Genomic DNA, 72,089 nt, shown 5'->3' with positions numbered 1-72,089 from the left:
ATGGATGCTACATTGCTGCGGGAGAACAAGTAACACTCCTTTTCATATTTTCATAAGAGAGAAATTTAACATTGGAGGGGATGACCGAGTTTGGGATAGCTGAGCTCTGTAGTTCCCCCATCATGAAACCTGCGTGGAAACGAGAAGTAACTTCTTGATCCTCTTCCATGGCATCTATCTTTTTCAAGTCAGCTTCCATCTCTTCCTCCGTTGAGGGCCCAAAGTGATAGGCATCGCTGTTTGCCCCTAGACCTGGTGTCGGATGAGACACCCGACTCTCCCCGACTGACTCTTGAGAAGACATCTTGCTCTAATCTGTGGCAGAAACAACTCGAAACAAAAACAAAGGATATTCGCGTGATACGGTGGTCAAAACCTTCAGGTGATTGTATAATGAATTTTTACCGACCGAAAGAAGTATCGTGCAAGAAAACGGAGTTTGGAGAGCGCACGAGGTGCCCACAAGGCAGGGGGCACGCCCAAGGGGGTAGGGCGCGCCTCCCACCCTCGTCGAAGCCTCATGTCCTTCCCGGACTGCTTCTTATTCTCCTATTTTCTAAATATTCCAAAACGGAGAAAAATTGCCATTAGAACTGTTTTGGAGTCGGTTTACTTACCGTACTACGTACCTATTCCTTTTCGGAGTCTGAAACGTTCTGGAAAGTGTCCCTTATGTATTCCTCCGGTGTCACGGTTTCAATAATATTAGTTTCAACATTTATAGGATTACCCGAGATATAATGTTTAATTCTTTGACCGTTCACCTTTGGTTTGTGCCTTCGAAGTTGTTGATTTTTATGGCACCGGAACGATAGACCTCCTCGATAACGTAAGGACCTTCCCATTTAGAGAGAAGTTTTCCTGCAAAAAATCATAAACGAGAGTTGAATAGCAACACATAATCACGTACATTAAACTCGCGCTTTTGTATCCTTTTATCGTGCCATCTTTTAACTTTTTCTTTAAACAACTTGGCATTTTCATAGGCTTGGGTTCTCTATTCATCAAGTGAGCTAATGTCAAATAGCCTCTTCTCACCGGCAAGTTTGAAATCATAATTGAGCTCTTTAATAGCCCAATATGCCTTATGTTCTAGTTCGAGAGGTAAGTGACATGCTTTTCCATAAACCATTTTATACGGAGATATGCCCATAGGATTTTTATATGCAGTTCTATAGGCCCATAATGCATCATCAAGTTTCTTGGACCAATTCTTTATAGATCTATTAACAGTCTTTTGCAAAATTAATTTGAGCTCTCTATTTCTCAATTCTACTTGACCACTAGACTGTGGGTGATAAGGAGATGCAATTCTATGATTAACATCATACTTAGCGAGCATTTTACGAAAAGCACCATGAATAAAATGTGAACCACCATCAGTCATTAAATATCTAGGCACTCCAAACCTTGGAAAAATAACTTCTTTAAGCATCGTAATAGAAGTGTTATGATCAGCACTACTAGTTGGAATAGCTTCTACCCACTTAGTAACGTAATCAACAGCAACTAAAATATGTGTAATCCATTAGAGGCAGGAAACGGCCCCATATAATCAAAGCCCCAAACATCAAATGGTTCAATAACAAGTGAATAATTCATAGGCATTTCTTGACGTCTACTAATATTACCAATTCTTTGACATTCATCACAACATAAGACAAACTTGCGAGCATCCTTGAAGAGAGTAGGCCAATAAAAACCGGATTGCAATACCTTGTGTGCAGTTCTATCTCCAGCGTGGTGCCCCCCATAAGCCTCGGAGTGACACTTGCGTAGGATCTGTTCCTGTTCATGCTCAGGTACACAACGTCTAATAACACCATCTACTCCTTCTTTATAAAGATGTGGGTCATCCAAGAAGTAATGTCTTAGATCATAGAAAAACTTTATCTTTTGCTAGTATGTGAAACTAGGTGGTATAAATTTAGCAACAATGTAATTAGCATAATCAGCATACCATGGAGCAGTACGAGAAGCATTTATGACATTCAATTGTTCATCAGGAAAGCTATCATCAATAGGTAGTGGGTCATCAAGAACATTTTCTAACCTAGACAAGTTGTCTGCAACGGGGTTCTCAGCTCCCTTTCTATCAATAATATGCAAATCAAATTCTTGTAGCAAGAGAAACCATCTAATAAGTCTAGGTTTAGCATCTTTCTTTTCCATAAGATATTTAATAGCAGCATGATCAATGTGAATAGTTACTTTAGAATCAACAATATAAGGTCTGAACTTATCACAAGCAAATACAACTGCTAAGAATTCTTTTTCAGTAGTGGCATACTTTCTCTGGGCATTGTCTAGAGTTTTACTAGCATATTGAATGACATTTAATTTCTTATCAACTCTTTGCCCTAGAACAGCACCTACAGCATAATCACTAGCATCACACATAATTTCAAAGGGTAAATTCCAATCAGGTGGCTGAACAATGAGTGCAGAGATTAATGCTTTCTTAAGTATTTCAAATGCTTCTACACAATCATCATCAAAGACAAATGGTATATCTTTTTGTAAGAGATTAGTCAGAGGCCGAGAAATTTTTGAGAAGTCCTTAATGAACCTCCTATAAAAACCGGCATGACCAAGGAAACTTCATATACCTTTGATGTCCTTAGGACACGGCATCTTTTCAATAACATCAACTTTAGCTTTATCAACTTCAATACCTCTTTCAGAAATTTTATGCCCCAAAACAATGCCTTCATTAACCATAAAGTGGCACTTCTCCCAATTCAAGATAAGGTTAGTTTCCTCACATCTTTGCAAAACTCGATCAAGGTTCCTCGAGCAATCATCAAAAGAGGATCCATAAACGGAGAAATCATCCATGAAAACCTCACAAATGTTTTCACAAAAATCAGAGAATATAGCCATCATGCATCTTTGAAAGGTAGCAGGTGCATTACATAAACCAAAAGGCATACGTCTATAAGCAAAAGTACCGAAAGGGCAAGTAAAAGTGGTCTTTGCTTGATCATCAGCTGACACAGGTATTTGAGAGAAACCAGAGTAACCATCTAGAAAGAAAAAAATGTGTATGTTTGGATAATCTTTGTAGCATTTGATCAATAAAAGGTAAAGGGTAATGATATCTTTTAGTGACCTTATTTAATTTGCGGAAATCAATTACCATCCTATAACCTGTAATAATTCTTTGCGGAATCAATTCATCTTTATCATTAGGAACGACAGTAATACCTCCTTTCTTAGGGACACAATGGACAGGACTTACCCACTGACTATCAGCAATGGGATAAATTATACCTGCCTCAAGGAGCTTTAGTATTTCCTTTCTTACCACTTCTTTCATCTTAGGATTCAGCCGTCGTTGATGATCAATAACTGGTTTGGCGTCTTTCTCCAAATTTATTTTGTGTTGACATATAGTGGGACTAATGCCCTTAAGATCATCAGGAGTATATCCAATAGCAGCACGGTGCTTCTTTAGAGTTTTTAATAATTTCTCTTCTTCATGCTCTGAAAGGTTAGCACTAATAATAACAGGATATATCTTCTTTTCATCAATATAAGCATATTTAAGAGTATCAGGTAATGGTTTAAGCTCAAACACGGGATCACCCTTGGGTGGAGGAGGATCCCCTAGGATTTCAACAGGCAAGTTGTGTTTCATAATAGGTCCTTGTTTAAAGAATACTTCATCTATTTCCCTTCTTTAATTCATAAACATATCATTTTCATGGTCTAGCAAATATTGTTCTAAAGGATCACTAGGAGGTACGGCAATAGAAGCAAGACCAATTATTTCATCTTTACTAGGCAATTCCTCATCACGAGGTTGTCTACGAAATTTAGAGAAATTAAACTCATGAGACATATCATCCAAGCCAATAGTAACAACATCCTTCTTGCAATCTATCTTAGCATTAACAGTGCTCAAGAAGGGTCTCCCAAATATAATGGGACAAAAGCTATCTTGTGGGGAACCAAGAACAAGAAAATCAGCAGGATATTTACCATTCCCACACAAGACTTCAACATCTCTAACAATCCCAATTGGTGAAATAGTATCTCTATTGGCAAGTTTAATGGTGACATCAATATCTTCTAACTCAGCGGGTGCAATATCATGCATAATTTCTTTGTATAAGGAAGTAGGTATTGCACTAGCACTAGCACCCATATCACATAAGCCATGATAACAATGATCTCCTATTTTAACAGAAATAACAGGCATGCCTACCACAGGTCTATGTTTATCTTTAGCACTAGGTTTAGCAATTCTAGCAGTCTCATCACAAAAGTAAATAACATGCCCATCAATATTATCAGCCAAGAGATCTTTAACAATAGCAATATTAGGTTCAACTTTAACTTGCTCAGGAGGTGTATAAGTTATAATATTACTTTTATGAACCACAGTTGAAGCTTTAGCATGATCCTTTATTCTAACAGGGAAAGGTGGTTTCTCAACATAAGCAGTAGGAACAATAGGATCATTATAAGTGATAGTCTTTTCTTCAACTTTAATAGGTTCAACTACTTTTACTTCTATGGGAGGATGATATTTAAACCACTTCTCCATAGGGAGATCAACATGAGCAGCAAAAGATTCACAGAAAGAAGCTACTATCTAAGAGTCAAGTCCATATTTAGTGCTAAATTTATGGAAAACATCGGTATCCATAAAAGATTTAACACAATCAAACTTAGGTGTTATACCTGACTCCTTACCTTCGTCGAGATCCCAATCTTCAGAGTTGTGTTTAATTCTTTCCAATAAATCCCATTTGAATTCAATAGTCTTCATCATAAAGGAACCAGTACAAAAAAGTATCGAGCATGGAGCGATTATTGTCAGAAAGCCGAGCATAAATTTTTTGAATAATCATCTCTCTTGAGAGCTCATGATTGGGGCATGAATATAACATTGAGTTAAGCCTCCCCCAAGCTTGAGCGATGCTTTCTCCTTCGCGAGGCCAAAAATTATATATATAATTACGATCACGACGAACAAGATGCATAGGATAAAACTTCTGATGGAATTCCAATTTCAACCGTTTGTAGTCCCATGATCGCATATCATCACATAGCCTATACCATGTCAATGCATCTCCCTTCAAAGATAAAGGGAAGACCTTCTTCTTGATAACATCATCGAGCATACCTGCAAGCTTAAATAATCCACAAACTTCATCCACATAGATTAAGTGTAAATCGGGACGCAATGTTCCATCTCCTGCAAAAGGATTAGCTTGCAGTTTCTCTATCATACCCGAAGGAATTTCAAAGTAAACATTTTCATTTTCAGTAGGTTAAGTAGGTTGAGGAGCAAATCTTTGCTCTACTGGTTGAGGTGAAGATACCCCAAACAAGCCCCTCAAAGGATTACTTTCCATAGTAACAAGTGACAGTAAATTTCATCACACTATATAAATTTTTCCTTACCAAATTCCACCTACCAAAGCCGCTTCACTCCCCAGCAACGGTGCCAGAAAAGAGTCTTGATGACCCACAAGTGTAGGGGATATATCGTAGTCCTTTCTATAAGTAAGAGTGTCGAACCCAACGAGGAGCAGAAGGAAATGATAAGCGGTTTTCAGCAAGGTATTCTCTGCAAGCACTGAAATTATAGGTAACAGATAGTTTTGTGATAAGATAAATTGTAACGAGTAACAAGTAACAAGTGTAAATAAAGTGCAGCAAGATGGCCCAATCCTTTTTGTAGCAAAGGACAAGCCTGGACAAACTCTTATATAGAGAAAAGCGCTCCCGAGGACACATGGGAATTATCGTCAAGCTAGTTTTTATCACGTTCATATGATTCGCGTTCGGTACTTTGATAATTTGATATGTGGGTGGACTGGTGCTTGGGTGTTGTCCTTACTTGGACAAGCATCCCACTTATGATTAACTCCTATTGCAAGCATCTGCAACTACATAAGAAGTATTAAGGTAAACCTAACCATAGCATGAAACATATGGATCCAAATCAGCCCCTTACGAAGCAACGCATAAACTAGGGTTTAAGCTTCTGTCACTCTAGCAACCCATCATCTACTTATTACTTCCCAATGCCTTCCTCTAGGCCCAAACAACTGTGAAGTGTCATGTAGTCGACGTTCACATAACACCACTAGAGGAGAGACAACATACATCCCATCAAAATATCGAACGAATACCAAATTCACATGACTACTAATAGCAAGACTTCTCCCATGTCCTCAGGAACAAATGTAACTACTCACAAAGCATATTCATGTTCATAATCAGAGGGATATTAATATGCATAATGGATCTGAACATATGATCTTCCACCAAATAAACCAACTAGCATCAACTACAAGGAGTAATCAACACTACTAGCAACCTACAAGTACCAATCCGAGACTATGAGACAAAGATTGGATACAAGAGATGAACTAGGGTTTTAGAGGAGATGGTGCTGGTGAAGATGTTGATGGAGATTGGCCCCCTCCCGATGAGAGGAGCGTTGGTGATGACGATGGCGATGATTTCCCCCTCCCGGAGGGAAGTGTCCCCGGCAGAACAGCTCCGCCCGGGCCCTAGATTGGTTCCGCCGAGGTTCCGCCTCGTGGCGGCGGAGTCTCGTCCTGAAAGCTTGCTTTTGATTTTTTTTCTCGGACGAAAGACTTCATATAGCAGAAGATGGGCACCAGAGGGCCACCAGGGGGCCCACGAGGCAGGGGGCGCGCCCCCCACCCTCTTGGCCAGGGTGTGGGCCCCCTCTGGTATTTTCTTCGCTCAGTATTTTTATTATTTCCAAAAATAACTTCCATGGAGTTTCAGGACTTTTGGAGTTGTGCAGAATAGGTCTCTAATATTTGCTCCTTTTCCAGCCTAGAATTCCAGCTGCGAGCATTCTCCCTCTTCATGTAAACCTTGTAAAATAAGAGAGAATAGGCATAAGTATTGTGACATAATGTGTAATAACAGCCCATAATGCAATAAATATCAATATAAAAGCATGATGCAAAATGGACGTATCAGGGCGAAATGATAATCGCTGCCTCTTCTCGCCTTGAACTTTGTTTTCTACAGGCAACATAGAAGAACAGGAGTGTCGGGCTGAAATTTGAAACTGTTCAGGGTTCGTTTGGCCATTGTATATATATATATATATATATTACTAATTACTAAGTTTTCTATGCATTTAATATAGTCCATAATTCAAATTTGAACTACAACCAGATCCTCCAGTGAAGCAAAATGGGTGGGAAATCGTACATGTGTCATTGGGTGCATGTTTAGGTCTCATTTAAGGAATGGGAAAGAATTACAAACTTGTCGTCATCCTGAAACATTGAGAATCTCGGTTTTTTAATCCCAGTAAATCAAAAAGTCACCCAAAAAACATGAAACTTGGCATGGTTTCATGACATGGCACATATATGCCATGGTAAAAAAATTATCCAGTTTGAGAAGAGGCGCACACATTAGTAGCCAACGAAGTCATTTTTGAAACAAAAAGCTGACACGTTAATATCACAAACGGTTGTATTATATTAACCGTGTCAAAATTCAACCATACTTGGTGGCGTGCGTGCAGCTGTTTGCTTAGACGGGACGAGCGCGAGACCGCCATGCAGGCTCGACGGGACGCGTGCGAGCAGTCCGCCGCGCAGGTTCGACGGGACGCGTGCATCATGTCCACCTCGCAGGCTCGACGGGACACGTGCGAGCAGCAAGGCCGCCCATGCTCACCGGGAAGCGAGCTCTTTGACCCCCATGCACCAGCTGCAGCCCGCCTCGCTCACAACTTCTCCATTAATGGGTTAATTAAAGCACCTGGGTGGAGGGTGTTTGCTTGTGATCCCATGGCAGCATTTGCTTTGTTCGTGTTTTCAACTCGTATTCCGCCCTAATTTAAATTGCCACATAGGGCAACGGATAATACGACCACAAATAAAATGGCAACGGATAATACGACGACAAATTTACAAGGGCGAAGATAATAATTGTTTTACATATTCCGAATAATTTAAAATGCCACATGCGGCAAAAGCCCAGAAGACACGGGGGCAAGAGAAGAAGGAAATTGCAGACAACGATGTGGGTCGCTCCTGTCTCTACTCGTCGATGGATCGCCGGGCGGCGAAATCCTCCAGCTCCTTCTTCAATTCCTCATGACTTTGCTTGAAAGCAGCCACGGATTCCTCCACCTCCAGCTCGCGCTCGATCCGGAGCTTCCTCAAGCCACCCATCAGTTCCTCGACGACCGCTTTTAGTGTCATCTTCGAGGCACTGCTCTGCTCATGCAGCATATTCCAGCCGGTGGCCTCCTCCTTCTCGGTGACCAACTTGAGGAGCTTCACATTATCACCCATGAGTTGCTCAACGAGGCCGGTCGGCTTGTCAACCGAGGCATCGCTGATCTTGAGCAGCATCATCAAGTCGTCGACCAGCTCCTGCTGCGTAGTGACGCCAGCGAGAATGTCATCATCGTCGCCGGCAAAGGACTTAAGGAACACCGGCTCGTCGCGATGGCCGACGCCGCGAATGCGCTTGTGAGAGCCCTCGCGTGCCCGTGAGAGATCGTTCGAGGGCTCCGCGGCGCGCCGGGACATCTCTACTGCGGCTGCGGCTTCGCGGCGGGACCTCTCTAGTGCATCTGCGGCCTTGGTCTTTGCTGCCTGGTTATATGTCCACCCTAAACTCCTCCTACCGGTCATGGCGGAACGACTTGACAGAAAAAACCAGTTTTGTGGGTGATGAGGAGAGGAACTGTGAAGTAATTTTTTCAAGTGGGAAGTTTTTATAGCCCGGTGCTAAGTGTGAACACACATTAGTTTGATAGGTGTGAACAGATTTGCAATTACTTATTGCGTTGTAATCAGCAATGTGACGAGAAACAAGGTCAAAATTTATTGATGGCAGAAGGTTGACCACGTGGTTGCTCGCCGTTGAGGCGGCCACGGCGCGCTCTGCTCTGGCATCCCTGCGCGCGCTCTGCTTGCCGTTGAGGCAAAGTTACGATGGCAACGGTTAATAATTCTTAATAATTGTCTTACATATTCAGGATAATTTAAAATGCCACATGCGGCAAGGCCCAAAACACTCATGACCTACATATGCATACAATTATAATAAAATATAAGCTAAAAGGCTGAGCTGGCGGCCTTCCGACAATGGTCTTCTCGGACTCCATGATCAGCATAGCACCCTTGCGGCCGTTTACTCCAAGTGTCCCGACCCGCCTCCGCCTACGGAGCTGCTGGCGCTGGGAGGCTCTTGGGGTTTTTGGGCCTCTTCCAGAAGAGCTTGACAGCGTGCAATCGCGTGCATGACAACTCCGCGGAACCGCTCCATTTGCATGTCTTTGGCCTGGTAGCAAATTCCGTCGATCACCTGCATCCTCAAGATATCACGTTGGCGATGTTCTACTTCGTCGGGGACGTCAACTCCGCCAAGGATGCACTCGAGCCTAGCCACCACATCATCGGGATCGAGGTTGACATGGCTGCCGCGGGCAATGATGAAGCCGCAGGCTGCCTTTGTCTTGACTGAGTTGCAGAGGACCTCTGCCCATTCCTTGCGGGGCATCAGGCTCTCGATGAGCACTGGTGACGGCGGCTCTTCGGGTGGGTCGTCGATCATGCCGCCGAGCAGCTCTGGATCTTTTGCACTGTGGATGGAAAATTTCTCATCACACCTCCTCTGCAATATGTCGATTGTGCTCCCAAGGACTGTGATGCCGATATTGCTACCGATGGGCCATGGTGCCTGCACCGGCCGATGAAGCTCTTGCTCCCCGATTGCTCCGGCTCGTTCTCCTTGCCGAAGATGTAACGCAGGTAGGCGTCGACGTTGAAGCTTTGGTCGTTGCCTGGCATGCTTGGAATAGCTAATGGTAGATGGGTGAGGACTAGATCTTCGCAGAGTGTCGCGGCGGTGCATTGCCGCCTGGGTTATATGCAGCAAGCCGTTAGCTGGTGGCGGGAAACCGGTGAGGGAATAGGCATGGATTTTACAATTCACCCATGTGGAGAGCGGGAAGCATTCGCTGGAGCGCGGGAAGACTAAGTGGAGCACACACACACAACCCGAATACCGTATCCGGTGCCACGTGTTATTTAGCACACAAGTGTTAACATAAGGAAACGTATGTGTAACTTACTAATCATCACACACGAGTACTCGCAGACGCATCATGTGCGATACTCCTAGCCACCGCAAGCAACTTGTTTGCATTTTTCAAAGTTTTTTGTACACACAGAATCGCACATGAACTAACTGTATTAACCGTCTGTGTTGTAATTTCTCATCGCAAACAGTTCATCCGAGTCGGCTGTTTGCCACGTATCACACACATCTTGTTAAGTTGAATCGTTTCTGTTGTGTTTGCTAATCGAAAACAGTTCTTCCGAGTGAACCGTATGCCCTATATCACACACACCTTGATCTTGCTAACCGTTTATGTTGCACTCCCTAATAGCAAACGGTTCATCGGAGTGAACTGTATGCTGTATATCACACACACATTGATATGGTTGCCCGTTTCTGTTGTTCTGCTCATCGCAAACAGTTCGAACAGGTTAATCGTGTGCCCTGAATCACGCACGCAGCTAAAATCTGAACCGTGTTTGATGGCTCCGCCATCGCAAACATTTTGCACCTTTTTTGATGGTTTTTACATCCCCGTTTGTGATTAATGCATCGCACACACTTTTGTCAAAGGGTCTCTGATCGTAGTGTCGCGTTAGCAGCATCCTGCAGTAGTGTTATTTTTTATTTTATTTTCCTCCCAGCACTGATTCTTTTACCACTGGTTTTCCCTTAAACCAACTCAATTGTCCCACATCTTATTAGCTTACAAAAACAAAATGATATTTTTTGGCAAATCAATAAGTTATTAAAAAATAAATGTTTATCATTTCTGCATTAAAACAGTTCAGACTCCACCGAAATATGCAAAATAAGTTTGAACTTTTGGACTGTGGTCCTGGACAAAAAATGGGATGTAATAAATTCCTTAAGAATTAGCAAATGGGCTGCAAATTATTGAAAAATTAGCAAATGGGCTCTATGTTGTCTGCCACGGATTTGGAGGCTGACTTGTAGGCCTACTAAGTACATGCATACACAAGGTTTCTCAAAAAAAGAAACTTAGTCAACAATCGACTCTACCAGCATCAGGTCGTTAGATGTCAATCTAACGGCAATCGTGCTTCTTCAGTCTCTGATCTTCCTGCTCCAGCCGCCCAAACCAGCGCCGGCGGAACCGCCTGCTCCCACCTCTCGTGGCCGGCTGTGCTACCGGGCAGGCCTCACGGCCCCACCATACTCGCATCCCTGGCCTGGCTATCTCTCTACTCACCCACACCTCCTGTTATACTCCGGCGACGCCAGCCTCACACTGCGGCCGAACAAGTAAAACCTCGTACCACTCTGCACGGGAAACAACTGCCGAGTCTTCCTCGGCTCCGGGTCGTTCCCTTACTTGCCTCACCGTCGTCCACCTCCTTGGTGCTCTCGGCACGGCGTGGTCAATGAACGACATCCATCGGAAGAGGACTGTACGTGGAGAGGCTGATCACTGGGTCCATGGCCGCACGCAAGGAAGGAACCTCCTTTTTTGCGTGTAGGAAGTGCCTCCTTATTACGCGCAAAATAACAATTCCTCCTCCTGATAGCTGGGACCCACCGGAAGGGCCTCTGTATTTCGCAAAAAAAATATTCCCCCCGCTGACAGCTCGGATCCACCAGCTATTACGCACAAAAATAATGAATAGCCCCGCTGCTAGGTCGGTCCCACCATATTTGGAGGCTAACTTGTAGGCCTACTAAGTTGACGCGGACGCGGGGCTTTGTCAACTTAGTCAATATAAACGATTCTAGCTGTGGTGACTGTACAATGTCCATCCAACGGTCGTCGTGCTTCTTCAACCTCTGGTCTTCTTGCTCCTGCCTCTCAAACCAGCGCCGGCTGCGCCGCCTGCTCCTGCCTCTCGTGGCCGGTTGTGCTACCACACAGGCCTCACCGCCCCACCCTACTCCCACCGCTAGCCAGGCCTTCCCTCTACTCACCCACACCCCCTGTTATTCTCCGGAGATGGCACCCTCAAACCGCAGCCGAAGCAGTCAACCCTCATACTCCCCTCCGCGTGGGCATCCACCGCTGCGTATTCCCCGGCTCCGGGTCGTTCCCTTCATAGGTCGCTCCATCTTCCACCACCTTGGTGCTCTTGGACGGTATGGCGTCGTCAACACGATCAACGAACGACAGCCATCAGAAGAGGACTGTAAGTGGAGAGGCTGACAGCTGGGTCCATGGCCGCATGCAAAGAAGTGCCTCCTTATTACGCGCAAAATAATGATTCCTCCACCTGACACCTCGGACCTACCGGAAGGGCCTCTGTATTTCGCGAAAAAAGGTTCCCCCTGACAGCTGGGACCCACCGGCTTTATCTTCGCACGGAAGTAACTGCCTTCTTACCCCCTGATAGCTGGGACCCACCAAGTTGAAGTGAAGGTAGCGTTATCTGTCCGGCCGCGAACGTGTACGTACATAGCAGTCGATCGGTCCCTCTGCAGCGATGTACCGTGGCCGAGTAAGGAGCAGCACGTGTTGAAGTAGAGGTGCCAACATAGCATGTCACGCAGTCCTGTCTATATCATGTACACGTACGTACGGCCATGCTGCAAGATAGTAAATACGGCTATGTACGTACATATGGGCGGGGTCTCTAACGCATACAGCGACTAATCATGTTCATCGGTAGGCAACCGGCTGGGTCGGAACGGAGTAAACAGCGTCGTGTGTTCAACGGGAGCCAACCGGCTTGGACGGAACAGCCGAAACGAGGTCTGGCGTACCACAGAACGGAGGAAACGGCCTTCTGTTCGACCGCGTATGGTCGATATGGGGTCTTGTTCATCGGGAAGGGTCTGGCGTACCGCAAAACGGAGGAAACGGAGTTTTGTTCGAGTGCCTACGATCGAAACGGGGTGATGTTGATCGGGAGGGGTGTGGCGTATCGCAAAATGGAGGAAACGGACTTGTGTTGGAGCGCCTGCGGTCGAAACGGGGTTCTGTTCATCGGGAGGGGTATGGCATACCGCAAAACGGGACTCCACGAGCTACTGTTCATCCACCCTCAACTTCCTCCAACCTCCACCTGCTACTGTTCATCCACCGTCGACTTCCTCTAGCCTCCACCAGCTACTGTTCATCCACGGGGGTCCTGTTCATACAGCCTCGACCGGCTACTGTTCATCCAGCCTCCACCGGCTACTGTTCATCCAGCCCTCCACGGGGTCCTGTTCATCTAGCCTCCACCGACTACTGTTCAACCATCCCTCCACGGGGTCCTATTCAACCATCCTTCCACCGGCTACTGTTCATCCACCCCCACCTCGTCGATAGGGGTCATGTTCATCCAGCGGCAACGGCCTCTACTACCACGGGATCCTGTTCATCCAACCCCCACCGGGAACTGTTCATCAAACCCCCACAAGGAACTGTTCATCAAGAGGCAGTTTCGATCGACTTCAGTTAGCAGCAGTAGAGAAGGAATCACTCGGTTTCAGTTAACAGCAAGGGATCGATCGGAGTTCAGTAACATAGCTAGTGCAATCACTCGGGTTCAGTTAGAGCCCAACGCCTCGCTCGGGTTTAGTTAGAGCGCAATGCCTCGCACACATGTGCGTACGTATATGAGAGAAACGCACAAACCTCCGTGCATCATTCGGCCCCGACCGCCCACCATAACCGGGAACTCCCTGAAATTTTCCTCGCCCTAGTGATACGTCTCCAACGTATCTATAATTTATGAAGTATTCATGCTATTATATTATCCATCTTGGATGTGTAATGGGCTTTACTATGCACTTTTATATTATTTTTGGGACTAACCTATTAACCCAGAGCCCAGTGCCAGTTTCTGTTTTTTCCCTTGTTTCAGTGTTTCGCAGAAAAGGAATATCAAACGGAGTCCAAACAGAATGAAACCTTCGGGAGCATGATTTTTGGAACGAACGTGATACAGGAGACTTGGAGTTGAAGTTAGGGAAGCTTCGAGGTGGCCACGAGGCATGGAGGCGCGCCTGCCCCCCTGGGCGTGCCCCCCACCCTCGTGGGCCCCTCATGGCTCCCCTGACCGACTTCTTTCGCCTATATATATCCATATACCCTAAAAACATCGGGGAGAAGAATAGATCGGGAGTTCCGCCACCGCAAGCCTCTGTAGCCAACAAAAACCAATCGGGACCCAGTTCCGGCACCCTGCTAGAGGGGGGATCCATCACAGGTGGCCATCTTCATCATCCCGGCGCAACCCATGACGAGGAGGGAGTAGTTCACCCTCGGTGCTGAGGGTATGTACCAGTAGCTATGTGTTTGATCTCTCTCTCTCTCGTGTTCTTGAGGTGATACGATCTTATTGTATCGCGAGCTTTGCTATTATAGTTGGATCTTATGATGTTTCTCCCCCTCTACTCTCTTGTAATGGATTGAGTTTTCCCTTTGAAGTTATCTTATCGGATTGAGTCTTTAAGGATTTGAGAACACTTGATGTATGTCTTGCACGTGCTTATCTGTGGTGACAATGGGATATCACGTGATCTACTTGATGTATGTTTTGGTGATCAACTTGCGGGTTCCGTAACATTGTGAACTTATGCATAGGGGTTGGCACACGTTTTCGTCTTGACTCTTCGGTAGAAACTTTGGGACACTCTTTGAAGTACTTTGTGTTGGTTGAATAGATGAATCTGAGATTGTGTGATGCATATCGTATAATCATACCCATGGATACTTGAGGTGACATTGGAGTATCTAGGTGACATTAGGGTTTTGGTTGATTTGTGTCTTAAGGTGTTATTCTAGTACGAACTCTTGAATAGATCGATCAGAAAGAATAACTTTGAGGTGGTTTCGTACCCTACAATAATCTCTTCGTTTGTTCTCCACTATTAGTGACTTTGGAGTGACTCTTTGTTGCATTTTGAGGGATAGTTATATGACCCAATTATGTTATTATTGTTGAGAGAACTTGCACTAGTGAAAGTATGAACCCTAGGCCTTGTTTCCTAGCATTGCAATACCGTTTACGCTCACTTTTATCGCTTGCTACCTTGCTGTTTTTATATTTTCAGATTACAAAAACCTATATCTACCATCCATATTGCACTTGTATCACCATCTCTTCGCCGAACTAGTGCACCTATACAATTTACCATTGTATTGGGTGTGTTGGGGACACAAGAGACTCTTTGTTATTTGGTTGCAGGGTTGTTGGAGAGAGACCATCTTCAACCTACGCCTCCCACAGATTGATAAACCTTAGGTCATCCACTTGAGGGAAATTTGCTACTGTCCTACAAACCATTGCACTTGGAGGCCCAACAACGTCTACAAGAAGAAGTTTGCGTAGTAGACATCACCTCGCTTCTACCATGATTTTTTCCGTCATGGACGGCCCAAAGAATGTCATGCAGGTGCGTCTCCGGCCCGCCCAGGACGAAAAGCCCATTTTCTGTCATGATTTTTTGTCATAGAAGTAGGAGCCCACCACATCTATGATGATACCGGTTTTTGTCAGAACTATCGTCATAGAAGTGTCATGAGCATGATAGGAAAAAATTCGTTCGGCCCAAAATGTCACAGATTTGTCTTTTTTTGTAGTGCTTAAAGCGATTCGCCAGTTCGGCCATATCGTCCGGTGCCACTTCGGTCGGCCATAACACCTTGACCATGTTCTTCATAGCTTTTCGAGCTTTCTCATGAACCACAGACAGTTCTTTTAAAAGATCCCTGCCAAAGGAATTGACCTCTTCTTCGGGCCAACCAGTGAGGAGACCTAGCATAAAGCATGGCATATTTGTTATATTCAAGCATTGCAAGTAGCTATAAACATCCAATGCTTAAAGGACACTTATTGAACATGCCGCTCTTTAATCTTTCGTTATCTCCCAGAGCGCGCCAATTGAGCCTTCAAAATCTCCAGTTCCTTGGCATGTTGCTGGTTCTCTACCTTCAGTTTGTTGGTTTCCTCATGGCTTCGCTTTAACACCCGTACACCGGCTTCATGCTGTGACTCAGCATACCGTTGAGACTCTTTGGCGGCATCCAGGTCCTTTTGTGACCTATGGATTCGGCTGCCACAAAGAAAGCCAGTGTCAAACAGGGCACATTGGCACAATTCATGCATGTTAAAAACTTCCCCTCATCATGGGCCTCGCTGGTGAAATTTATCACCGCCTCTAATTGGGCCTTCACATCAGCGAACTATGTTCGACTTGACTCAAGGTCTCCAGACAACTTTTTATTCTGGTCCTTTGAAGCCTACCGAAAACCATAAATAACTATATTCACCAACCTTAACTCAGCTGCCCTGCCCGAATCAAGGCTTGGGGGCTACTAGGCTAGCATTTATATTCGGTCATCAAAACCCTCTCTTACCTGCATATTGGTCGACAGAAGATTGGCAATCCCCTCAAGCCGATTCGGGCCGCTACGTGGTATGCGTCAACCGAACTAAAGGCATTAAACTCTTGATCGGACAAGGTGGCATGACGCAGGGATTCCTTTCATCATCAATGATTCATCACACTTTCAACCCAGGAATTGGTGACCGAGACGTCCTCAAAATCTTCTATGGGCTGGTCTGCAGTACTACCCCACGCATTAACCTCTGCCTGTGCTGAGGAGCTTCGAACGCGCCCTGACACTCCTTCAATGTCTTCGGACGATCGAAGTGGTACCTTTTTCCTACAAACCCAAATTAAAACATCAATAGTGCCCCGCGGCGGTGAGGCCAATAATGAACTTATGGGAACTTTAAAGCGCACTACCTTTTACCAAAGATACGATTGGCGTAGCTCTCGTGGCCGCTTTTTGTTTGGAGGCTCCTTTGTTAGCCGGAATTGACACCGCCTCCGTCGGTGCTCGGCGCGCGGTACAGCGACCCTTGGGAGTAGAAGTTAGCATAGCCGGAGTAGCGCAGGTGAACGCCCTGTTTGACGGCAGGCCTTCTTATTACCAACGGCGGAGGAGGGGAGGAGCCCAGGGTGATCAGCTGTGATAGCCACCTAGGAACCGTCAAGGCTTTTCTGAAAGAAAACCCCGTCCTCAAAGTCAATTGATATCTCTGGGTCCTCATGAAAGCCTGGGTCGTCGTCGCGGGAATGATCCTCTAGTTGAAGAGAGGGGTCGTTGATGCCTTCAACTTGGCATCTCGAGCTCTGTTCGAAAAAATGGTTGAACCGATTAGTATTCAGATGTAATGTCCGAGCTATGTACATGAGTTTAAACTTACCCATTTGATGGGTTTGTAGCCCGAGTAGCCTTTGCAGTTTCTTAGGTGGGCAAATTCTTCTTCGCCTTTCAATCTGCCAACATGGCGGCCATTGCTGCTTGATTGTCTGGCCCTTGCCGCTTGTAGTGGGATGCGTCACTTGTCCCATTGTAGCACCACAGGGGGTGCGTCCTTTGCTGAAGGGGTTGCACACATCGATCAATTGTTGCGGCCATTACGTCAATCATGGTTAATTTGCCATGGGCCATCACCCTTACCTTTGCGACTAGGCACTGCACCTCGGTGGACTCCCCTTTGGAGGGGCTTTTGGGTCACCAGTTAAGTCGCTTCTTTGACGAGGCGTCCGAATACTCAGGGAGACCTCTCCGAACTAGCTCGAACAGGGGGACGTCTTTTATATAAAAGCACTCCGAAGTCCATTCTTCGGAATCTATTTTGGGAGTCCTGATGGGATATCCCGTGCCGGCTATGCGACACACTTCGGCTCCACCTACTTAAAAAATTGACAACCCATGGGTACGAGGGACGAGGTAGAAGTACTTCCTCCATAACTCGAAATGGGCCTCACATCCCAGAAACATCTCACAAGAGGCGACAAAGCCAGAGATGTGCAGAATTGATCTAGGGGTGAGGTGGTGGAGTTGGATCCCGCAAAACTCTAGTAGGCCCCTCAAGAAGGGGTGAATGGGAAATCCAGGCCTCTTAGAAGGAAGGATACAAAACATAACCTCTCATCTTTGCTTGGAGTGGGTAAGTTCTCTGCAAGGGCTTCGCCATTCACTGAAGTCAATCCAGCTCGGAGGGTGACGAGATCCACGGCTGGGAGGTATCCTTCCCGTTGGAGATCGCACAGCTGGAGGAGCGAAACGGAGCAACTACACCAGTCGCCCGGGAGTTGGCCGTGAGGATGAGCCAGGGGCGCCGGCCATGTGCCTTGAGTTTTCTTTGGGCAGGGATTTGCTTGGTTAGGGATGAATGAATCACCTAATGCATCCTTGGCTTATTTTATAGGCATGTTTTCTGGTCCTAGGAGGGTGTTCTTGTAAAAAGAGCCAGCATGTTCACCTGCTGGTAGACGCACGGAAATCGAGGGTCACGCTTGACAAAGTTAATGGTGAGGGACCACTACTCTGTGATAGAGTGAGAAGTCATCGGTTGTCAAACTGTTGGAATCAGATGAACAGGGAGAAGATGGGAACTCGCCTCGCAAGTCGAAGACTTCGGGAAGCCCAGGGCGGTTGAACTCCGGTGTTGAAGGCTAGTTCGGGGGCTACTATGGAGGTCCTGGACTAGGGGTTCCTCGAGTGGCTGGCCTATCTCTCATAGGACGGACTATTGGGCCGTACTATATCTGGACCGAAGACCTTTTGTGCCTTGGTGTGTACTCCAAGGCAAGGTGGAAGATCCGGCGTTCCCTTGATGTAACCGACTATATGTAAACCCTAATACCCCTGGTGTCTATATAAACCAGAGGGTTTAGTCCGTAGAGGCTAGGAGAACAATCACCATCCTACTAGTTTAGGGTTTAGTTCATCCGATCTCGTGGTAGATCAATTCTGCAATCCCCATATACACAAGCAATATAAGCAAGCAGGACGTAGGGTTTTACCTCTTAGAGAGGGCCCGAACCTGAGTAAATATTGTGTGCTGAAAGTGCAACTATCCCCGGGTGGTTTTGGTAATTCCTAACAACATGTAGCTCATTGAGATAATGCTATTTCAAGATAAATATTTCAGGAAAGCTCAATGATTGGCATGGCATGGATGAGAAAAGTGGACCCCTCAAAATGCTAAGGACAAAAGGATTGGCTCAAGCTCAAAGCACAAGACTCTACATTTTTCATTTTAGTGATCCAAGATCACATTGAGTCCATAGGAAAAGCCAATACTATTAAGAGGGGGTGAGGTGCTGCTTAATGAGGTTCTTGCTCAAAATGCTTAGTGATATGCTCCAAAGCCCTCAACTACTTTCTCATATCCACATATGTCCCAAAACCAAAAGTCAAACTCGGCCCCACCAAAATTTTCTATCCGGCGCCAACGAGTTCTCTTGACATAGCCACTGCCAGAAACCCTAGTATTTTCGGTCTCACCGATAGGGATCTCGGTCTCACCGAGATGGGATTTTAATCTCTCTGTTTCCACTCGTAATGTTTCGGTCAAACCGAGATGAGTGATCGATCCCACCGAGATTGCAATGCAAACTCTCTGTTTCCCTTTCGTAACGTTTCGGTCCAACCGAGATGAGCGAATCGGTCCCACCGAGTTTGCTGACCAACTCTCTGGTTAGTCTATTACCAAAATCGGTCTCACCGAGTTTGTGTAATCAGTCTCACCGAGATTACGTTATGCCCTAACCCTAATGAAATCGGTCCCACCGAGTTGACGTGTCGGTCCCACCGAAAATCCTAACGTTCACATTATGAACCAAATCGGTCCGACCGACTTTCATGATTCGGTCCCACCGAGTTTGGTAAATTGTGTGTAATGGTTAGATTTTGTGTGGAGGCTATATATACCCCTCCACCCACTCTTCATTCGTGGAGAGAGCCATCAGAACATGCCTACACTTCCAACGATTTTCTGAGAGAGAACCACCTACACTTGTGTTGAGGTCAAGATATTCCATTCCAACCACATAAACCTTGATCTCTAGCCTTCCCCAAGTTTCTTTCCACTCAAATCTTCTTTCCACCAAATCCAATCCTATGAGAGAGAGTTGAGTGTTGGGGATACTATCATTTGAAGCACAAGAGCAAGGAGTTCATCATCAACACACCATTTGTTACCTCTTGGAGAGTGGTGTCTCCTAGATTGGCTAGGTGTCACTTGGGAGCCTCCGTCAAGATTGTGGTGAAGATCTACCCGAGTGAGGCAAGTCCTTCATGGGCGACGGCCATGGTGGGATAGACAAGGTTGCTTCTTCATGGACCCTTCGTGGGTGGAGCCCTCCGTGGACTCGCACAACCGTACCCTTCGTGGGTCGAAGTCTCCATCAACATGAATGTACGATAGCACCACCTATCGGAACCACGGATAAAAAATCTCTGTGTCAACATTGCGTTTGCTCCCTCAAACTCCTCCCTTTACATTCATATGCAATTGTTTTATGATACGTCTCCAACGTATCTATAATTTTTTATTGTTCCATGCTTTATTATATTCTGTTTTGGATGTTTAATGGGCTTATTTATACACTTTTATATTATTTTTGGGACTAACCTATTAACCGGAGGCCCAGCCCAAATTGCTGTTTTTTTGCCTATTTCAGTGTTTCGCAGAAAAAGAATATCAAACGGAGTCCAAACGGAATGAAACCTTCGGGAACGTGATTTTCGGAACAAACGTGATCCAAAGGACTTGGAGTCCACGTCAAGAAATCAACGAGGCGAGCACAAGGCAGGGGGCACGCCTACCCCCCCCCCCCAGGCGCGCCCTCCACCCTTGTGGGGCCCATGTTGCTCCACCGACGTACTTGTTCCTCCTATATATACCTACGTACCCCCAAACCACCAGAGGCATCCACAAAAACCTAATTCCACCGCCACAACCTTCTGTACCCGTGATATCCCATCTAGGGGCCTTTTCTGGCGTCCTGCCGGAGGGGGCATTGATCACGGAGGGCTTCTACATCAACACCATAGCCTCTCCGATGATGTGTGAGTAGTTTACCTCAGACCTTCGGGTCCATAGTTATTAGCTAGATGGCTTCTTCTCTCTCTTTGGATCTCAATACAAAGTTCTCCACGATTCTTGTGGAGATCTATTCGATGTAATCTCCTTTTGCGGTGTGTTTGTCGGGACCGATGAATTGTGGGTTTATGATCAAGTTTATCTATGAACAATATTTGAATCTTCTCTGAATTTTTTTAAGTATGATTGATTATCTTTGCAAGTCTCTTCGGATTATCAGTTTGGTTTGGCCTACTAGATTGATCTTTCTTGCAATGGGAGAAGTGCTTTGCTTTGGGTTCAATCTTGCGGTGTCCTTTCCCAGTGACAGCAGGGGCAGCAAGGCACGTATTGTATTGTTGCCATCGAGGATAACAAGATGGGGTTTATATCATATTGCATGAGTTTATGCCTCTACATCATGTCATCTTGCTTAAAGCGTTACTCTGTTCTTATGAACTTAATACTCTAGATGCATGCTGGATAGCGGTCGATGTGTGGAGTAATAGTAGTAGATGCAGGCAGGAGTCGGTCTACTTGTCACGGACGTGATGCCTATATACATGATCATACCTAGATATTCTCATAACTGTGCTCAATTCTATCAATTGCTCGACAGTAATTTGTTCACCCACCGTAATACTTATGCTCTTGAGAGAAGCCACTAGTGAAACCTATGGCCCCGGGTCTATTTTCCATCATATTAATCTTCCAGCACTTAGCTATTTCTATTGCCTTTTATTTTACTTTGCATCTTTATTTCTCTTTATCATAAAAATACCAAAAATATTATCTTATCATATCTATCAGATCTCACTCTCGTAAGTGACCGTGAAGGGATTGACAACCCCTTTATCGCGTTGGTTGCGAGGTTCTTATTTGTTTGTGTAGGTGCGAGGGACTTGAGCGTGGTCTCCTACTGGATTGATACCTTGGTTCTCAAAACTGAGGGAAATACTTACGCTACTTTACTGCATCACCCTTTCCTCTTAAAGGGAAAAACCAACGCAGTGCTCAAGAGGTAGCAAGAAGGATTTCTGGCGCCGTTGCCGGGGAGTCTACGCAAAAGTCAACATACCAAGTACCCATCACAAACCCTTATCCCTTGCATTACATTATTTTCCATTTCCCTCTCGTTTTCCTCTCCCCCACTTCACCCTTGCCGTTTTATTCGCCCTCTCTTTTCCGCTCGCTTTGTCGTTATGGCTAGTCCTTTATCTACTCCCTTATCTCCCGAGAATGAAGTTCTTAATTTTAAACAAAGGGAGGGAGAAAATCTAAAAGATGCTTGGTACAGAATTTGCAATGCGCAAAATAGATCTACTAGGAAGAAATCTACTTCCGTTCTTCTTCGCAGTTTTTATGTAGGCATCACTCCTTGGAATAGATACATTCTTGATACCATTACCGGAGGAAATTTCTTGGGTAGCCATACTTTTGATTCTTATAATGCTATGATAGATTTGTTTGGCCCACCACCTCTTTTGGTTAATGGAACTATGTTAACTTTGGAGCATGTGATGCAAAGACTTGAAATTATTGAAAATAAAGTTGCTACCGTAGAGTTAATCGAAAATTTGGATAAAAAGATCCACAACCAAATTACCCAATATGCATCTAAGGTAGGAGTCACTTTAAAAAAATAAAGAAAAGGAACCCATGGTTAATGAAAGAGTAAATCAAGATTCTACTAGAATCGATAAACTTGAGGGTATCATTACCAACTTGGGGACCGCCTTTTCTTCCGTAAAGAACACTTCAAATCCTCCTACCAAAATTGCCAAGCTTATGTGTGTTCCTAAAAATAAAGGTGAATCCTTTAATAAGGAAACTGCGGATCTCAAATCAATAAGTGTTCATCCCAATCCTTTTGCTATCTTTAAGGAACCATTTTCTACAAATGATTTTTTCGATTTCGTGCCTAGAAGTTTGATACTTAATAGAAAGAAAGAAACTCCTAAGAGTTATAGGTGTCTTATTGAAGAATTGCCTACCAAAGATGGCAATACCAAGATCTATCCTTGCTTTTATGCCTAGCTAGGGGTGTTAAACGATAGCGCTTGGTGGGAGGCAACCCAATTTTATTATTAGTTTTTTGCTTTTTGCTTCTGTTTAGGAATAAATATTTGATCTAGCCTCTGGTTAGATTTTTTTATGTTTTAATTAGTGTTGGTGCCAAGTTAAACCTATAGGATCTTCTTGGATGATAGTTATTTGATCTTGCTGAAAATTCCAGAAACTTTCTGTTCACAAAAACAATTGTTAAAAATTACCAGAATGTGATAAAATATTGATTCCAATTGCAGCAGATCAATAAACAAATTATTTAGGCCGTACTGTTTTGGCTGAATTTTTCGAGTTCCAGAAGTTTGAGCTAGTTACAGATTACTACAGACTGTTCTGTTTTTGACGGATTCTGTTTTTCGTGTGTTGTTTGCTTATTTTGATGAATCTATGGCTAGTAAAATAGTTTATAAACCATAGAGAAGTTGGAATACAGTAGGTTTAACACCAATATAAATAAAGAATGAGTTCATTACAGTACCTTGAAGTGGTGTTTTGTTTTCTTTCGCTAACGGAGCTCACGAGATTTTCTGTTAAGTTTTGTGTTGTGAAGTTTTCAAGTTTTGAGTAAAGATTTGATGGAGTATGGAACAAGGAGTGGCAATATCCTAATCTTGGGGATGCCCATGGCACCCCAAGATAATCTAAGGACACCTAAAAGCCAAAGCTTGGGGATGCCCCGGAAGGCATCCCCTCTTTCGTCCTCATCCATCGGTAAATTTACTTGGAGCTATATTTTTATTCACCACATGATATGTGTTTTGCTTGGAGCGTCTTGTATTATTTGCGTATTTATTTGTTAGTTTGCCACAATCATCCTTGCTGTACACACCTTTTGAGAGAGACACACTTGATTCGGAATTTGTTAGAATACTCCATGTGCTTATCTTTTGAGCTATATAGTTTTTGCTCTAGTGCTTCACTTATATCTTCTAGAGCACGGCGGTGGATTTGTTTTATAGAAACTATTATTCTCTCATGCTTCACTTAGATTATTTTGAGATTCCTACAAAACAGCGTGGAAATTTGCTTTAGTTATGATAGGCATTCAAGATTATTATTTTTTCTTATGAGTGTGTTGAATACTATGAGAAGTTTGATGCTTGATAATTGTTTTGAGATATGAAGATGGTAATATTAGAGTCATGCAAGTTGAGTAGTTTTGAATTTGAGAAATACTTGTGTTAAAGTTTGTGATTCCCGTAGCATGCACGTATGGTGAACCGTTATGTGATGAAGTCGGAGCATGATTTATTTATTGATTGTCTTCCTTATGAGTGGCGGTCGGGGACGAGCGAGAAATACTTGTGTTAAAGTTTGTGATTCCCGTAGCATGCACGTATGGTGAACCGTTATGTGATGAAGTCGGAGCATGATTTATTTATTGATTGTCTTCCTTATGAGTGGCGGTCGGGGACGAGCGATGGTCTTTTCCTACCAATCTATCCCCCTAGGAGCATGCGCGTAATACTTTGTTTCGATAACTTGTAGATTTTTGCAACAAGTATATGAGTTCTTTATGACTAATGTTGAGTCCATGGATTATATGCACTCTCATCCTTCCACCATTGCTAGCCTCTCTAATACCACGCACCTATCGCCGGTATCATAAACCCACCATATACCTTCCTCAAAACAGCCACCATACCTACCTATCATGGCATTTCCATAGCCATTCCAAGATATATTGCCATGCAACTTACCACCGTTCCGTTTATTATGACACGCTCCATCATTGTCATATTGCTTTGCATGATCATGTAGTTGACATCGTATTTGTGGCAAAGCCACCGTTCATAATTCTTTCATACATGTCACTCTTGATTCATTGCATATCCTGGTATTCCGTCGGAGGCATTCACATAGAGTCATATTGTTGTTCTAAGTATTGAGTTGTAATTCTTGAGTTGTAAGAAAATAAAAGTGTGATGATCTTTATTATTAGAGCATTGTCCCAAGTGAGGAAAGGATGATGGAGACTATGATTCCCCCATAAGTCAGGATGAGACTCCAGACTAAATAAAATAAAATAAAAAGAGAGAAAAAGAGAGAAGGGACAATGCTACTATCCTTTTTACCACACTTGTGCTTCAAAGTAGCACCATGATCTTCATGATAGAGAGTCTCTTATGTTGTCACTTTCATATACTAGTGGGAAATTTTCATTATAGAACTTGGCTTGTATATTCCAATGATGGGCTTCCTCAAAATGCCCTAGGTCTTCGTGAGCAAGCGAGTTGGATGCACACCCACTTAGTTTCTTTTGTTGAGCTTTCATATACTTATAGCTCTAGTGCATCCGTTGCATGGCAATCCCTACTCACTCACATTGATATCTATTGATGGGCATCTCCATAGCCCGTTGATATGCCTAGTTGATGTGAGACTATCTTCTCCCTTTTTGTCTTCTCCACAACCACCATTCTATTCCACATATAGTGATATGTCCATGGCTCACGCTCATGTATTGCGTGAAGATTGAAAAAGTTTGAGAACACCAAAAGTATGAAACAATTGCTTGGATTGTCATCGGGCTTGTGCATGATTTAAATATTTTGTGTGATGAAGATAGAGCATAGCCAGACTATATGATTTTGTAGGGCTAACTTTCTTTGGCCATGTTATTTTGAGAAGACATAATTGCTTAGTTAGTATGCTTGAAGTATTATTATTTTTATGTCAATATTAAACTTCTGTCTTGAATCTTTCGGATCTGAACATTCCTACCACAATTAAGAGAATTACATTGAAAATTATGCCAAGTAGCATTCCACATCAAAAATTCTGTTTTTATCATTTACCTACTCGAGGACGAGCAGGAATTAAACTTGGGATGCTTGATACGTCTCCAACGTATCTATAATTTTTTATTGTTCCATGCTACATTATATTCTGTTTTGGATGTTTAATGGGCTTATTTATACACTTTTATATTATTTTTGGGACTAACCTATTAACCGGAGGCCCAACCCAAATTGCCGTTTTTTTGCCTATTTCAGTGTTTCGCAGAAAAAGAATATCAAACGGAGTCCAAACGGAATGAAACCTTCGGGAACGTGATTTTCGGAACAAACGTGATCCAGAGGACTTGGATTCCATGTCAAGAAATCAACAAGGAGAGCACGAGGCAGGGGGCGTGCCTACCCCCCCCCCCCCAGGCGCGCCCTCCACCCTCATGGGGCCCATGTTGCTCCACCGACGTACTTCTTCCTTCTATATATACCTACGTACCCCCAAACCACCAGAGGCATCCACGAAAACCTAATTCCACCGCCACAACCTTCTGTACCCGTGAGACCCATCTTGGGCCTTTTCCGGCGTCCTGCCGGAGGGGGCATTGATCACGGAGGGCTTCTACATCAACACCATAGCCTCTCCGATGATGTGTGAGTAGTTTACCTCAGACCTTCGGGTCCATAGTTATTAGCAAGATGGATTCTTCTCTCTCTTTGGATCTCAACACAAAGTTCTCCACGATTCTTGTGGAGATCTATTCGATGTAATCTTCTTTTGCGGTGTGTTTGTCGGGACCGATGAATTGTGGGTTTATGATCAAGTTTATCTATGAAAAATATTTGAATCTTCTCTGAATTCTTTTACGTATGATTGATTATCTTTGCAAGTCTCTTCGAATTATCAGTTTGGTTTGGCCTACTAGATTGATCTTTCTTGCAATGGGAGAAGTGCTTTGCTTTGGGTTCAATCTTGCGGTGTCCTTTCCCAGTGACAGCAGGGGCAGCAAGGCATGTATTGTATTGTTGCCATCAAGGATAACAAGATGGGGTTTATATCATATTGCATGAGTTTATCCCTCTACATCATGTCATCTTGCTTAAAGCGTTACTCTGTTCTTATGAACTTAATACTCTAGATGCATGCTGGATAGCGGTCGATGTGTGGAGTAATAGTAGTAGATGCACGCAGGAGTCGGTCTACTTGTCACGGACGTGATGCCTATATACATGATCATACCTAGATATTCTCATAACTGTGCTCAATTCTATCAATTGCTCGACAGTAATTTGTTCACCCACCGTAATACTTATGCTCTTGAGAGAAGCCACTAGTGAAACCTATGGCCCCGGGTCTATTTTCCATCATATTAATCTTCCAACACTTAGCTATTTCTATTGCCTTTTATTTTACTTTGCATCTTTATTTCTCTTTATCATAAAAATAGCAAAAATATTATCTTATCATATCTATCAGATCTCACTCTCGTAAGTGACCATGAAGGGATTGACAACCCCTTTATCGTGTTGGTTGTGAGGTTCTTATTTGTTTGTGTAGGTGCGAGGGACTTGAGCGTGGTCTCCTACTGGATTGATACCTTGGTTCTCAAAACTGAGGGAAATACTTACGCTACTTTACTGCATCACCCTTTCCTCTTCAAGGGAAAAACCAACGCGGTGCTCAAGAGGTAGCATTTTACTCTCCGCTGCTATACTCTTAGAATTTGCATGTGTAGGTTGTTTGCTTGACTTGTGCAAAGTTGCTAAAATCTGCCAAGAACTAAAATTGGGAAAAGGCTAGATTTTTATTTGGTCAAGTAGTCTAATCACCCCCCCTAGACATACTTTCGATCCTACAAGTGGTATCAGAGCTTTGGTCTCCATTTGGTTTGATTTCCATAGCTTTTGGTGGTCATAGCCTTGGTTTCACAACCAAGGAGAGTATGGCGTCTAGCGAGGGAAATTACCACCGTAGAGGTCCTTACTTTGATGGTGCAAATTTTGCTAGTTGGAAGCATAAGATGAAAATGCATATTCTTGGACATAACCCCGCCGTTTGGGCTATTGTGTGTATTGGCTTGCAAGGTGAATTCTTTGATGGGAGAGAACAAAACCATGAAGCTACTACGGAAGAGTTGAAGATGCTGCAATACAATGCTCAAGCTTGTGATATTCTCTTCAACAGATTGTGCCCCGAGGAATTCAACAAAATCAGCCGTGCTAAGAATGCAAAGGAAATTTGGGATACTTTGATTGATATGCACGAAGGTACCGACTCCGTCAAGGAATCCAAATTGGATGTGCTTCAAAGTCAACTTGACAAGTTCAAAATGAAGGATGGTGAAGGTGTCGCTGAAATGTACTCTAGGCTTGATCTCATCACAAATGAGATTGTCGGCTTAGTAAGTGAAGAGATGACCGATAGATTCATCATCAAGAAGATCCTAAGAGACTTGGATGGAAAATATGACACCGTGTGCACATTGATCCAAATGGTGCCCAACTACAAAGATCTCAAGCCAACGGAAGTCATTGGAAGAATTGTTGCTCATGAGATGTCACTTAAGGATAAGGAAGAGCTTCACAACAAGTCAAGTGGTGCTTACAAAGCCTCATGTGATGCCCCCACATCATCAAGTGAGAAGCAAACCTTCAATGAAGAATTGAGTCTAATGGTGAAGAACTTCAACAAATTCTACAAGAGAAGGAGCAAGGAAAGAAGCTCCAAGTCAAGGTCCTACAATGACAAGAGATCTTCAAGTCGCGAAAGAAATTGCTACAATTGTGGAAGACCCGGACACTACTCCAATGAGTGCACGGCTCCCTACAAAAGAAGAGAAGATTCTCCCAAAAGAAGGAGTAGAAGAGAAGAATCACCACCAAGAGAAAGGAGTAGGGATGATTGTTATGAACGAAGACCCTCTCGGAGAAGCAAGGATTCGGAAAGGAAGGATAAGTCATCAAGGAGCTACACAAAAGGTAGACATCAAGCTCATGTTGGTGAATGGGTATCCGGTTCCGACTCCGACAATCACTCCGAAAGAAGTTATCACTCCGACTACGAATATACTCAAGATGAAGGTGTTGCCAGACTAGCACTTGTGACAACCAACTCCTACGACATATTTGACTCACCAAATGAAGGAATTGGAAGATGCTTCATGTCTAAAGGTCCAAAGGTAACACACCCCGAGTATGTTGATTTCAATAGTGATGAAGATGATTTGCTAGGAGATGATGATTTACTTGTTGACAACTCTAGTTATGAAAACTATGATGAACTTGCTATTAATCATGCTAATCAAGATAAAACGAATGACGATGATAAGAAGGAGATTGAGTGTCTAACTAAAGAACTAAACACTCTTAAGTTAGCTCATGAAACTACCTTGGAAGATCATTGAGAACTTTTAAAGACTCATGAGAAGCTACGCTTTGAAAAGCTTAACCTTGAGCAAGAGCATGAGTATTTAAAGGCAATCAATGATGATCTTCGCAAGAAAAGTTCTTCTTACATTGCCAAGCGTTTACTCTTGTAACATCCCAAATTTTCAATTTGGAATGTTATACATAGGTCACCTGCATATCATATTTTATTGCATTTCGTTTCGCGATCCTGGAAATTCTAAGCAACTCAAGGACCCTCGGAGAGAGTTGGGGGTTTTGCTGTTTTCATATTTGAATTTTATCAAATATCGAAACAAGGATCACTTTGGTTTTAATTGTTTTTCTCTCCGAAAATATTTCATATAAAAAAAATATGAGAGGGGATAATATGCTTTCTCCAAAATAAATAAAATATCTAAGGAAAATATTAAAATCAAATAATTATATTTATTTGGATTTTATTGCTATTTTATTCGAATTAGAAAAATATGCATTTTTTAAAAAAATTGCATTTTTAGGCCAAGAAAATGTTCACCATGTTCTAAATATTTTATTTAGACGGTTAAAATTTGTTTTGGTGTTTTTAGATTTTTTTAATTTTTTTCTTAGGATTTTATTTCGGCGGAATATGTTAAAAAAAACTTTCGCTTCGGACCGACTGGGCCGAAAGCCCAGCCGGCCCACTCCGCCACGCCGTCCCCGACCCCCGGGAGGACTCCGCCTCCCGCACGCGCCGCCGGCCGCCGTGGCCGACCCGGCCTCCCCTTGCCCCTCCCCCAAGCCGCCCCGCGCCCCCGCCTTTATATGCCGCCGCCCCGCCGCCACCCCGCCTCGCCGCCTCCCGCAGCAGCAGCCGCAGCCGCCGCCACACGCTGCCGCCTGCGCAGCCGCCGCCGCCCGCGCCGCGCCCCGCTTCCCCGCCGTCGTCACCGGAGCCGCCGCCGTCTCGATCCGATCCGGCCGCCATTTGGTTTTTTTCGTTTGGTAAAAACCGATCGGTTTTTTTGTAAACCCTAGTTTTTTTGTTTAGATCGGTTTTATTTCCGTTTTTCTCAGTTCGGTTAAATAATGGACGTTCGTCCGTACGTTCGTTTTAACGGACGCCGTTCACCCGTTAGTCACAGACAGTGAGCGTTCGTTCGTTAGCATGTTCGTCGGTTTTTCTTTTTCCAGGGTTTTTTCACAATTATTTTCGATCGCGATTTCTGCCCTAATCTTCGTTCTAGTATAACTTTTCGCTCGTTTATCGGAATCAGGCGATTCAAGCGCCTAGATCTTCGTCTCGAAGTTCTCTTTCTGTTTAACCAACTTGAACAAGATTTTGGTACTGTAAAATTTGACTTTAGTCCAGATTAGTAATCGGGTCTTGTTTCTTTCGCAGTTTGAGTTTCGTTGCTTCGTTTGATTTGATTCTTTTGCAAACCGGAGTTCTTCAGTTGAACCTTCTGGTTAGATCTTCTTATCTGAGTTTTACCCGTGCATCTTTGCTTGATTGCTTATGTATGCTATTGTTTGTTTGCGATAGAATTCCCGAAGTGCGAGGCGTGCTACTACGAGTCTCTAGGTTTTGCGGATCGTTAGTAAGGCAAGTAACACTTTGATCATATTCCTTTCATACCCAGTTTTTATGCATTAGTTACAATCCTCAAACACTGCATGATTAGGATGTGATTAACTTGGGAAGTAGATGATGAGGTAGAACCTATTACCTGTTTTATTATCAAACCCTTGGGAGTTACTTCTACGTTATGCTTATATTGCTATGCTATGCTCGTAGACGTGGATTGGGTTTGAGTGTATCCATGACAGAGGTGAGATGATTATTTAATGGTTCAACTTAAGGTGGCAACTTTAATACACATCTGGGTGGATTGCGTGCTTGGGCACCTGGAGAATCCAGTGTTGTCCTAGGATATCCCGGAGTACCCGTGTGATCATCCTAAAGTCCGCCACCCAGGCTCAAAGGGATCATAAGATTATTCATGCTAGAAACTTCCGTGTGCAGCCACAAGCTATTATGGGATCTAGCATAGTTTAGTATGTTGCATGACCTCTTCCAGTGGTAGGCTAGCAGATATAGAGGGATGTAGGTTGGTACTGTCTACCCGGGTTAGAGTTAATGCTTCTGAAAGACTGTGTCTCGGTCATCCGTTTCTCAAACACCATGTAGTGCGAGAAATCAAACGAAGGAGATCGAGTCTTGTGGGGAAAAGTGCGCAAACCTCTACAGAGTGTACAATCTAATCATGGTTAGTCATGTCCCCGATTATGGACATCTTCAGTATCTAGTACTTGGATTATCCTATTGTATCTCATCACTTTAATTTAATATGTTGGGTTAATGATTACTTTAATTGGGGTTGAGTTGGAGGAACCTTCTCAATGATGTTTCAACTACCATGATAGTTAAATAAAAATATATTCCTTTGTTGTAGGGAAAAATTGGCTTTTCGCAAAACAATATAACCATAGAGCCTTACCACCAGCCAAATATGCATGTAGTGATAGCATTTATCTGTTCATTGCTCTACTGTGTTATCTTGCCAGCATATTCTATGTGCTGACCCGTTTTCGGGCTGCAACGTATTAAGTTGCAGACTTTCAGACGACGAGTAAAGGTGCGATAGGTCGTTGTTGTGCATCTCAGCTATGCCGTTGGAGTTGATGGACTCACTTATCTTCCAAGCCTTCCGTTGTTATCGTTTTAGATGGCCTTAAGCCATATTTATTCTAATAAGTTCTCTTTTGAGACATTCGATGTAATAAGTGTGTGATTGCTACTCTGTTATAAATCCATTCGTACTGTGTGTGTCAGCATTACCGATCCAGGGATGACACTGAAGCACAGAGACTTGACCGTTTGAGGTCGGGTCGCTACAACTCTTGTCTACTTACATGCCACAAGTTAAATCTAGCAACAAGAACAAGAAAGATTCTTCACCTAGTAGTAACAACAATCATGCTAAATCCAATGTTGTTGCTTCTAGTAGTTCTCTTGATTGCACTAATGATTTGTAACGCCCACGATGCGGCTATATCTCCCACGTGTCGAGGCAGGACTTGGAGGCATAACCGCATGGTGGTTTTGTCGCAAGAAGGGTCATCTTCACACAATCCCGTGTAATGAACAAGAATGGGATAAAGAGTTGGCTTACAGTCGCCACTTCACACAATACATAAATTAAACATACATCATTCAGAGTACAATCAAGGTCCGACTACGGAACCAAAATGAAAGAAGACAACCCCAAATGCTAGATCCCCGACCGTCCCAACTGGGCTCCACTACTGATCATCAGGAAACGAAACATAGTAACGACCAAGTTCCTCGTCGAACTCCCACTTGAGCTCGGTTGCGTCACCTGCACTGGTATCGTCGGCACCTGCAACTGTTTTGCTAGAATCTGTGAGTCACGACGACTCGGCAATCTCACACCCGCGAGATCAAGACTATTTAAGCTTATAGGAAGGATGAGGTGATGAGGTGGAGCTGCAGCAAGCACTAAGCATATATGGTGGCTAACATACGCAAATAAGGGTGAGAAGAGGAGCAACGCAACGGTCGCAAAGCTAGAAGTGGTCAAGAAGTGATCCTGAAACTGCTTACGTTCATACATAACCCAAACCGTGTTCACTTCCCGAACTCCGCCGAAAAGAGACCATCACGGTTACACACGCGGTTGATGTATTTTAATTAAGTCAAGTGTCAAGTTCTCTACAACCGGACATTAACAAATTCCCATATGCCCATAACCACGGGCACGGCTTTCGAAAGATAATACCCTGCAGGGGTGTCCCAACTTAGCCCATCACAAGCTCTCACGGTCAACGAAGGATATTCCTTCTCCCGGGAAGACCCGATCAGTCTCGGAATCCCGGTTTAGAAGACATTTCGACAATGGTAAAACAAGACCAGCAAAGCCGCCCGAATGTACCGACAAATCCCGATAGGAGCTGCACATATCTCGTTCTCAGGGCACACCGGATGAGCAGTCCGTACAACTAAAACCATGCCTCAAGTTTCCCCGAGGTGGCGCTGCAAAGGTCTCTAGTTTGGACCAGCACTCAGAGGAGCACTGGCCCGGGGGGTTAAATAAGATGACCCTCGGGCTCGCGAAAACCCAAGGGAAAAAGGCTTAGGTAGGCAAATGTAAAACCAAGGTTGGGCCTTGCTGGAGGAGTTTTATTCAAGGCGAACTGTCAAGGGGGTCCCATAAATCACCCAACCGCGTAAGGAACGCAAAATCAAGGAACATAACACCGGTATGATGAAAACTAGGGCGGCAAGAGTGGAACAAAACACCAGGCATAAGGCCGAGCCTTCCACCCTTTACCAAATATATAGATGCATTAATTAAATAAGAGATATTGTGATATGCCAAAATATCCATGTTCCAACATGGAACCAACTTCAACTTCACCTGCAACTAGCAACGCTATAAGAAGGGCTGAGCAAAAGCGGTAACTTAGCCAAACAACGGTTTGCTAGGAAAGGATGGTTAGAGGCTTCACATGGCAATATAGGAGGGATGATATAGAAAGTGGTAGATAGTACGGCATAGCAATAGAGCAGACAACTAGCAAGCAAAGATAGAAGTGATTTCGAGGGTATGATCATCTTGCCTGCAAGGTTCTCAAAGTTGTCGAAAGCTTGATCCTCGTAAGCGTTCCCAACAGGTTCCTCGTAAACGTTCTCGTCTCCCGGCTCTACCCAAAGCAAGAACACAAGCAAAGGACCAACAATCAATCACGGGAAATGCACAAGCAACATGATGCAATACATGGCATGATATGCGAGATATGATATGCAATGCATATGCGTGCTCCGAAAGGGAAAAGATGAACAAGGCATCAACTTGGCAAACCAAGTATGCCGCTCGAAAGATGAGATGATTTCAGTTGAAATCGATATAAGGATCACCGGAATTGGATGCACGGTTTGCAAATGACAAGCAAAACAAGGATGGCACAAATCTGCGATTAACAGCATGATGCCACTTAGTATGCAACAAGAAGCTAAGCTACTGCACTCCAACATAACAACAAAGCATATGACAGAGATGTACTCAAGATGCTTGACAAAACATGAACACTAAGCTACGGCTAAATCACACCACAGAAGGTTCAAACAAGCATGGCAAAAGTGCAAAAGATATCAGCTTCACAGACTTGGTGAAAATACTAACATGCCAGAAATAACATCAGGAAGCCATATTTAGAGCAAGCAAACAGCATGCTATAGGAACATATCATAGCAAATCAAGGCATGGCATGCATCTACTAGATGCATAGAACAAAATGCACTTACTGATGATGAGCCAAAAAGGCACAGAAGATATGATGGCACCTCTATAAACATAGCAAGTTTTATTGCCAGATTCAGACTTAGCAGAAAACAGAGCAAGGCATAACCAGCGTCATGAAGACAACTTTGCGAGCTCAAATCACTCACCACAAGGCCTTGCATGGCAAAACAATCATACTACCAGCAAGATGACATCTTTATGAAGCTAATCATGGCAAGACCAAGTTCATAGCATGTATGGATCAACTACAAAAACCTTGGCAAAATTGATTAACATGTAAACAATCTGCCAGGAACATTTTATAGCAAAAGTAGAGCAAGATTGAGACATGCTAGGGCACTTCATAATTGCAAACATGGGCATGGATGGGTATAGCATAACCATATGTTCAAAACATCCTTACTGAAGTATCTCAAAATAAGCATGGATCTCACTGTAGCATCAAGTTTACATGGCATGAAAATAACAGCAGGAAAAGGACTTGGCAAAATCCTAAGTCCCTGGAAACAGCAACATCACGAAGCCTAGTTTGCATGCTTGTGCTAGTCACCACATAGATAACAAAAATACATGTCAAGCACCTCTGTAAATATGGCATGACATGGTTCAAAACACATGTAGAGCTCATGCTCATAAGATGTACACATCAAATGCAACAAAAATGACAAAACATCATATTCTGATAAGTAACAGCAGTAAACATCATATAGCACTCTTGCATCAGAGATTTGGGTACCCAGATGAACTCAAACGAGCATTCCACAATGTAACAAAATGAAGAGAATCTCGTTATGAACATTTTGATATATCATGCACGCAAAACGGAGCAGTATGCGAGGAGATATGACGTAATGAACTGGGCAACATAATGTAGAAAAATAAGGACTTGAGAGGAATTTCGGGGTCAACCTGCTCAGATCTAGGGTTCGGCACGGACTTCGAGGAACGCCGGAGACGGGGCGGCGGCGGCCGGAATCATAAGGAGAGGTCGCCAGAGGGACGGGGCGCCGGATCCGGCCAGCTCCTCGCCGGATCTGGCACCGGCGGAGGCGGCGGCGACCGGCGCGGGTGACGGCGACCGGGGCGGCGCGGGGGCGGAGTCCGGCGGCGGCGCACCGGCGCGGTGGCGACCGGGGCCGAGGGCGACGGGCGGCGGCGGTTGGAGGAGGCGCGGGCGGCGGCTACCGGGGGCGCGGGTATGTGCAGCTCCTATCGGGATTTGTCGGCACATTCGGGCGGCTTTGCTGGTCTTGTTTTACCATTGTCGAAATGTCTTGTAAACCGGGATTCTGGGACTGATCGGGTCTTCCCGGGAGAAGGAATATCCTTCGTTGACCGTGAGAGCTTGTGATGGGCTAAGTTGGGACACCCCTGCAGGGTATTATCTTTCGAAAGCCGTGCCCGCGGTTATGTGGCAGATGGGAATTTGTTAATGTCCGATTGTAGAGAACTTGACACTTGACTTAATTAAAATACATCAACCGCGTGTGTAACCGTGATGGTCTCGTTTTGGCGAAGTCTGGGAAGTGAACACGGTTCGGGTTATGTATGAACGTAAGCAGTTTCAGGATCACTTCTAGCTTCGCGACCGTTGCGTTGCTCCTCTTCTCGCCCTTATTTGCGTATGTTAGCCACCATATATGCTTAGTGCTTGCTGCAGCTCCACCTCATCACCTCATCCTTCCTATAAGCTTAAATAGTCTTGATCTCGCGGGTGTGAGATTGGTGAGTCCTCGTGACTCACAGATTCTACCAAAACAGTTGCAGGTGCCGATGATACCAGTGCAGGTGACGCAACCGAGCTCAAGTGGGAGTTCGACGAGGAACTTGGTCGTTACTATGTTTCCTTTCCTGATGATCAGTAGTGGAGCCCAGTTGGGACGATCGGGGATCTAGCATTTGGGGTTGTCTTCTTTCATTTTGGTTCCGTAGTCGGACCTTGATTGTACTCTGAATGATGTATGTTTAATTTATGTATTGTGTGAAGTGGCGACTGTAAGCCAACTCTTTATCTCATTCTTGTTCATTACATGGGATTGTGTGAAGATGACCCTTCTTGCGACAAAACCACCATGCGGTTATGCCTCCAAGTCGTGCCTCGACACGTGGGAGATATAGCCGCATCATGGGCGTTACATGATTCTCTTATCCAAGTTACACTTGAGCAAGAAAATAGCTTATTGAAGGGAATTATAGAGAAAGGTGTTTACAAGAGCCTTGCCGGAAGTAAGCAATTTTAGGAAATTGTACGCAAGCAAGGAAGGCACCGGAAGAATCAAGGTGTTGGATTTGAACGAAAGTTCAATGCCAATGGAGTTGAGTGGGAAGAAGATCAATACCCCAAGACAAAGTTTGTTCCTCAACAAGAGAAGTATGATCCTACTTCTTTCCAAGGAACACAAGCTCAAGATGATCTTCCACCACAAGACCACAAGCAAAAAGGCAAGGACAAGCTTCAAGAGGAGATTGATGCATTTGAAGAAGCACCTAAGGCCTTGGTCAAGTGGGTTCCCAAGACTACATCAAGTTCTACTTCATCAAGTACGACTACAACTCCAAGGGTTCCCATCAAGATGGTGTGGATCCCTAAGAAGAAGAATTAGAGAGTTCTTGAGGGTGACTCCGCCAACATACTTTACTCTTATCATTTTGGCAAGGACAAGTACAAACAACTTCCATATCTTGCACTAGTTCATGGAGTCACAAACCCTCTTGTTGGTAAGACAAGGGACAAGGTAACCTAATGCTTTCATGGACATCATCTTGTGTATAGATCATTCTATGTCTATGGATATCCTTGCTTGTTCCTTGTGGGACTAACCCGTGTAGGTATTGAAAGTGCAACTCACTCCAATGGAATGCTCCGAATGATCTACATCAACATTGAGCATCCACATCTTCATTACCTACATGAAGTCATCATCGACAAAACCCAAGGTTAGTTCATCCCTCTCAGGGGGATATCACATCTAGGGGGAGCTTTACTCTAAAATTGAGCTAAAGCAACTCTAATGGTGTGAGCACAACAATGCTTTATGTAAAAGTGGTAACCCCACTTGTGCTTAAACGATGAGTATGACCTATGATCAAATGTTCTCATTTGACTCCTAAGTCAATATACTCATATATAGATGAGTGTCCTCTATTCCCCATCAATCCAAGATCCATACTTCGGGACCCCCTACCCGAGATCCGCCGGTTTTGACACCGACACCTTCTCTCAGGCTCCATTGCTGACCACCCCCACAACCCCTCCTCGCTGTCTCCTCCATCCCCTTGCATGTCTGCCTGACTTCATATGTTGCCGATGCAGTCCCATTCGACGCCCACCTCCACAAGTTCGTCGCTGGAGTCGTTCGAACCCAAGGTTCCGCTGCCTCCCCGTTGTTCTTGCCGCACCAACCCCAACTGCGACTAGAACGCCTGTGTCTTCCCTTGTCTCCTCCAACACCGACCCCAGCAAGTACGTCGGTGGCTACGCCCTGCTCATCCTCGGCGGCGCAGCCACCACCTACTATTATTTCCCCTTCCCGACGACGCAATTCATGTTGGTCACACTCTCATAGATGGAACAAAAGTGTGGGGAGGTGAGATGCACTTCCCTTTGCCTTCTGATCGAACAAGGACCAATATATGGGTATTGATGGAGAAGAAAACCCCCTTCTGTAGTTGCAGATATGTAATGGTCACAGATGGAACTATCTTATATGTGTCCAAGGTATCATTCTTTTGCAGCATTAGCTATTGTATCCCTAGCAGTGTCTGATGCAACAATGTTTGGCTTCAATTTCTTTTCTTGATTATTTTGTGGAATGAAACTTTAAGTATTATAGAAAGGAATAGTTGCATGAAAATATGAATCAGAAGGCAACCCATATTACTTTGATATCATGCAGGCCATAATTTTGTGTTAAAAGTATCCAGTACCCCAAAATTTACTAATGATCACAATAGATCGGTTTCGACATGTACTAAACTGGAAGTTAAACATCAAAACTGGAAGCTGCAGTCTGCCGGTTTTCCTTTGATATATGTGCATCTCCGTCTTCTGCATTGGATAAATGATTGGGAGTAACCTGTTGAATTTCCAAAAATTTGTTTGGAATGTGCTTAGAAGAGCTTTGCACACCTTTCTCTTGGACAAATTTTTTAGTATACTTTTCAATTAATCCTAGATCAGTGAACAATTCTGATTCTTTAGTTTGTGCACTGGTTTCCTGGCGAGTCACTTTTTATTTGAAGCTCTGGCGAGAAATTCATGTGTTTCCTTGGGAACAGAGGTTTGATGTTACACGGGCACTTCTGTCCATGTTAGATGGCAAGCTTTGGGAAGGTGTGCTTTGCAATGGCGAGCTTTGGGAAGGTGTGCTTTGCGATGGCAACCTTTGGGAAGGTTTAGAAGGTCACTACTTACCAATGTGTTTGGCATACACTTGGAAATTACATGTTGTTGTTCAGCTGGAAGTGTCGAGTTAAATCTAGCGAACTATGAGGTGTTTAAGTTCTACCGCAAAAAAATGAGCCTTATAAGTTTATCGTACAACATATACCGGACTCTAATTAAGCAGGATTTTGTTTGTTTATGTTCAAATTTCTTTTCTTGAGTAGGTATTTTTTTCTGTTCTATTCTCCTCGACAGAAAATTTCATACTTGATCACTGAAATGTTGATTCATTGTTCTATGAAAGCAATAGGACACTCTGCTGGATGAAAGCATCGTTCCTCGCTAGAAGATATGCGACTGGTTATTCGAAGCTACTTTGAGCTATTAATCTGGTCGACTGGTGTTGGATTGTTTGCTTATTTGATGGATGTTCTTATATATCATCTCTAGAGTCTCGACAACAAAAAAGGAACCATATTACTACAGTAACTAATAACAAACAAAAGTTGTGATGGATACTAAATTTTAATCAATTTGCAGTCATGTTGTTTTCTATTGCATAGTCATCAGTTCATCATTCTCTCCAATATTAACTATTGGAACTCTGGCATATATTGCTCCTGAAGTTCTGTTGTATTGAGAATATGATGGCAAGTTATGAGCTAATTTTTTTAAATAATACATTTTTTTATTAAATTACAGAAATATTACGCTGAAAAAAGAAATTTCAAAAATAATACACCGTCGGCCCGCTGCAGGCCGATCGGCTAGCAGCAGGCCTAATCGGCCCACAGCAGGCCGACTGCAGGGCCGGCTGGCACGCGGCGGCCTGTGGTTGGTCGGGCCACGTCGTGCGAGGGGGAGGCAGTGGGCTGTCGGCTTGTGCGCCCCTGTCGGCCTACCGCCCGCCGATCGGCCAGCTGCTGGCCGACAGGGGGCTGCCACCTGACACGCTGGCCGGCCCGGCCTTATCCTCTCCTTCCTTCCTCTCCTTCCTCCATTCTTCTTCTCCCGTTGCTCCTTTCTTCTGTGTTCTTCCTTCTCCTCTCTCTACAGAAAAATGGCACCCATTTGTGCACCTAAATGAGCAACATTTTCGCGATTTTGGCACCGTGAATGGGTTCAACTCATTTAGGGCAGCCAAAAGAGGTGTCGATCTACTAACGGGTAGCTCGTGGTGGTCGTGGTGAGCATTTTGGTGGAGGTGGTGGTGGTGAAGTTGGGGCAGTGTGGTGGTGGTGAAGTTGGGGCAGTGTGGTGGAGGTGTCGTTCTTCGTTGGAGCCGGAGCACCGGCAGTTTTTGTTCGTCGTTCGTCATTCGTCGTTTTTCGTTCGCACGCACGCTTCAAGGGTATATTTCAGCCCACATTTTTTTTTGTAGGTGCTCCGGTAGTATACGTAAATATTGTTATTTGCCCCAGTAGTATAAGTAAATATTTGTGTGCGATTATTGTTATTTGGCCCGCTAGTATACGTAAATATTTTTATTTGGCCCGGTAGTATACGTAAATATTGTTATTTGCCCCGGTAGTATACGTAAATATTATTCGTTTGCACGCACGCTTCGTTCGATGTGAAATTAAATTTGTGTGCGATTATTGTTATTTGCCCCGGTAGTATACGTAAATATTTGTAGTTGCTACGGCAAATTTTCGTAATATAGTTTTAGGTGTGTGAATTGTATTAGTTGTTAGTGGGGATAATAAGTTGTTGCTTAATAGTTGACACGTACACAGGTGCGTGATAAGAAGTTGGAAACATGAATAAAAAGTTTCACTCTTCGGCACCACTACCTTCTTCCACCTGTCATGCAACCTAAGAAGTTCTTTACGTACCTCCTCATAGGTCCTTTCAGGCCACCCAGACCTACGTAATTGGTGAGCCAACTCATTCATTATGGTGTCACTACCGGTGAGTTCGTCCCATGGAACTATCCTATTATCCATCCTGAAATCGGTAGCTAGCCTCAGAAGAGTCCTGCTCATCCCAGGGTGAAAACTACGATCGAAAGGATAATGGAACATCTCAACTACACTGCAATGCTTATCCACCTCCGTCTGAAGGGGGTTTTATAGGTAGAGAGGAGAAAATGGCGGGAAAGAACGACTGCGGTATGGCGGGAAAGGTTGGCGGGAAATGGGAGGAGGGAAACGTGTGGCGGGAAACGGGTGGCGGGAAAGGGTTGGCGGGAAATGGGTGGCGGGAAATGGTTGGCGGGAAATGGGTGGCGGGAAAAGCGCAGTTTGGAAATGTCGATAACTTTCAAAACAAATGTTCATCACAATGGAAAAAGGTTTCCGCCTTTCAAAAAATGCATGCAATTTTTTTGGAAAATATGAAAAGAATGTTAAACAATGTTTGCATAATGTAAAAGAAATGGTTCGTGCCACTAAAAGAATGTACGTCACCTTTGCTGGAAATATTCTCGTATTTCCAAAAAATATCCATGACATTATAAAAAATGGTACTCCCTTCATCCCATAATATAAGATGATATTACAATCAATATACTCACATATCACGTGGGTTAAAAAATGTTTAGATGGATCATGACATTTTAAGAAAATATTCACGTGTTTCTAAAAAAAGTTTGTGAAAATTTCAGAAAAGCTATACAATTTTAAAAAATGTTGTGTGGTTTAAAAAAATGGTATTTCCATTAAAAATGTATTTGAAGAAATGTTACCATGTATTCATAACGTGTTAAAATATATACTTTTAAAAAATATCATCATGTATTATTAAAAATAGGCATGCACCAGTCGGCCCACGGCAGGCCAACTGAGCATAGTCGGCCCACTGCAGGCTTATCGGCCAACTGCAAGCCGACTGGACCCTGTCGGCCAACTGCAGGCCGACTGGGCTTCATCTGGTGGCCGACAGCCCAATCGGCCAGCAGCAAGCTGATGGGCCACCAGTCGGCCTGCTGTGGGCTGACTGGGCTCAGTCGGCCTGCAGCGGGCCGACGGTGTATTATTTTTGAAAATTCTTTTTTCAGCGCAATATTTCTGTAATTTAATATAAAAAAATGTATTATTTAAAAAAAATTAGCAAGTTATGATCCATCCTCTTTGTACTTTAAACTGTGTCCTACATACACTACCTCCTACCTCCTAACTTAATTATTTTTGCTCGGACATAGAAGCTTTACTTCCTTTCTTAATCTTTCATCCCCTTTCATTGGCATGAGTGGTGCATGATCTTGAAGAGTTACCATTTAAATACCTTATGTTTTTTTCTCAAGTACTAATATTTTGTCTTTGAATGGAGATAGTCGACTTGTGGATCTGGGGGAACCCTTTCGGTGATGCTGGTTGGTGCCTACGTACCCTTTCGAGGATCCAGAAGATCCCAGAAATTTCAAATTAAATTCATGTATGTTGTCAGTCGTTCAGCTTAATGATTCCATAGTTGTAGTTCTAGCCAAACAACTAGATACTGAGTTCAAATTGCAGAAAATACTAGGTGTTCAGTACTCGATTCTGGACTATGTTCACATATCTCTGTCTCAAGGATCATTTTTGCTAATAGAGACCTTGATCCTAATAGTGACTCTACTAGAGAGATAATAACGTCATGTAATCTTGTAAATATATGTGTACAAGTAATTTGAGTCTTCCACCTTGTGAATTAGTCTTTCGAGATGTGGATGGTCAGGAGCCGACTAGAGCCCAACAAAGGTTATGTTCGGGCTACAGCTTGAGTGTAAATTTGTATGGATACATGAATATGTGATGTGTGCCGAAAAAAGCAGCTATACAATTCAATTTTTAGTGTGCATTTCCAGTTAGAAGTCAAAACTGTAACTCAAATATGTTGTTACTGGATTGGGTGTAAACTGAAATAATACTTAAAAAATCTTTGTATGATTTGTGGGATGGCACACCATGTGCACAAGGGAGGCAAGACAAGGTTGAGATAAAGGGTCGTTAGAGGTAGAGTCTGTTTGGAGCAGAGCAAAAGTGGTACCACATATGGCCATCGAAATGTTATATTTTTTGTATATGTTGTAATTATTCATGCTAAGGTTAGACGCTTGATGCACAATTACAAGTCTCTGGAGGAGTTGACAAAGATTTATGATTTGGGATACGTTGGAGTAGAACTGCGAAGCAAACATGTCGACGGTGAAGCTTTTAAAATCATGCAAAGTCTTTTTTAAAGAAAAGTCTTGTTTTCTTATAGCAGTAGAATAGGAGACGGATAGGGAAGGGAAAGGACTAGAGCAACGGTATTGTCCTCTCGGCAAAAATAATATTAATAATGTCGTTTTTCATAAGGCCAATTCCACCTCATGACCCTAAACGGATGTCCGTTTTACCCGAATTCTGTCCGTTTGGGTAGGGCAATGAGATCGTGTCCGAGCTGTTTCTGGAATGCGATGGCCGTATGTTAGACTTCGTATTGTAGCCCTACTGTGTAAACCATACCTTATTGGTATTGGACATGTATGTCATCATTATATATATGTGATAGGCCACCCCTTTGAGGATTGAGCCAGTTTCCCCAAAAACCTACGTTTTACATGGTATCGAGTCTAACCTAGGTCCTCCACCTCCACCCACCCGTCGCCGCCACACCAAAACCCTAAACCCTAGGGCTGCCGCCGCCGGCGCCATGACCGCTTCCGCTTCGGGCGGCGCCAGCTTTGGATCTATCCCCGCGTCGCTTGCCGCCCTCCTCAACCTCCCACCTCGGCCCCTGGCTCCGTTAGTGCCTCAGTTCTTCGGCACCACCGCCGTCGGCTCCCTGTTTTCAGCACCGATCCCACCGTCACCGCCCGCGACGGCCTCAGCACCAGTCGCGCCGCCGCCGCCCGCGATGGCCTCCTCTGGATCCTCCTCGACACTCGCCGTCATCCCGGCGACCTCGGGGGAGACGCTGCCCGCGGAGCCACCCGCGGCCTCGCTCACCGCACCACCCGCGGCCGTGATCCCGATCGTCCCCGCGCCGCCACCCGCGGCATCGGTCGCGGTCGCGGATCCTGTCGCGGCTCCGCCGCCAATCGTCCATGCTGCTGGCGCAATCACGCCCACCGGGCCGTTCCACTTCGACAACTTGATCGCCATCCGACTCACGCCGGACAACTACTTGTTCTGGCGCGCCAAGGTCCTACCGCTGCTACGCAGCCGATCTCTCCTCGGGTTTGTTGATGGTTCGCTACCGTGTCCTCCGCAGGTCATCCCTACCGTCCACGGCCCGGCCATCAACCCGGAACACCGTATGTGGGTGCAGCAGGACCAGGCGATCCTCTCTGCCATCCAGGGTTCCTCTCGACGACGGGGTCGCTGGCCTTTGTCTCTTCACCGCCACCTCCATGGACGTCTGGATGACCCTGGAGCACACATTTGCCTAGGTCTCTATCTCCCGCTCGATGGCCCTTCGCAGCGAACTCGCCGACATCAAGAAGTTGGACTCCTCCGCTACGACCTACTTCAACAAGATGAAGGTGCTGGCGGACACGCTCACCTCTATTGGTCGGCCGCTTAGCGACGAGGAGTTCGCCGGCTTCGTCATCAAAGGCCTCGACGTCGACTACGACAATCTCGCCGAGGCCGTCCACAACGCCAAGCCAGCGATGCCTCCTCACGAGCTCTACTCACGCTTCCTCTTCACCGAGCAACGCGTCGAGGCTCGTCGCTCCTCCGCCACCATCACCGCCCAGCCGGCGGCCTTCTGGGCCTCTCGTGGCCAGCGCCCACCTGCCCCGTCACCTGGCAAGGCAGCCCCGCCCCCTGCATCGACCCTGAGTGGGGGCCCTAACACTAGGGTGGTGTGCCAGCTATGTGGTCGTGAACGCCATGTCGCCTCCAGGTGTCACCGCCGCTTTCAGAGGAGCTTCCTTGGCATCGGCAACGACGGCAAGGGCAACGAGCGCCAGTTTGCCATGGCAGACTTTGGTCCTCCCGCCGCTGCCCCGGCTGCCCACATCGCTGCCGCCCCGTCTGCCCACATCGCCGCCAAGGGCAAGGACACGCGCGTCGAGCAAGGATACACACCATCCTACCCTGTTGATCCAGCCTGGTACATGGACACCGGCACCACGGATCACATGACGAACGAGCTCAACAAACTCTCCACCTACCAGCCCTACTACGGACACGATCAGGTTCACACCGCCAATGGTGTAGGTATGCCCATCTCTCATATTGGCCAAGCATCTCTTTTAACTAGTCATCCCTCTAGGCAGCTCCATCTTCGTAATGTTTTACGGGTACCCTCGGTAACTCGTAATCTTTTATCTGTCCTTAAGCTCACCCTTGATAATCATGTCCTATGTGAATTTCACCCTTTTAATCTTTTTGTTAAGGATCGAGCAACCCGGGACGTTCTGCTTATTGGCCGGTTGAGCCAAGGCTTGTACCGTTTGGAGGATCCATCCGCCCCGTGCGTCTTCAGCGGTGTTTGTGTGTCGCCTTCCCAGTGGCACTCTCGCTTTGGTCACCCCGCCACACCCATCGTTCGTCACATAATCCACCGTCATGAGCTGCCATTAGTGTCTAGCAATAAAGAGATGTCCGTGTCTGATGCCTGTCAGCAAGGCAAGAGTCATCAGCTACCTTTTGTTTCATCTACTAGAGAAGTAAAGAACCCTCTTGAAATTGTGTTTTCTGATGTGTGGGGTCCGACACAAACATCTGTTAGTGGTCACAACTCTTATGTCAGTTTTGTTGATGCCTATAGTCGCTTCACTTGGCTTTATCTTCTTAAGCGCAAATCTGATGTGTTTGATATATTCATACAGTTTCAATTGCATGTTGAACGTCTACTCAAGCATAAAATTATCCATGTTTAATCAGATTAGGGGGGGCGAATATCGCAACCTCAACACCTTCTTTAATAAGCTTGGGATCTCTCATCGTTTATCATGCCCGCATACACATCAGCAGAATGGCGCTGTTGAGCGCAAACATCGCCATATAGTTGAGACCGGCCTCACACTTCTTGCTCATGCTTCTGTACCCTTTCGTTTTTGGAGTGATGCTTTTGCTACCGCGTGTTTTCTCATTAACAGATTACCTACGCGTGTTCTTAATATGAAAACTCCTATTGAGCTTCTCTTAGGTGAAACTCCTGACTGTACCTTTTTTAAGGTGTTCGGGTGTGCCTGCTGGCCTCATCTTCGTCCTTATAATGATCGCAAACTTGAGTTTCGCTTCAAAAAGTGTGTGTTCTTAGGGTATAGTTCTCTCCATAAAGGCTATAAGTGTCTCCATGTCCCAACCAATCGAGTCTACATATCTCGGGATGTTGTTTTTTATGAGACCGTCTTCCCCTTTTCTGCCATGTCTCAGTCATCCACCACAACACCTTCTATGCATTCATCTCCTCTTATGCCTGGCCAATTTGAAGATGTTGCATATTCGCCTGTGTTGTTACCTAATCATGGTGCAGGAATTGGACGTGGAGCTCACCTGGAACTCCTCCCTGACGGACCCGCTACGTCGCCTGTGGTGCACGTCGATTGGCCGGTGCATGCACCGCCTCCCTCTCTCGACCCCACACCGGGCTCCCCGTCTCCAACCGTGCCTGGGCCGGAGCCTATGCTGGCTACTGCGACCGGGCCAGAGCCTGCGACGGCCTCCTCTGAGCAGTCTCCGTCGCCACCTCCTCGCCCGGACTCCCCTCCATCGTCGCCCTCGCCATCCGTGCGGGCGTCCTTGGTGCCTACTTCGCCCGGGTCTGCAGCGGCTCACACGCCGCCGGGGCCTACATCGCCTGGCCTGCTGTCGCCTGGTCCGCCGTCGCCCGGCCCGACGTCACCCGGTCCTTCTTCGCCGGAGTCCCCTGGACCAGCATCACCTGCTCCGGACATCCCGCCGGCCCCGATGTTTGCTCCCCTGCGGCGTCCACACACTCGCAGCCGCAGTGGCATTGTTCGTCCCAAGGAGCGCATCGGCACGGTGACATATCTTGCTGCTTGCCTGGCTCCTGCTGTGGATGATCCAACCGCCGAACCACGCAGTTATCAAGCCGCTATGAGTGTTCCACACTGGAGGGCTGCTATGGAACAAGAATATCATGCTCTTATGAAGAATAAGACCTGGACACTTGTTCCCCCTCCGTCTCGCGTCAACATCATTGATTCGAAGTGGGTGTTCAAGGTGAAGAAACATGCAGATGGTTCCATTGAGCGCTACAAAGCGTGCCTCGTGGCTAAGGGCTTTAAACAGCGTCAGGGCCTGGACTATGAGGATACATTCAGCCCAGTTGTCAAGCCTACCACTATTCGACTTCTTATGTCTCTGGCAGTTTCTCGCGGATGGTCTCTCCGCCAGCTTGATGTGCAGAACGCTTTTCTTCATGGATTGCTTGAAGAAGAGGTTTACATGCGGCAGCCACCTGGATTTGTTGATCACACTCAGCCTCATCATCTCTGTCATCTGACGAAGGCCATATATGGACTGAAGCAGGCTCCCCATGCCTGGCATGCTCGCCTGGCTTCAGCTCTACGCACTCATGGGTTCATTCATTCGACGGCTAATACTTCACTGTTCTTGTTTCAGCAACCGAGTGTGACCATGTACCTCCTTGTGTATGTGGATGGTATTATCCTGGTGAGCTCATCTCCGACAGCTGCTGATGCTCTTGTGACTGCACTTGGTCGTGATTTTGCAGTTAAGGATTTGGGACAGCTTCATTTTTTCATGGGTATTGAGGTCGCTCATCAGTCTCGTGGCAGTTTGGCTCTCACCCAGAAGAAGTACTCTCTTGATCTCTTGCGTCGTGCTGGTATGCTCAAGTGCAAGCCATCGCCTACGCCCATGTCCTCCACTGACACCCTTTCTGTTGCCGATGGTGCTCTTCTCTCTCCTGAGGATGCTACTGAGTATAGGAGTATTGTTGGTGGCCTGCAGTATCTGACGATCACGCGTCCTGATCTCTCCTTTGCGGTTAACAGGGTGTGCCAGTATCTTCATGCTCCCACTGATATACACTGGTCTGCTGTAAAGTGCATACTGCGTTATGTGCGTCTCACTATCTCCTTTGGTCTTCACATGCGCCCCAGTTCCTCCGGAGTTCTTTCTGCATTCTCTAATGCTGATTGGGCTGGGTGTCCAGATGACAGGCGATCCACGGGGGGACATGTTGTGTTCTTGGGTCCTAATCTGATCGCCTGGAGTGCACGCAAGCAAGCCACTGTTTCCCGCAGCAGCACAGAAGCTGAGTACAAGTCGGTTGTCAATGCAACTGCTGAACTTATATGGATTGAGTCCCTACTTCGAGAGCTAGGAGTTGCTCAGCCACATCCTTCGGTCCTTTGGTGTGACAACATCGGTGCTACGTTTCTGTCGTCAAACCCGGTGTTCCATGCACGGACTAAACACATTGAGATTGACTATCATTTTGTGAGGGAACGTGTTGCACAGAAGCTACTACAAGTCAGGTTTATCTCTTCAAAATATCAACTTGCGGACATCTTCACCAAGCCTCTACCTTCTCCCATGTTTGAGGTCTGTAGGCGCAATCTCAACCTCCTAGATACTTCAGGAGTGAGTTGAGATTGAGGGAGGGTGTTAGACTTCGTATTGTAGCCCTACTGTGTAAACCATACCTTATTGGTATTGGACTTGTATGTCATCATTATATATATGTGATAGGCCACCCCTTTGAGGGTTGAGCCAGTTCCCCCAAAACCTACGTTTTACACCGTGGGCCCAACGCGCGGACGCATCCCGACCGCATCCTGTCCGCGTACATTTTTCTTTGCAAGCCCTTCAATTTTTTTTTCATCATTCATTTTTGGTACATGGGAATACATCACCAAATTTTGACCAGAAAAGCAAGACCAAAGAAAACAAGAACCACAAGAATACATTTTAGAAGATATCCAACTTCTATAACTGCTCCTGTAAGTTGGATTAGTGTCTTCTTGATGCATTCATTGTTGATCTGCGAAGGAGCCTCAATCTTGTGTGCTTCTTTCTTGTTCGAGTCTAAAGAAGTAGAGGTTGCTTTCTCGCATCTAGTCTCGTGTCTAGCCTCTAATCTAGCAACAAGTGCACTTGTCTCATCTACAACCTCTATGATAGCTAAAAGTGCACGGACATGTACTAAATTACGCTCTATCAATATATCGATGTACTCTTCTTCTCAATACCAAAACTCGCATCCATTCTACACAATAAAATTTGAAGTTAGCACAACTAGTCAAATCTAGAGCACAAACCGAAGCTAAAAAGAGCACATACCCCATCGTTTAAGCACTTGATGAACACCCATCCGGGATGTTCCGGCGTTGTAGACACGAGCACATACCCCATCGTTTAAGCACTTGATGAACACCCATCCGGGATGTTCCGGCATTGTAGACACGCGGCGCACGACCTTCTTTGGGCAGTGGTCGCACTTAATGAGTGGCAACAGTGCGCCGATGAGCTTTTGGGCTAGCACTGAGCCCGGCCGACCGACATTCGTGTATCTGCCGGCGGACCACCGACGGTGTAAATCTGAGCGGCTTGAGGAGGAGCCACTGCCTGCATGTGGCCTTGCGGCCCTGCCAGGGCCTTCCGGCCCGGTGCCCGGCCAGTCCATGGCGCGGCGCGGCCTCCCACAGTCGGGCGAGCTCAAGACCGACCGGATACGACCCAAACCCGGCCGGTGGGTGCGCAAATCAGGTGGCCGTGGTTGCGTAGCTCGGGGGCGCCGAGGGGAAGGGGCTGGGCGAGCGTGCGACCGAGCTGCACAGCTGCAATGGCAGCGGCGGCGGCGGCGAGGGAAGAGTGGGGAAGAGTGGAGAAGAGTGGAGGGTGTCCGGCCGGAGGGAGGGAGGGGGCGGATAGAAAAAGGCGCCCCTGTGCCACTGACGGGCGGGCCAGGGGAGGACACGCGCAGACGGCCCGCGCGTCCGCGTGCTGTCCGTTTCACCCCAAAAGCGACGCAAACTTGGGCCGGGGATGGGTCGAAAACGGACAGAAAACGAACAAAAGTCTGTTTGCGCCCGCGCGCTGGCCGCCTGATTCGTCCGTTTTACCTCAAACGGATGCGCGCGGACAGGATGGGGTCGTGCAATGCAGTTGGTCTAAGGTTCTAATTCTAGGTTTGTCCTAACTTTTTACTCGATTGTTGCAGAAGAAATGCCAGAAAAAACAATTGTTTCATCTCATTTGTCCAATGTACCATAGTTCTTCCAAAAGTCGCAGTAGCATTCCCGCAGAAAGAAAACAAGTCACAGCGGTAGTAGTAAACAACAGTGTACGTATATCTTTCTTCATGGCCTGGTCTGACGCGGGCAGTTGTAAATTTGACGAACAGAAGGCGTAGATTCTCTCCACGCCTTTTGACGGACGGTTTGACCACAGGGCCATCAATCACGTGAAAGCAAGACATGTGCGCTCGTACTCGGCAAAGGCATCTCAACTATAGCTGCGACTGTCCATCCCTCCGCGCGGCGGCTCTCTGCGTTGTGCAGCCGGGCAAATTTGACAAATTTGACACGTGAAAGAAACTATTTCACGTGGCTAATTTTTTTTGTGATGCCCGACACGAAGGCGCCACACTATATTGTGCAACGCCTCACAGATAGGCGCTACACGCCTGGCCAGCGTTGCATCCAGACTGCCTAAAAATTGCTAAGTCATTGGGCAGAGTCTAAGAACTAGGCGTTGCACTGTATAATGTGGCGCCTAGCTCTCAGGCGCTGCACTAGTGGTTGCACTACAAAATGAAGCAACCACTAGTGCAACGCCTAAAAGCTAGGCGCTACACTGTATAGTGTGGCGCCTAGCTCTCAGGCGCTGCACACTGACTTAGTAATTTTCGGATCACACGGGTGCGACACTGGCCAGGCATATAGCGTCTATCTGTGAGACGTTGCATAGTGTAGTGTGGCGCCTTCGTGTTGGGCGTCACACAAAAAGGTCAGCCGCGTGAAATAGTTTCACGGATAGTTCATTCTGTGATTTGATTTAGTCCATAGATTAAATTTGTCAATTTTGCCTCTGCCGCACGCAAGCGCGCGCATACGGATGGGGTGCTAGTATATGCGGCATGTTCTTCCAACTCCCAACAGTCTCCAGGCCTTAAAAAATGGGAAAAGCTACACGGTAGCAGGGCAGGAGACAAAAACGGGGCAGAGGCCGAAGAATGTGCAACATGGTTCGGTACCTTTGGTGGGATTGCGGTGGCCGGCCCGGCCCCGCCCCGCCCGTTTGACCCTTTTCTTCACGCACCTCCGGGTGCTCGTCGGTTCCCGTGCGGTTGGCCCCGAGGCGCATCTCTCATCCCATGCATCCACAAGTGCCGGCTGGGCATACCTATACCTATACCCGTCAAACAAGCGCTGTAAAAGTGTGTGCTCATGCTCACATCACAAATGGCGTGACTCTTCTCGGCGGGGCGTGCTGCTTCAACCCTGCGCCTAAGAACAAGTACACTAAAAGTAAATACAAGAGAGTGACGTAGCCGGGCTATAACGAATGTCATATCAGATTTGTGCCTAGTTAGAGAAAAAAAAGAGAAACGGGCTACAAGCTAACAGCTAAACATAACACGAGACCCAACAAGTTTTGTGAGAGAAAAAGATGAACCATATATTAATTGTATGACATACTAGTATGACTAACATTATATGAATGGGCTATTAGGTTGGTTATAAGTGACATGGCAACTTCATATAGCCGGCTCTTGGCTATATTATCAACCATGCTCTAAGTTTTTTTTTGAATAAGTTGAAGGAGAGAAGGAAGTAGGCTACTGATTAATAACTTACTTAATACTCACACAAAAAATCTTAACATGCCCCCGTCATCGTGCATGTCAGTCTCCTCCTCACAATTGTTTTTCCCTTTTTACCTAGTTGTAACTTTTTTTTTCTCGTTCGCTTGCAAGTACTAGTATAATACACAATGCAAACAAAACTGTTTTTATTTTCTGAGGCTAAAAAGGCTCTGCTCATGAGATAGGGAAGCAAAGAAAAACATTGTGTTTATCCTTGTCCTCTCTCTTTGTCTATAGCCCCTGCGACATTGTATAAGGGTGGCTGCCCTGGCCTCCTAGAGCTCATCACGTAGCCATAGACAGTGAGCAGCTTGGTTGTTGGGGAATTGACACTCCACTGACAAACATCGAAGTGGCAAGTGGAAATGCTATTTAGAAACGACGATGCCTGCTGCCTCGCCACAAGCAGCAAGTTTGCCTTGAATCTTTTCCGATTAGGGCATGTTCAATGCTAGACGCCTACACAGGCACTTACAATGAAAAAAATAAATATAAAAAAAGTTAAAAAGGCTTTAGCGCTAACCCTTTCAATGGCAGGCGCTAATAACGAGCGCTAATAACGGGCTTTTCACATATTAGAAACAAAGGCCCGGTCATCTCGTACAGGGAGAAAAGAGCGGAGCGCTCGGTGCCCAGGTTGGCATCGATGCTGGACCCGATGCCGGGAATTAACGTGATAACTGCCGATCTATCGGGATTAAATTCCTAGCGCCCTCTTCTAGCATCTCCCATTGGAGATGCCCTTAGCTTACGTCTTCAACTGCACGATCCAGTCCCCCGTCTACAGATGGCCTACGTTTATTTCATCCGGTCAATCCCTGACACCGCATGTGTGGTTGCATGGTCGAAAAAAGAGGTAATAGCACTGCAGGTCCCTGAACTTGCATGTCAGGTGATGGTTTGGTCCCTGAACTTGAAAAAGTGGATTATTTCATCCCACAACTTGTCATGGATGTGCAAGTTTAGTCCACAGCCAATCAGAACTCGCCAAGTGGATCCAGCTGGCATGGGTCGGTCAGCGCCGCGAGTTTTTCAGTTAGCCCCTGCCTTTATCATGAATCAAACCGCAGTACTCCTCGTCCCCCTCGAAGCAAAAAACACCTGACTTTAACTTGTCCCCTTCCCCACCCCAATCATTCATCCACTTGGCTTGGTTGCTGCCTTGCTCGCGCCGACCGCGTGCGCCGGGTGCTGGCTGACGTCAGCAACCATGGTGGCGTCGTCGCCGGAGTACACCGGCGGTGTTGTCCCTCCTACGACCGCGCATCAAGTTCGCCCGGACGGCGTCTTTCCTCCCGACTATGGTGCGTCCTTCTCCCCTCTCTGCTCTGTTCCTCCCTCCTCCTCTGGTTTGTTCGTCCTGCCGTGTCGTCCGCAGCACCGGCGGATCACCCCCTTTGGATAGCGTTGCGGGTATTTACGGTGGATTTCTGTGTCTATACAGCTTCCGTCGCTGCGAAGCTGGTTATTGAGGTGGTCGTTGATTTCAGGCTAGGGTTTAGGCTGTGAAATTTAGGATTTCGCCAAGAAGCTAGGGTTCTTGTGTTTCATGTTGTTTCGTGCACAATGTATTATTTTGAGCAGTTAACATTGACCAGCAGAGCACATTGGTGCGAAATTTGTTTTGGTTGTAGGGTTGACATTGAACAGCAGGGCGCGTGTTTGTACTTTTAAAAACATGAAATTTGTAGTTGTAGTGCTGCTGTTTAGTAGTTGCTCAGCAGTTTAGTAGTGGCACTACATCATTAGAATGCCTTTTGTTGTTTTATCTTGCTAGATCAGTTATCTGAATGTAGTCAGCTAACTGAATTTAGTCAGTTAACTGAATTAGTCAGTTAACTGAATTTTCAGATAACTGAATTTAGTCAGTTAACTTAATTTTGTCTTGAAGATACTATTGTTGACTGTGGTTGGTTGAGTTTGGTTGAAGATTGTGCTTACCCTGTTTCTTGCAAAAAGAATGCATACCTGAATTTCCTGAGTGAACTTGCAGCATGCAGTTAACTGAATAAATTCAGTGAACTTGCTGCTTGGAGTTAACTTGTAGGTTACACAGATAAGAGCTGCAGTTATTTTACTGTTCAGTTATCTACTTAGAGGTTGTTTGAGATGTGATATGCTTTGGCTTACATAATGCACTTTCTTGCTGCAGTTTGTGATTCAGCAATGGGACAGATTGTGGACACCCCTTTCTTTACACTGGAACTTGAGCATGGTGGGCTTTTCTGTGGACCAAGAAATAACATGGAGTACTATAATCCTTCTGTGGAGGTGATTGACTATGTTGATGCTGGCACATTCTCATATTCAACTATTGAAGAGCACTTGCTATGGTTGGGATATCCTGTGGCTGAGCACATAATTTATTGGTGCATGCCTGACAAAATGATTTCAGATGGTATGTTGAGAATTAGAGGTGATGAGGATGTGCAACACATGATCAGAGCTAGTAGTCAGCATAAGGTGCTTGCACTAATGGTTGACCATGCAGATTTCATCAGTAATTGGAGGGAAGATTTGGTATTGACAGTGCCAACAGTTCACAGTTCTGTCACGATGGCCAGGTCAAATGTTGTTGCAGCCAGTGCAGCATCTTCTCACAGCCTCATTTCAGTAAATGTTGAAGAGCCCATTTCAGAGGTGGCAGCGGATAACATAGAAGCAGACAACTTGGTTGCTAATGGAACAGAAACAAAGACTTTGCTAACTGATGGTGCAGCAGCTGATAACTTGCTGACAGATGGTGGAGCAGTAGAGAATGTGCTGTATGATGGTGCAGAGGATGCAGTGCTCTCAGATTCAGAGTTCAGTGATAGTGATTATGACATAGATGATGGAGATGATGATTTATATGAAGACAACATTGATTTTGATGTTGATGAAGAAGCTGAGCAAGTTGAGGAAGAGGTGGAGCCAGACTATTTACTTGAGGATGAAGATCTAAACCTCTCTGTTGAAGAGCAAGAGCAACTGAAATACAAGTTCAAAGCTTTCAATTCCAAGGTGGACATGAAATCCCCTATATTTAAATTAGGGATGGTATTTTCTGATGTGGTTGAGCTCAGGAAAGCTCTTACTGCTTATTCTATAAGGAACAGAGTGCAAATCAAGAAGGTGAAGAATGATAAGATGAGATTAGAGGCTGTTTGTGAGAGAGGTTGCCCATGGGTGCTTAAAGCTAGCAAGGACAACAGGACTGGAGGATTTGTCATCAAGTCCTACTTTGGAGAGCATCTCTGTCAGAAAAAGTGGAAGTTGAAGGATTGGACAGCTAAGTTTCTTTGCCAGTTTTTCTTGGATGAGTTCAGAGATGACCAGAAGATGTCACTTGCAACCTTTTCAAGGAAATTTACTAAGGAATTCAATGTTACTCCTAACAGATGGAAGCTTGCTAGGGCTAGAAAGCAAGCACTTAATGAGATTCATGGTGATGAGGAAGAGCAATTCAGTAGGCTTTGGGACTATGGTCAAGAATTAAGGACCAAAAACCCTGGGTCTACATTTCTGGTCACAACCTCACTGGTGAAAGATACAAAATATCCATTGGGCAGGAAATGTTTGAAAACATTGTACTGGTCATATGATGCATGTAAGAGAGGGTGGCTAAAGGGCTGCAGGCCAATCATCTTCATTGATGGTTGTCACATGAAAACAAGGTTCAAAGGAGTGCTACTCAGTGATGTTGGTATTGATCCCAATGACTGCATATTCCCAATAGCAATGGGATGGGTGGAAGTTGAATGCACAGGTTCATGGGAGTGGTTTCTCACCACTCTCAGAGATGATCTCAACATCACTAACACTGCTCCTTTCACAATCATGAGTGACAAACAGAAAGGTTTAATAAATGCAGTGCACAAAGTTTGGCCAGATTCAGAACACAGGTTTTGTGTCAGACATATTTACCAGAATTTCAATGAGAAGCACAAAGGAGAGGTACTGAAGCAAGACTGGTGGGCAATTGCAAGATCTCCAAACAAAGTGAAGTGGAGAGAAAACTGTCAGAAAATGGATGACCACAGTTCAGCTGCTTTCCACTGGACTGAAAGACTAGAGTGGAAAACTTGGTGCAAAGCATTCTTCAGTGAATTCCCCAAATGTGACATCCTTCTCAACAATAACTCTGAGGTTTTTAATAGGTAGTTTGGTGGTCAGTTTGCTAAGTTGTTTTGATTTCAAATTATATCCCATCTGTACTGCTAATTATCATATCATACTAACATGTTTTCTTCCTATCTGTATGCAGCTACATCCTTGAAGGGAGAGAGATGCCAGTGCTCAGCATGCTTGAGTACATTTTCTATAAGATGATGAACATGATTGTTAGCAAACAAAGAGAAGCTATTGAAAAGTGGACATGCTAGAGAATATGTCCCAAGATCAAGAAGAAGTTAGATAAGAACACAGAGTTTGCTGCTAACTGCCATGTAACAGAAGCTGGCCAGCAAATCTTCAAAGTTCAGTCTGCTAACAATAGCTACACTGTGGACCTCTGCTTGCACACTTGTGATTGCAGGAGATGGCAGTTATCAGGAGTACCATGTGGCCATTGCATAGCATGTTGCAGGGAGGAGAGAATTGACCCAGAGACACTGGTTCATGACTGCTATACTGTTCAGACCTATCTCAAAGCTTATGGATACACTCTTGTCCCTCTTGCAGACCCTAAGGAGTGGGAGAAACAGAATGGCTATAAGGTGTATCCACCAGTGTTCACCAAACAGCTGGGTAGACCCAAGAAAAACAGGAAGAAGACACCAGAGGAGAAGATCAAGTGTTAGGGTTTTGAACAAAAAAGGTGTTACAATGCACTGCTCTATTTGTAGGAGAGCTGATCACAACAGAAAGGGGCATTACAGATGGCAGGAGGATCTTATTAAAGAAGGGGTAGAGGTTGTTGATGAGAACTATGATGACCCAACATTTCTTCAGGTGCATGCATTTTACAATACTTGAATTCAGTTCAATTCATTTCACTGAATTTTAATGCATTTGTTGTACTTATCTGAATTGCACTACATTTTACAATTATTGAATTTTACTGAATTTGTTGTACTTATTTGAATTTGTGCAGAACATCTTCCCTAACCAGCCAGATCCTTTACTGGATCCAATTGACACACCATTCAGTATGGTCTACAACATGACTCAGAGAGAGCTTGCAAGAAGAGCTCCTCAGAGGGTTCATGGGCCACTGCTTGAGCAATCTGCATTTGTTGCTGCTGGTGGTGCTGCAATACCCCAGCCAAGGGTTACTACAGAAATGAACATAGGTAGACAGACAAGGGCAACCACAGTAGCTGACAGAGGAGAAGGTTCTGGTAGGGGAAGAGGAAGAAAAAGACAAAGAAATCCAGATGCAGGCAGAGGAGCTACTACAGAGAGAGGAAGAGGGTCAAATTCAGTTGCAGGCAGAGGAAGAGGGTCAAATTCAGTTGCATGCAGAGGAAGAGGAGCAAATGCAAATGCAGGTAGAGGAAGAGCAGCAAATTCAGTTGCAGGGAGAGGAGAAGTTCCATCTGCAGGGTTAGGAGCAGCAGCAACAGCAAATGCATATGCTTGGAGAGGAGGATCAATGTCATTTGCAGGGAGAGGAGGAGCAATGCCATTTGCAGGGAGAGGAGGATCAATGCCATTTGCAGGGAGAGGAGGATCAATGCCATTTGCATGGACAGGAGGATCAATGCCATTTGCAGGGAGAGGAGGAGCAGCAACAGCAAATACACATGCTTGGACAGGAGGATCAATGCCATCTGCAGGGAGAGGAGGAGCAGCAACAGTTCCATATGCAGGATGGAGATGGCTTCTGTTTGGAGATCAGAGGACAATTCCTGATCTCAATGCTCATGATGATGATTTCATGGCACCACATTAGTGATTTGGTGACAGTTATTGTCTGCCATTCTTTTTTGTTAAGGCCTACAGTAATTGTAAATTATGGACAGGCCATTTTTGATAGGCAAACGGTGGCTTATATTGCCTACAATGGCATTCATTGCCCTTTTTGATGGCAAAAAGTGGCTCACAATGGCATTCATTGCCCTTTTTGTAACTAAATTTGATGATGCATTTCAGTGATGTAGTTTAAGTTGGAATTTACATGGATGCAGTGTTAGTGATTCACTTAAGTTAGTGAACTGAAGATGCAGTTAACTTTGTTAACTTAGTGAACTGGATTTTTCTGACTTTTGTTGTGTTAACTGAAATGAACATTGTTGCTTTTAACTGAAATGAACATTGCTGCTTTTAACTGAAAAAAGGTTTAAAATAATATCTTCAAAAAGAGGTGCTGGGTTAACAAAATCATGATATGTTTTGGAGTGAATACTGCAGTTGTTCACTAAAAATATTTTTTCCCAAAAATTGGTTGTCCTGGGGATCGAGCTCAGGACCCTTTGTGTGATAGGCTGAGCTCCATGCCAGTGCACTAGTACTAGTGATCTGCTAGATGATAATCGCCACGTTTATTATAGTGATATAAACTGTACATGCTGGTCAGAGCGGTGCCGTTCGCTCTTCCATTCCTATTAAGACATCCTCCACCCACCACCCACCGCCCCCACTCACCACTACCGTTTCACGACGCCTCGGGCTCTACGCTCCCCACCTCCCACTCCACCTGAGAAGAAAACCCTCGCCGGCCATCTCGACGCCGCCGCTGACGCCATGGACAGCCACCCTGCATGGCAGAGGATGGTCGACGAGCTGGCCGGAGACGACCAGGTCGCGCGCACGGAGCTCCAGGAGATAGGGCGGTGGTTCCCCAGCGTCGACATGCTTAGGAACCACGCGCGGGGCCTCATCGACCAGATGACCGACGACGAGAAGAGGCGCGCGCTCGTGGACGGCCCAGGTACGCCTCCGGCCAACATCCTCTGCTTCGCAATGGCGGAGACGTGCTCCGATGATCTGAGCCAGCGCGTGCGTTGGTGGATGTACAGGTCCGCCACCACGCCGCAGCCGCAGCCGTATCCGACGCGCGTGTGGTCGAGGATGCAGCGCGTCCACGACGTGGTTCTGGCCCTGCCTGCGCCGGTGCCCCTCGTGCACGTCGACGACGACGACGTCTCTCTGTCGTCCGACTCGGAGTACTGCAAGGTGGACTCCGACAACGACTCGGGCTACAGAGGGGATTCTGACTCCTCTGCGTCGTATGCCTCGTCTGGTGATGAGGAGGTGTCCGTCGTTGTCCTGTCGGACGATGAGGAAGAGGAGGAAGAGGACGAGATCCAGATGATGGTGCCAGTCCACAACGCCAATGAGGGCGACAGAGACCTCCCAATTGACGTGGAGGTGCTCCCAGATGTGCCTGACATCGTCAAGCAGGAGGTGATGGATGATGCAGAAGAGGAGAAGGTGGCAGCGGCACCCCAGAAGCCGGAGAAGACGAACAAAAGGCCATTTGCAGGGGAGGTGCGCCGCTCGGAGCGCCTCAAGCACCTGAAGAACTGAAGATGATGGACAAGAAGAGGATACAATAGTTAGGTATGCTGACTAGCAAGAAAATTCAGCATATAAGTTAGTGATATTTTGGTTAGTTTATGTTAGGTGTGCTCTATATATGCAGAGCACATAAGTTAATTGTAATGTTGCACTTCTGCTATATTGTCTGAACTTCCCTGCAATGTTTAGGACATCTGGATGCTATCTATATAGTTATTCTGCTTTGCAATGCCTATCTTGTTATCATGCTTTGATTTGCTGGTGCTGCTGCTGTTACAAATCATCTGTTACAATGTCATTGTTTTATTTCCTTCATTACAATGCAGTTGTGTTGCTATAATCTAGTACCATGTTTCCATAGAGTGCCAATTATGATGTGGCATGCTGCTGCTGCTTTGCAATGCTACTGCTGCTGCTGCTTTGCCAATCTGCTGTTGGTGCTACTTTGCCATGCTTCTGCTGCTGCTGCTTTGCCATGCAGCTGTTGCTGTGCACTTAATTTTTGCTAAATACATAACTGAATTTTTGCTAAATACATATCTTTGTTAACTGAATATAACTCATTTAAATTCACTTAACTGAAGATTCAGTTAACTGAAATTGTAGTTAACTGAAATTCACTTAACTGGATATTTCTCATTAAAATTTAGCTAACTGAATTCTTCAGATAACTCAATTTGTAGTTAACTGAAGATTTCTCATTTAAATCCACTTAACTGAATCTTCAGATAACTCCATTTGTGTTGAACTGAAGATATCTCATTTAAATTCAGTTAATTGAATCTTCAGATAACTGAACTTCAGTTAACTACAAACTAAGTTAATTGACACTGTAAAAATTGCACTTATCTGGAGACATTCAGATAACTAGTAACAATAAAAGCAGTCATACAGATTTAGTTAACTAAAAGCATTCATACAAATTCAGTGCATTACGTAATACTGGCATTAAACCAACAAATTTAATACAACTAATTAATAGATCTTCTTGAATGAATTACTCAAATTCATCTAAGATCTCCTTCAACCTCCTTATCTTGCTCTTGGTCTCCTCCTTGTGCCTGAACAAATCACCAATCATGTACTCTAGTTTCTTCTTCTCCTTCTTCAGCTCATCCCTGTGTGACACCACTTTATCCAAATCTTTCTTCATGTTGTCCATCTGTTGCTTCATCTCATCCCTCTCTTTCTCTGCCTTAGCCCTCAGAACCTGATGAATGCTGCTGGTAGATTTATCAGGCATCTTCTTCTTCTCAAGCTCTTCCTTTAGGTCAGAAAGAGCAAGTCTTGCATTGCCCAATTCAGTAATTGCCTGCACCTTGTCAGCCACCATCTTAGCAAAATCTAGTTTAAAAAATCTCAGATCATTTTCCATCTTTTTCTTCTCTTTCACAACCCTAAAATTTTCTTCAGCAAGAACTACACTTTCCCTGAGCCTTAGCTTCTTCTCATCATCATACATGCCCCAAACCCTAGCTAAACTCATCTTCACAGTGGCAGGCCATTCAGGGTCAATCCACTCCACAAAGTTGCATTTAGGTATTTCCTACCAAATAAGAAAAGAATACAACTTTAGATAAATGAAAATGCTTAGAGCACTATTGATTCATTTATATTTATTTAAATTCAGTTAAGTTCATTGAACTTCATTTAAATTCAGATAAGTTCAGTTTGTTGATTTACATTCAGTTAAGTTCACAAACAACATGGTGTTAACTGAGAAATTCAGTTAATTTAAATACTGTTAAATGAAAAAAAGATGTTGTTAACTGAAAAGTTCAGTTAACAGACTGCAGTTTTCTTCAGTCAACTGAATTTGGATATAGCTGCAGTTATCTTCAGTCAAATGAAAAATTCAGTTAACTAACTGCAGTTTTCTTTAGTTAACTATATTGCTGCACTGTTAGACAGATCACAGTGACATGACACATTCCAATAACTGTAAATCTACTAACCTTTTGTGCACAACCAAGATACCTCCTACCACTGTCAACAGATTCAAAGGACACAAACTTCTCACAGACGCATTGGTGTTCGCATCTAGCTGAAAGATCTGGAGGAAGGCCACTCCACTCTGAGCAGAAAATAGTGGCAGCAGCAGGAGCCTAGAACAAATTATTGTTAGCACAAAATTGCCCATTTCTTAGGATCAGGAGCCCTAACCCTAACTACCAGTGAGTATGTATGTACTGGAGGTGGACGAACTAACCTCACTTGTCACAGAGAAGCCGTCCGACGATGAGCTGGATCCTTCACTCCAAGAAACCATGGCCGCGAGCTGGAAGGCGGCGTCGAGATGGACGGCGGCGGTGATGTGGAGCAGACGAGCTGAAGAAGAAGAAGCAGATAGGAGAGTGGAGAGGGGAGAGAGCCGACAGGATAGGATATTCCAAAGGAATATACCCACAAGTTAAAGTCAGGTGTTTTTTGCTTCGAGGGGGACGAGGAGTACTGCGGGTTGATTCATGATAAAGGCAGGGGGCTAACTGAAAAACTCACGGCGCTGACCGGCCCATGCCAGCTGGATCCACTTGGCGAGTTCTGATTGGCTGTGGACTAAACTTGCACATCCATGACAAGTTGAGGGATGAAATAATCCACTTTTTCAAGTTCAAGGACCAAACCATCACCTGACATGCAAGTTTAGGGACCTGCAGTGCTATTACCTCTCGAAAAAATAATGTATCAAATGGCATGCATGATAGATAGATAGGTCAAGCGTCACATCCATGTGTGGCGACCACAAGAATCTCCCTGCACAAGAATATTGCTGCTGCTCGAAATACTAACATGGTCAAGATGCTGACATGCACCGGTCTACCTTAGTTACAACCAGCCAATTGCACCTCCCCGGGTTTGGTAATAATCGTACGTCGTCAATTTTTTATATCGAGGGCAAGCTCAATGGTGTGACCGTTAGAATCGATTAGCGATATCCATGCATGTGAATTTTGCTCGTACTCCCTCCATTTTCGTAAATAAGGCGGGCACGTATCCTAAAATTTAACTTTACCCATAAATCAGACAAATCAAATGTGAAATATTCATGATAAAATTGTACCATCTAATTCGCATTGAAAAGAAGTTTTTTGGTGGTATAATCTTTAAATTATGATGAAAGTTGAATTTTAAGAAGCGTGCACGCTTTATTCATTGGAATGGAGAGATATACAAGTAAGCAGCACAGACACATGTAGCCCTTAGATTTGTCTTTAAGGCTTTTTTTTTGTAAAAGGAAGATCATCATCGGCTACATCCTTACAATGCACGGATCTCTATATTTACTAAAGCTGAAGTTTAAGTATCAAACTCCCACATCAAATTTTAGAAAGAAAAAAACCATGGTCGATGAAAATAGAGATATGTATGTCCACACAAACAGGTTACTATTAAACCATCATCCAAACAAGTTGTATGTATCCCGTGCTACCGTCTTCCACCGATTGCACCAGATACCATAAGCTCCCGTGCTTCCGCATGATGCAGTATTGAGCACATATGGATCCATCAAGTAGCATGGAAAATAACCTGCAAAAAATGTCAACTTTTATTATGTTAAAGATACAATTGCTTCGACAATTCCAAAGAGCCTAAAACAAAGGAAAACTTCCACGCATGATATGTGATTGGGTTCCCAATTAGTTACCAAGTATGTTTGTTGTACTGGTAGGCGGAGGCAGATTAAAGTCATATGAATCGTATGCCATATGAGAGTGGCAAACGGGAATGCAATAAGAAAACAATGTTTTTTTCCTTTTGATCACAAAAGCAACATTGTTAACTCACTACTAGAAAAAGGGCTATAGATGAAATGACCACTAATGGCGCACCAGACATGTGGTGCGCCATTGCTATATAGCAATGGCGCACCATGTGCTGGTGCGCCATTAGTGTGAAAAACACTAATGACGCACCAGACAAACGGTGCGCCATTAGTAACAAATTTTTTTTATTTTATTTTTCAAACATACTAATGGCGCACCAGGACACAGTGCGCCATTACTAGTTCTAACTAGTAATGGCGCACTAGCCACATAGTGCGCCACTACTATATTTTTATTTTTTTTTATTTTTTTGCAAAACTACTAATGGCACACCAGGAACAGTGCACCATTACTAGCGATCCCCCTCCATCTCGATCGCTATCCCACCTCGCCAGATCCGGCCCCCCTCGCCGCCGAGCACCCCCCGCACCCTCTACCCCGCTCCACCGGGCGCCGCCGTCGACCCCCCGCACCCTTCCCCGCTCCACCGCCGCCGACGACCCACCGCACCCTTCCCTGCTCCACCGCCGCCGCCGACGACCCACCGCACCCTCCCCCGCTCCACCGCCGCCGACGACCCACCGCACCCTAGCTCCCCTGCTCCACCGCCGCCGATGACCCACCGCACCCTCCCCGGCCCGCTCCACCGCCGCCGACGACCCCCTGCACCCTCTCCGGCCTGCTCCACCGTCACAAATGAATGCTATAGCTAATTCCTCCCTCTCCCTCGCCAGTTCCCCTTCGTCCCTCTCCCCCGCGCCAGTTCCTCTCCGTCTGCTCCCAATCCGCGCCCCCGCCGCCTCCCTCTCCCCATCCTCCCCTCCGACCCACCCCACTCTCGCCGGAGCAGCGCCGCAGGGCCGACACCAACCTCGCCCTCGCCCGCGCGCGCCGCAACCTCCGCCTCGCATTCAACAGCTACACATTCTACACCGAGGACAAGGACATGAAGAGCGATGGTTATCAGAACTCCGGGGTAACGATGGAATCCTACACCGGTAACGACAAGGACAGAGCACCCCCCGCAACCCCCGACGACCCACCGCACCCTCCCCCGCTCCACCGCCGCCGAGCACCCCCCGCACCCTGTTTTTATAAAAATTATTACTGTTTTTATAAAAAATATTACTGTTATGATTTAAACAAGTTTCAACATATTTAAACACAAATAAATATCAAACAGCATTTTAAATGCATTTTTTTATAAAAATTATTACTGTTTTTATAAAAAAAATATTACTGTTATGATTTAAACAAGTTTGAACATATTTAAACACAAATAAATATCAAACAGCATTTTAAATGCATAAAAAAATTGGGGAGCCTGGGAATCGAACCCAGGACCTCCTAGTGTGTGTGCCGCGTGCTGACCAGTCGGGCTAGTGGGCGTGTTCTGATGGAGATAGGGTTAGGTGGGATATAACCTGACCAGTCGGGCTAGTAAGTAAAACAAAATTCTAATGGCGCACCAGGGGGAGGTGCGCCATTAGAATCGACGTACTTATGGCGCAACAGGGGGAGGTGCGCCATTAGAATTTTTATACTTGTTCCCCTCGCACTGTCGCCTCCCTCCCTCCCTCGCTCGCCAGATCCCCCACTCCTCGACCCCAACCGTACGTCGCCGCCCCCTTGCTCCGCCCCCTCCGTCCGCCGCGCCTGCACGCCGGCGAGCGCGGCCCCGACGCGCCCATCCCGCCTGCCCCTGCCGTGCTCCGCCACCGGCCCCTGCTCTCCTTCGACCGCGGCGAGCGAGGACCCGAAAGAGCTCGGATCCCGACCGCGACCCCTTCGCCGACCCCGACCCTGACCCCTCCGGCGACCAGGTACCTCTCCTCCTTCCTCCTTCCTCCCTCTCTCCACCATTCCCCATTCCCTCCTACCTGTCCAGCGCGGACTCCATCACCATGGACTGACTCCCTCGCAGTCGAGATCCGCCCCGTCGACGTCTACCAGCCCAGCTCGACCTCCAGCCACTCCAGCTCCCTGGTGCGCCAAAAAGGTGGCAGCTCGTAGCCTCGTACATTGCTTTCAGTATGGGTGTAGAATCTCTAGCAGATAGTTCACTAGTATAACAACAATGGTCATTGTTTAGTATTTGGCACTTCTGTTTAGGTTAAAACAATGTTTTTTTTCTTTTGCAAAGATTAGAGTGCAGCAGCCCTTTAGATTGTGATTAATTACTATATGATTCAGTTCTAAATATTTTGTTTTATGATCCCAGTGCAAAGGAATTCATATTTTAGTTTACATCTGTCTATGTAGTGTGTTGTGAAGGCCAAGTTTGAGAAGTGGTGGTGTCGCAGAGCAATCCTCTCCCTTGACAGGTACAATGTCCACTCTTCCACATGTCTTAGTTTTTTTAATGCAATTGCTTCATTGCCATATTACATCATTAACTGTTATATATTCCAAATCGTGCAAGACTTCAATAGGGCAAACCTTATGTGATGATACAGGTTGTTAGTTGCTACTAGAAAGTGTTGAGAGATATTAAAGCGGTGTAACAATTGCTGTCAGGTTTAGCAACTGATATCTTCTTCATCTCCTTTTGCACTGCTTACATGTAAGGTATTATAGTTTAGGTGCTTCTTTCACCAGCTGCAAAACAATGCAGCTGGTGCTTGATGCATGTGTTAATGCATGTGTTAATGCTAGTAAGCTCCTGTTATGGGTCTCAAGCATGAATGTACCCCAAGATTTCTATTGGAACTGAACATGTGTTAATGCAATTAGGTGCTTCTTTCACCAGCTGCAAAACAATGCAATTTCATACGTTTCCACCAGCTGCAAAACATCATAAAAATACCATTAGGTACTTCCGTAAACACAAAAATAGAAACAATGCAAGACATGGCTTGTCTCTGATCCTCTGTTTTCTTTTTTCATTGGTTGCATTTTGATCCTAAATGTCAATCAATAAGTCTATTATTAGGAATCAGCAAAGTTGATTATCTATTCTACATAATTTCTAATCTGATGTTTGCATTTCCTAACTGTAGCATTTTTTTCTCAGACCAAGGCAAATGAAATCGACTAAAGAAAGAAATAGCATTTACCAATTACCACTAACCATGGCACTAATGTTTCACCTTAGATCATATGTTTGTTCTCTGATACACATGTGAGAAACCTTCTAAACAACAACCTATTAATGGTAGTTGTTCTTTGTATTGTGGAATACATCGCATGTTTTATAAATTGGGTCAGATGTATAATTAGTCGATGTATAATCCTGGTACTAATTGGTCTCTTCTGCTGCTTATCAGAGATGGGGGGAAGCAGCCACCGCCGCTCTGCCTCACCGGAGTACGAGTTGGATGCTTTCGAGTTCTTCAGTATCATACTTGGGACTTCAGTATCAGCCACGAGGCAGGTATATAAAACGAGAGATCTCCCCTTCACCCATCTCATTATGATAACTCTGTTGTTTGCTACATCACTCCTTGTCCCAAATTGCAGAGGCTGCCTGACACTTTTATGAACATGCTGGGTGAAGATCCGCCACATAATGTGAAGCTCCGACAGGCCGGCAGCGGGGTTCGCAGGCTATGGGACGTGGAGTTGGTGATCGAGGAGGGCCACATGTACCTGTGCCGTGGCTGGGAGAAGTTCTACAGTGCCTACGACCTACGGACCGGGTACTTTCTTCTCTTCAGGTACGACGATGACGCCACAATGCTCATCGTGAAGGTTTTCAACACGACTATGTGTCGCATGCGCTACACTAACGACGAAGATGCCAGTGCGTTCTGCCTCTTCTTATTCCTCTACATTTGGCTTTGTCTCACATCGATTGTTAACGGCCATTGTTGCATTTGGACAGGCAATGGGAGCAGCAGCAGCGACACTGGCTACAGCCAAAGCAGCAGCGATTATGGTTGTAGCAAAAGCAATAGCGATTCTGGCTTTAGCGAAAGCAGCAGCGATTCTGGCAGCAGCAAAGACAGCAAGAAGGATGATCCGGACTGGAGTGGGGGAGAAGAGGAGCAGAGTGGGCCGCTGCAGGATGACGATGGGCATCAGGCTGAGGATGACCTAGCGCTGGTGGTGGCTGACCAAGGGCAAGAGATGGTGGTGGCTGACCATGGGCAAGAGATGGTGGTGGCTGACCATGGGCAAGAGATGGAGGTGGCTGACCATGGGCAAGAGATGGTGGTGGCTGAGGATGACCTAGCGATGGTCGTGCCCGTCCTGCCTGAAGGTGGCCTCGCGATGGTGGTGGTGCCTGACAATGACCACGCACCGGTGGTGGCGCCGGCGATCCCACAGCTGGGCGACATGACCACGCCAATTGTGGTAGAAGACTACATCCCACAGCTGCCTCCACCGCCTCGCCGCTCTTGGCGCATCAGGCTGAGGAAGGAGAAGGAGAAGAACAATGAGAACTGAACTATGTCAGGTACGTCAGATCTCCAAAATGATATATATATATATATATATATATATATATATATATATATATACTTAGTTACCTATGTTATCTCTAATATGCTTAGTTTCCTATAGGTTAGCTCCAAAATTACTTATGTTAGCACAAAATGATCAAGTTTACATAATAAGCTTATAGTCTTCTTCTTATTCTTCTTCTTTTCCAAAATGACATAGGTTAGCTTCATTTTACCTAAGTTGGCTCTAATATGCTAACTTAGAGCTTATATGCTTAGTTTCCTATAGGTTAGCTCCAAAATAACTTATGTTAGCACAAAATGATCAAGTTTACATAATAAGCTTATAGTCTTCTTCTTATTCTTCTTCTTTTCCAAAATGACATAGGTTCGCTTCATTTTACCTAAGTTGGCTCTAATATGCTAGCTTAGAGCTTATATGCTTAGTTTCCTATAGGTTAGCTCCAAAATTACTTATGTTAGCACAAAATGATCAAGTTTACATAATAAGCTTATAGTCTTCTTCTTATTCTTCTTATTATTCTTCTTTTCCAAAATGACATAGGTTAGCTTCATTTTACCTAAGTTGGCTCTAATATGCTAACTTAGAGAGCTTATATGCTTAGTTTCCTATAGGTTAGCTCCAAAATTACTTATGTTAGCACAAAATGATCAAGTTTACATAATAAGCTTATAGTCTGCTTCTTATTCTTCTTATTCTTCTTCTTATTCTTCTTCTAGTATTCTTCTAGTGTTCTTCTTCTTCTAGTATTCTTCTAGTCTTCTTCTTCTTCTTCTCTTCTTCTTCTTCTTCTTCTTCTTCTTCTAACTTCTTGTTTATCATTTTGCAGATTTGATTTAATTCACGGAAGCTTGCATGGATGGAGTGCTTCTTTTCCATTTGTGTTTTTATTTTGTATCAATGTGAAACTTTTGTGAATTGATGGATAACGGTGTTGGATGAACAATGTGAAACTTTTGTAATATATAACGATGCAACTATGTGTTGGCTATGTATGTATATATGATGAAACTTGTGTGTTGGATATAATTGTTATATGGATGCTTGTTGTATATATATGTGTTGGATATCTCATATGTGAAATAGTGACCTGAGATTAAGAAAAAACGAAAAAAGAAATAAAAAAATTGTTACTAATGGCGCACTCCCATGTGGTGCGCCATTAGTATGCCCAAGGATACTAATGGCGCATCACCATGCGGTGCGCCATTAGTATGTCTAGGCACATGGGTAAATATGGCCCCCTGGGAGGCTTACTAATGGCGCACTGCCTGATGCGCCATTAGTATACCAGATACTAATGGCGCACTACTGGTGCGTCATTAGTAAAAAATACTAGTGGCGTGGTGCTAGTGGCGCACCAGTAGTGGCCATTAGTAGGCAAAACTGGTGCGCCACTAGTAAGCCTTTTTCTAGTAGTGACTACCCTGCCATCGTAAGGCCATTTAGATTGCAGGAATAAGAAACATAAGAACTGAAAAAACATAGGATTAAGATGTTACGTAGGAAGAGGATTGGAAGCACTCAGGTGCTCCACCTCCCTATATGAGTATTAAATTAAGAAAACAAACCAGGAAAATTCAAAAAGAAACTAGAATTTTGGGATACCAAACTTGGGTGCCCAATCAACCCTCGTGTGAAATTTTGTAAAAAAGATAGCCAAAAAGAATTCTCAGTAAATATACATAAAATTCCTATGTATAGGGAAAAAATACTGTTTGGATGGATTGTAGGTCGGACTGTATTTACATCGCAATGGATACATTTTCTGGTATTTTTTAAACTTTACATGGGGTAGATTGGGCACCCAAGTTTGATATTCCAAGATTCTATGTTTTTTTTTGTTTTTCTACTATTTTTTAATTTAATATTGATACAGGGTTTGGAGCACCAGGAGCTCCTATGTATTTTACATGTTACGTACTCCTTTTCACTCAAAAAAACATACTCCAACCCTATAATCTACATAGCACTTCCATAGAAATTCTTGCTTGGGATTCAAATCCTTTAAAATTCCTATGAAAATCCTTCAATCGGAAAAGTCCCTTAATTCGTACGAAAAGCTAAGTTAAAGGATGCTACACCTTTAATTAACAGAACGATTTAACAGTAATCCAGCACCATTAGGTAAACATTTGGTGTGGGGTTTCCAGTGAGTGACATGACCCAACACTATTTAGACCTGTAGGCAACAGTGAGTGCATGCTCTCGTGGTGGAAGTGTGCCTACAACGTCTAGCTAGCGCCCATGTTCTTACGGAAAACATTCTGAGCATATAGCCAAGTAGCACGTGCATCGTCGCCACGCGCGACAAAACTTGCTAATTAAACGGCTTCCCAGATTGATCTGACCGAGGCGAGCGAGAAATCGACTTGCCCGCTTGCACAGAATGGAGGACGGAAAATGACTGTTTCACGTCGGCATATGCATGGAAATCGGGAAAGCGTCCCGTTGGGTTCATCCAACTTGGGATGTCCTTGGTTTTACTTTTGCCATGCACCACCGTATGAAGCTACTGTTTACAAACAAGAAAACGCGCACTGCTACCTACTAGTAGTACAGCTTATTTATTCGAACTGTACTGACACTAGAGAGGTGCCTTCGTCCGGAATTACTTTTCACAGAAATAAGTGTACCTAAATTTAATTTAACTTTAAGGATATCTTCAAGGCGACTCATAAATTTATTTCCGCATCCGTTCGTACACGGGGATCAATCTAAGGACATGAATGGGGAGGAGGCCATCCAATCGTATCCGCATACATTTTAACAACAACTCGAATCAACCGGCCAAAATTCGTACAAACACTGCTGGGTTTCATATAAAAATGCAGAATTTTCATATAAACATGATGGATTTTATTACATTTACATCAACTAAGCGATGCTAGTCCGGCTCTGGAGATATAATTAATACCTAATCTAAATGGTCGTCCGCGGATCCCTTTGTTTTCCTCATGCTCGGCAGCCCCGATCACCTGATTGTCGGGAGCCTTGAAGGTATATGCTTCAGCGCAAAGGACGGCTCGTTCCCACACCGCTCATCGGAGTGGAACCACCGGCTGATGCTTCAGCGGGAGGGGAAGGGGGCGGCTTCGCTTCCGTGGAGCCCTTGCGGGGTCGACGATGGTGTGCGCTGAAGAAGAACCGGGCTAGACACATTCTGTGTACGCTGGCGTCGCCTCGGCGGTGGCCTTCGTGGGACACAAGCGCCGGCGGGCTCCCATGTTCTACATCTCCTCGGTGATGGCGGCGAACGCGAACGCGCTGGCCGCTGATTCGTCAATCTCCGCGCACCCGGCTTCTGTCTCTGCCTACATGGCGCGGCCGCAGGCACAGAAGGCACGGTCGCAGACACGGCAGTCGCGGCCACAGACAGGGGAGGCGCGGGGTGACGCGGTGTCGTCAAGGGAGCGACGATGCCCGTGTGGCTATGCTTCCCGTTGTGCTGGCTTGGGGTGGCAACTAGCTCCGTTGGGCTAGGCGAGGGAGGTGGAGCAGGGAGCTTCCTCACTCGTATCCGGCTGGCTCGGCGGGCCACCCATCCAGCTTTTATTCCGAAAAACTGCTCTTCCTGCTCGTCAGATGCCATCGAAAGAGTGGAGAAAATGGTGGAGGAGGAGATGGGGAGCGGCGGAGTGGTGCGATTCTTGCCCACCGTGTGGCCTCGTTTAAATAAAGGGTGGACGGGAGGGACTCGGTCGGCATTGCGTTTCATGCTGGCCCGCTCGTGAACAGTTGTGTGGCCGGAGTAGGTTTCTCGACTTCCATGCGTATTTAATGGAGGCGTTTGAATGTGGCGAGGAGGCGTGTTCAGTCGGGCGTGCAGCGGGCGGCGCCCTCGGCCGGCGTGCCACTTCAAAGGCGGAGGCAGTGAGAGGTCGTGTCCGTCCTGAGTCGCCTTTAGTGTGGAGCGGACGCGCTCTACAGCGGCATGAATGCTGGCAGCTGGCGCGGGAGGGAAGGGCACGCGGGGGGGGGGGGGGTAGGAGTTTTGGTGGGCCAGGACAGTCATAATCGGGCTTGAGATCGGTCCTCACTCTCGCAAACCTCCTTACGTTTGTCTCCGGTTTGCGGAAGAAAACGCGTCCGGACCGCGTCGCGGACCCATATAGAACCGCGTTGGATGACTTCCGCGGTTCGCACAGCACGATCCAGTGAAGGAAATATGCCCTAGAGGCAATAATAAAGTTGTTATTTTATATTACCTTATTGATGATAAAGGTTTATTATTCATGCTAGAATTGTATTGATTGGAAACTTAAATACATGTGTGGATACATAAACAAATACCATGTCCCTAGTAAGCCTCTACTAGACTAGCTTGTTGATCAAAGATGGTTAAGGTTTCCTAACCATAGACATGTGTTGTCACTTGATAACGGGATCACATCATTAGGAGAATGATGTGATGGACAAGACCCATCCGTTAGCTTAGCATATGCTCGTTCAGTTTATTGCTATTGCTTTCTTAATGTCAAATAAATATTCCTTCGACTATGAGATCATGCAACTCCCGGATATCGGAGGAATACCTTATGTGTTATCAAATGTCACAATGTAACTGGGTGATCATAAAGATGCTCTACAGGTATCTTCAAAGGTGTCTGTTGAGTTGGCATGGATCGAGATTAGGATTTGTCACTCCGAGTATCGGAGAGGGATCTCTGGGCCCTCTCGGTAATACACATCACAAGAAGCTTGCAAGCGAAGTGACGAAGGAGTTCGTTACGAGATGATGCATTACGGAATGAGTAAAGAGACTTGTTGGTAACGTGATTGAACTAGGTATGAAGATACCGACGATCGAATCTCGGGCAAGTAACATACCGACAGACAAAGGGAATTACGTATGTTGTCATAAGGTTCGACCGATAAAGATCTTCATAGAATATGTAGGAACCAATATGGGTATCCAGGTATCGCTATTGGTTATTGACCGGAGAGTGTCTCGGTCATGTCTA

This window comes from Triticum aestivum, chromosome 5D (assembly GCF_018294505.1).
Source record: "Triticum aestivum cultivar Chinese Spring chromosome 5D, IWGSC CS RefSeq v2.1, whole genome shotgun sequence".
Classification (NCBI taxonomy): Eukaryota; Viridiplantae; Streptophyta; class Magnoliopsida; order Poales; family Poaceae; genus Triticum; species Triticum aestivum.
This window is presented reverse-complemented; position numbering follows the sequence as displayed.